The sequence below is a fragment of the Arvicanthis niloticus genome, chromosome 9 (assembly GCF_011762505.2).
Source record: "Arvicanthis niloticus isolate mArvNil1 chromosome 9, mArvNil1.pat.X, whole genome shotgun sequence".
Classification (NCBI taxonomy): Eukaryota; Metazoa; Chordata; class Mammalia; order Rodentia; family Muridae; genus Arvicanthis; species Arvicanthis niloticus.
In genome coordinates this window covers 50,066,680-50,138,768 of record NC_047666.1, presented here as the reverse complement: position 1 = coordinate 50,138,768, position 72,089 = coordinate 50,066,680, and positions in this window count along the sequence as shown.

The following is a 72,089-nucleotide window of genomic DNA, read 5'->3' as shown; positions in this document are numbered from 1 at the left end:
TTGGTTCAGCCCCAGTCTCTGTCTCTGCTTCCTGCCTGCCCTTTCTGCCTGTAGTTCATAATTTTCTGAAGGGGCTGTACCCTGAGTGGCCACTCTCAAGTGCTAATCTCTTCTTATCCTTTCTATCAAAAAGTCTTCTGTGGCTTCCAGAGGTTGGCAGATAAAATACCATTTTTTACCTCCCTAAGTTTATATTTCAGTATGAACATATTTTTAATGGACATTTTCATACATATGTACAATATATTTTATCATTCACCCTTACTCCTCCTGGTAATTCCTCCTAAATCTACGGCCCACATGCTAGCTCCCTTTCTACTTCATATACTGGGTTTTCTATAACCTACTGAGACTAGCTGATAATGCCCATTTATGCATGAGTGTAGAGCCATTTAAAGGAGCATGCTCTACCTACCTAAACCATATCCCTAAAGAAAACTGATTATGCTTCCTTTGGCAGCTATCAACTGTCAATAAATTGTCAGCTAAGGTTCAGAATCTGTGAGCTCCTCCCTAATCTATATTGTAATATTGATCTTGTACAAATAATCACAGATAATATGAGTGCAGTGGTCTTAACTCCAGAAAACAATGTTTTATCTTAGTCCCCTCCAAGCTCTGGCTTTTACAATTTTTCTGTTCCTCCCCTCCTCTGAAATGTGGAATACTTAGCCACAAATGGGACATCAATATCATACTCCTTTTCCCCAAGGCCTAGTCTCTCCTTGTACCATACTTCTATATGCAGAATATCACATGTACAAACCAAATAACTCATTGCCCCATCTTGGACCATGCTTCAGTTTATGGTTTTATTTTTTTGATGAACCAAAGAAGCCTTCCTTTCATCTCCCTCATATTCTCGTTCTTCCCGTCCACACTTCCTACCCCTTTCTCACTTCCCCCTTCCCTTCCCCTTCTTCAAAGCTTGCTAGTTATTTATACATTTTATTTTTCAGTTCAAAGAAAGTATATTCCCACTACTCGTCTGTAGATCAGTTGGTAGATCAGAGGATTGCAGGAGAAAATAGAGTTCTAAACTAAAACAGTACCATTATTTTCTTTCAGTCAGTCTTTGTTATCCTTACACTTGTCCACTTGCCTAGGGAGCTGGGCTAAGTTTTCTGGACAAGGGGGTGAATTGGGGAGATAAGAAGTTTTTGTGTGCTCTCTCAACCAGCAGATCAAGATGTAGATCTCAGCCACTGCTCCAGCACCACCTCTGGCTGTGTGCCGACATGCTTCCCATCATACTGATAAAGGACTAAGCCTCAGAAACTCTCTAGGCCAAGGCACAGGTCAGCCATGTTACATGGTGGACCTGGGGAGCTGTGGTAGCCATTCCTTCTGATGTGGATGCTATTGTCACCAGTCATTGAATCCTCCAAGATACGGTTCTCATCTGCAGGAAAGACTGCTATCTCTGCAAGCTCTCTCTGTGGGAAACCACAAAGAGCATCTGCCTGCCATGTGGAGGGCCAGTGTTTTGATGACTATGACTGAACACGAGGGCTCCATTGGACTGTGTTTTTAGTATTTCAGGCCAGCTTGGAACACCGTGTTCCTGTAGATGTGTGAACACCTGCCATCCTCTCAGAGGCCAAGCTCAATTCTATCCTAGTCAGTGAGGTTGGTTGCCTTGGCAAGTCATTGATGTTGTATAAATACCCACCCACAGTCAGTAGCATGCCAGGAGCAATGGTACCTTCCTATGGGGGATAAAGTGAGACAACTTCATACCCAGTGAAGTGAATAAGAACTTAGAGCAATACTTGGTACACCACTGTGCACAGTGCACATGAATTGTCATATAGGTCAGTGGTTCACAATATAGAAAAGCCCTTTGCTCCAACACAGGATGCATCAGAAGAATGCGTTCGAGTACCTGAGGACCCAGGAGCAAGGTGGTTTATACCACTGATCCCTGTATGTAGCTCTGGCTAGTGACTCTCCCTGGATCTCAGGTAGTCTCTCTATAGAACTAAAGAGAGTGGCAGTGATGTCAGGTCCCTGCTGTTAGATGGTCCCCAAGGTTTGCCATTATCTAGGTAATTCTATTATGTAGGAGACTCCCTGCTGTGGGGTGGTGATTATTGGTGTCTCCCTAAGTATGACTTAGATGCCTGTCCTAAGTTCCCACCAGGCCAGAGAAAAGACACCAAATTCCAATTGTTTTGGAGCAAAGAAATACACTTACCTGCTCTCGCGAGGACATTTTCCCCAGGAGCAGGGCTCTGAGATGTCTTCTTCTTCTTCTTCTTCTTCTTCTTCTTCTTCTTCTTCTTCTTCTTCTTCTTCTTCTTCTTCTTCTTCTTCTTCTTCTTCTTCTTCTTCTTCTTCTTCCAGCTGAGGATGCTATCTCATTTTAAGAAATGACTCTATTCAGGTGGCAATGGCCTTGCCCCACCTTGGGAGCCCAGTGGCCATCTATCTCTGCCTCTGGGGCTGTGGACACACAGACTTTACTTTTCTATCTGCCTTTCTGAACTGCTGAATGTTTATCACCAGTGTGTGGGTTGAAGCACAGCCTGTGGGCACCAGCCAGAGAGTTTTGCTGAAAGCTCAGTGTGGGCTGGTGCTATCTCTGAGCAGGGAACCTTTGCTTCCCATGTGACCAAGAGCATTTCTCTTTTTGGCCTATTTGGTGAGTGAGCAGCCTGGAAAAGCTGACCTTTTGGCTTTCATTGTTTTGGACGTTCTTGTCCTACCTGGGTGGCCATACAGTTAGACAAGTAGATGACCCATGGTCACTGGACGATCTGTATCTGTACCATTTCTCTGAGGGTCAGAGCCCCCACTGGTAGCTTGAAGTACTGCATCAAGGGGTGACTCAGTTTTTCATCTTCTGCATGAATCCTCAGTGGAAGGATAGCAGAGTATGACCATAGAGTTCACATGTGGCTTCCAGAAGCTCTCTGAGTATTTTGTTACCTTCTCTCCCAGGGAGAACATGTTGAATATTGTTTTCACACTTCATCACAATGGTTTACGGCGTTCAGTTCTCTTGACCTGGATAACAACAAAACAAATGCCATGTTTACCAAAGAGAATATCTATGGGAGGCATCCTGAGCCAGGAATCTGGGAAGTCAGGGCTTGTATATTTTTTAAATTTAAAAATCAAGCTTCTTGTGAAATATGTCATTTATAATGAGGGGCATCAGGATGCAAAAGTCTGGGGCTTACTAAAGGAGCCACAGTTATAGAGATAGCCTGGAGGTTTATCAGCCAGAAATGATACTTCTGCCCACAGGATTGATGATGTCACCAGGGATAATGCAGAGCCAGGAGAGAAGGCTTGAGGACCCTTGCTGCATTACCATGCATGGTAATATAGTCATAGCATGTCAATATCCAATTGAAAGACAAGTAACCCAAAGATGAGTGGGGTCTCTTGATGTAGGTATGCTTCTGAGCCTCGGCACCCAGGAGTGATGCTGGATGCTACTCCTTAGCAATCTGGCTACAAATGGGCTTCCAGCTTGAAGGCTATGCATGGGAGGGACTGAGAAGAGCAGTTGGGGTTGGAAGGCTACACATACATCATGAAGATGAAGGGAAGAGAGAGTACCTTCATCTCCTGACAGCCAAAGTCCAGCCTCAAAGGTTCCTCTGAACCATGGCCCTGACTTACTGCCTTCTTGGGATAGATTCAGTTCAGAGTCCTCTTTAGATAGCCTGGCACTCTACCACCTATCATTTGAGGGCCTGCCTTGTTGGCTGTGAGATATGCTCCTACCTTTCCAGGAACTTAAGTGCCTCCTGTTTATGACTGCAGACTTCTAGGCTTGACTTGTGTGTTGTTTTAAAAATAAGTCTTTATCTGTCAGAGGGAATGACAACCTTTGAACTCAAACATTGTAGGCAATAAATAATTTTAAAAGATTTTTTAAATCAAAGAAAAGAACTTTTTGTGCAGTGTACATATGAATTCAAGGATGGTGTGACTGCCAATCTTACCTGAAGTCCAAGGCACAACTGCAGGATTTTATTCACCTCCCTTCTATGTGAATTTTGTGGAAACATTTTCATAGTCAAAGATTATTCTACTAGCAAATTGCAGGGAAATAAGTTTACCTTTTCAAATATGTGTATGTGGGTGTGTGTACCTGCCTCTGGAGAAAGGGGAGGGCGTTCATATAATGCTCTAATGAAAGTTTACTTAATTTCTAATATTTTAATCCTCTTTACTACATTTATTATTATTTTATATAGAAACTGCCTTCCCCACCATATTGACAAAGATAGTCATAGCATAATGTAACTATATATTTGTGTGACCCTTTAAAATACGGAGATATGTGAGAGATGGAACCTTTTATATTTTAATTTTTCACTTTAATGTCTGTGCTTTACCTCTTCTGATGGCATTTCCATTTCTTCGAGTATGACATCTCTCAAAAAATCATGGATCTTTCTATTTAGCTGAATTCTCTTTCCCTAATAGTCTGCCTGTTGGTGCCTCAACAATTTTTCTGATTCATATCTTTACAGGTGTTTCTTAATTTATCCAAAGCCTTCAGGAATCTCCCAGATACGTGTAGGATAGAGGCCAAATCCTTAGTCTGGCATGATTTATTCCCCATTCACAGAAGCCAAGTAGATTTTTCTTAATATCTTATTGGTTTTTCTTTTCCCTTTTCCTACCTTTATCAGAGTAAGTGGCAGCTATATATAAGACTGTTTGGTAGGCAGACTGTGATGTAAGCCCTGCTCTAGGTAGCTCTCAGGAGACAGCTACTACATGTATATAATCTGAGGAAGAGAGGTGACACTTCGATAATCATTGCTCAGATGAGTCATGACAAGACCCAAATGATTATTCTAGCTCTTTACATAGACGGTTAATATGGTAGAAGAGTTTGCAGTAGGTATAAGTGGCAGGTTACAAGAAGATGTAGATAGAGATGATCCACCCATCTATTTATAAAATCACTTAAAGGGGATGCAAGAAGATCTGAATCTCTGGTACTTGAAAGAGCTTGACAGTGAAGGTGTAATGTAAGTAACTAAAAATGATAGAGAATCAAAATAGATACCTAAAAAACAAAAAGGGCATCCTCACTGTTCTCTGTCTTGGATCCTGTCAGAAGCAGTTAGTCTATTTTGATTACGCCACTCTTCACATCTCCTTTGCTTTTCCTTGTAGTGAGTAGTTTCGGCTACACCAGTTTGAACTACTTGTGAGTTGCAGGTGCGCACTGCCAGGGATCTGCAAATTAAAGAAACACACTAGCTCATTTTTATCCTGCCTTACTGTCTCAGTGGATGGGCTCTTCAAAGCCTCCTGTGGCTACTTATCTTTACACCTTGCTTAACACCTCTAAATCTTCCCTCAGCTTAGTTACATAATTACCTTTACTCTTAGCTCAACACCTCTAAATCTACCTTCAGCTTAGTTACCCAGTTACCTTTACACTTAGCTCAACACAGTTACATCTGTGAAGCCCATGGACTTCTGCCTACAGTTTGGAAGATCTCCCCTGTAGCTTTGAGTCTGTTCTGTCTCTCTCCCCCAAGTATCTAGATTCTTCTCCTTTTCCTAGCCTGCAGGAACCTAGAAGTCTCGCCCATTTCTTTCTGCCCAGTCATTGGTTGCTGGCATCTTCATTGATTTATCAAGAACCAATTGGGAACAAAGATCTTCAGTGTCAGCACTGGCAGATTCCTGATTAAGTCAAAGCATCAGAACCACTCACCTACATCTCTGGAATGTGTGTTTCTGTTGTTTGAACTCTTCAAACATTATTTGGCATTGTGTGCATAGGAGACTGTTTACTATTCTAGAGATGGTGGAACCTGAGAAAGTGGAACCTAAAAATAGTAGCCAACTTTATTCAGAGCATCTGACAATTTATACTCTGAGGTTTAAGAAGAGTTGTTTGAGTAAAGTGTACGATCACAAGTGTGTGGCAGGCTAGCTGCATGTGGGAAAACATGCTTTTACATAGAGGCATATAAACAAATAACAATAGTTGTAATGAATTATCTGAAATAAATTCCACTACAACTGAGAGGGACATAGAAGTATATACAAATCCATGACTTTAAAGAAAATGAGGTCACAAGACTCTTGTCTTTGTTTCTTGTAGTTTTCTCACAAGCACTCAGAAATCTCACACTACTTCATTCTTGGATTATGTTCCCACAGGAGACTCATGGGTATTTATGGAGATAGAGCAGTTTTTGCATCTTCTGATGAGCTATCTTAAGTGTATTCTCCAAGTCTCAGTCCAACCTGACTCTTCCCTTCTCTGAATCTTTGGAGACAATCTAGCACTTAAAACAGCAAATCTTACTATTTGTATTAATCTTCTTGAGACTCCACTGCATTTGTCTATCCAGGCCAGTGAATCTTAATCTGTGGGTTGCAACTCCTTGGAGGGAGTCAACTAACCCTTTTACAGGAGTTGCCAAATACCATCAAAAACCACAAATGTATATGTTATAATTTATAATGATTGCAAAATTACAGTTAGGAAATAGCAACAAAAATAATTTTGTGGTTGAGACCACCACAACATGAGGAACTGCATTAAAGTCTTGCAGCATTAGGGAACTTGAAAACTACTGACTAGACAATGTTGTCCTTGAGAATAATCCCTCTCATTCCCTGACTCATGCTCAACCCAAATCCTCATGCAGTACCTTATATAGAGAAGGGAATACTATTTTGAAGAACTGGTGGTTCTACTGCTATTTACTTGTATTATTAACCACCCCCTTTCTGCCAGCAACATTTAAAAAATATCTTGTAAGGTTCTTATTTGATGATTCAAAAGTCTAGATAAAAATATGATTTGTTATGACTGATAAATTATAGAGACAATTTTTTTGGAGAAATGCCTCTACTCACCTTGTCAGTCAATGGAATTGAATCACTTTCTGCATGTTAAATATATGAAGATGCTATAAACATTGCAGCAGAGGATGAAGTGATAATTAACAATTAAGTAATTAATCATCCTGCTCAGCTCAGGGTATAGTTGTTGATGATGAAAATTGTTTTCTTCTTTTATAGTAGCAAATCTTGAAAACACATCTGGATTATTCTGAAAAAATCTGAGGGTCTGAGATTAAGAACACATGAACAAGAGAAGTTATGGGACAAAGCATATAGTACAATAATGCCTTCTTGTCCAGGAACAATTGTAAATGACTAGTAACCCTTCCTTAGGTACTGGTTTGAACTGGGTATAAGGTAGATACTGGGATCAGTGAAGAGTGTCATTCTGGACCTTGTCTTTCATAGAATTTCAATGAACTGAAGCTTACTATCACTGAGAAAATTACTACATGATATGTTCTCTATGCCTTACTGGGAGAAGGAGGAATATTAGAGTCCCAGTGCTAATAACTGTGTTTGGTCTTCTGTATATTCCTCTACATCCCATACTGAAGAAGGATGCACTCATGCATTTATTCCCAACTTTTCCAGTTAGCAAACAAATTGAATGTTGTTTTCTTAACTTAAGAGACTAAATATAATCAGTTTTTATACATTTTCGTTTTCACCAGCATGGAGTTTCCCCTGGGGAATGACTTCACTCACATTTTAATGTAAGAACAGTTCTGATCCAGGTAGAATTCTTGAACCTAGGTGGCTAATACTAAGTCTTTTGAATTTCAAAATAAGAAGAAGTAATTTGTAAATTTGTTTATTTTGTTATGTTAACACTCTCAGAACATTCTGGTAGGTAATATGTCTTCAGTGTTCTGAGTGTTTTAGGTATATGTGTGTGTGTGTGTGTGGGTATAGCATATATGAATATATGTATGTCAATAGAGCTGCATATATGTATAGGTAAACACACATACACACACATATGCACTGAAGTAAATTAATTGGGTTAACTTGAATAGTCTTTGTAAATCATCTAAAGTACCATTGTTATTGCTAGAAGAAATTGTACTTCATTATTTCTTTTCAGGTAATTCATATTTGTTCATAAAATACTTAATTCAATTTGTATTTAAGGTAGAGTTGACTCTTTAAAGAAATATCTTACAGTCATGGATCTTGATTTACAAGTTTCTTCTTAGATCCTGTCTTAAGGGATGATGGGGTCCACTATCTATTCTTACTCAGAGCATCCATTTAACTGTATTATACATTTGGCCTTTTAATTTATATTTCAGCCTTACAATTCTATACTTTCAATCATTGCCTTGTTGTTAGATCGGCGCATATTTCTGGAGGTAGAGGATGGGAGATAATGCTATGACTGATGGAAAATTCACTCTGGCTCACATGCCCTCTCCATATCTTCTTTTCTTAGCAATGTGGAATTATCAGACAGAGCTGAAGACATTTTGGTCTACAAATAGAAAGAAGTCCTTGGTACTTTCATTATCCTACTTATCCAGTGGCCAACATAGAATCCTAAAGATGGAGAGCATGGTAAACATTTGCTTGGTAGTGATCAAAATATAAAAGAGCTGAAATGTTATTTTACAAATGTCTTCTAGAAGATGGTAGACCTGAGTGTAAACCAAGCCAGTGAGCTCCTTGTTCCAAATTATTTCCAGCAGACTGAGTAGCCACATTGACCTTGATACTATTAGTGTCAGAGCAGAGGAATAACCTTAGGGGTAAAAGTTCCAGATCCATTTTCAAAGTGGGATTGAGGCAGGAAATGAGATAATTATTTGAACTGACACTGTTTTATATTAAATGCTACAGTTGGCTCCATGTGGAACATCTGGTTAACATCTCATACAAAATAAAACTTTCTCCCTGACAATTTTTGGCTCTGAAGCTTCCTAGAAAATGCTGGGTGATCTACATCCTTTGAATATTAATGAAACAAATTAGCTCCCAAAATGCCCTACTGTGTCTCAACTCCAGGAACCAACATGATTCATTAGACTCCTGTTGATTAGAAACGTTGAAGGAGATTTTCTTTCTCTTCATTTCAATTAAGCACATTTGACAGGCTTTCTTGATTCCCAATTGGCCAGGACCCAAGTGTGGCATAAGTGTAAAATGGCACCATCTTCTGCACAGAACTTATAGAACTATTGTGTTGTATGGCTTCTTAAAGTACCTTATAATGCAATTCCTAAATTAGTTTTCAATTTTTCCTTGGTTTTGAGAATATAGTACCTGTAGGCAATGAAATAAAATTATCTTTTCCCAATTTTCCCCTCTATTTTTCCCTATTCTTCTCAATATGCACTCCTAATTTTATGTCTTTTTCTTCCTCCTCCTCTTCACCCACTCCCTCCACTCTTCCTTCCTTTCTTTCTTTCTTTCTTTCTTTCTTTCTTTCTTTCTTTCTTTCTTTTTTCTTTCTTTCTTTCTTTTTTCCTTTCTTTCTCTTTCTTCTTTTTTGATACCCCACTAAGTGCTGCTCATATGTGCATATGTGTATGGGTACCACTGGAGTATGGAAAACCTACCAGTGGCAATATCTTCAATAAGGATAGATGCTTCCTTCTCTATCTGCTATTAGCTTTCAATAGCTCTTCAATAAAGGCTGAGGCCTGAAGATTATCCCAATCATCTATGCCAGAATTTTGACTGGTTCCATCTTATGCTGGTGTGCACAATTGAATGAAATACCTATGTCACGATTCTCAGAAGACAACATTTCATAGAATTTATTTCCATAATCCAGATTTTACATCATTTTCTCTTCATTTAGTATTCTTCTGTCTTGGTTTGAGGGAGGGTTTAATTGGTCTCCATTTTAGGGCCAAGTTCTCAGTCTCTTAACACTTTTAACAGTTACCATATCTCCATTGATTGCCACTTCCTGCATAAGAAGTTTCACTGACCAATGCTAATAGTAGTCCAAATCCATGGATACAAATATAAATATTTCGAAGGCAGTTGAGAATTTCAGATCTGATAGTATCTCTAGTTATAAAACAAGCCATGGCTGGGAAGGCCCTAAGGTAGAAGCTATTGTTATTTTATTAAATACCCACGTTTTAAGGCAAATGGGATCTATGTTTTTTTTAGCAGTGGGACAGGAGAACAGAGAGAAATAGATGTCTTCTACAGAATAACAAAGGCATAGATGGAGATTGCAAAGTAGGTTGGTTTGCCCAGAGGGCTTAATGCATGATGTAAGTGGGACTCAGGGTTTTCATTACCTTCTAACCAGCTAAGTCATAAAAAAAAGCTGCATTGTATTTCATGGGTTCTTAGTTTTTCTTGATGATTGGATACCTGCCTGCCTCTGCCTCCCAAGTGCTGGGATTAAAGGTGTGCGCCACCACTGCCCAGTCTTTATTACTCTCGCCAAGGAAGTCTGTTTATACATAATGGGAGTAGAAATTCTTCCTAATCATCCGGTGACCACATGAGTTTGAGGAGATTAAAAAGGCAAAGCTGTAGTTTTGATCCTTAAGAAGCTTTGAAGTCTACAAGAAAATCCAAGCATCAGAATCAACATAACTTTGAATTATAAGCATTCCAGCCCTGCCTTTTCTTCCATCTGAATTTATTTCCTTTAAACCTCTTCTTCCATAAGTCCCTTATATACTTCCTCAGTACATACATGGGTTTTGTTCATATAATTTTTTTTATTAAAGATCTATGTAAGAATGCATTTATTTGGTTTCCCTTGCTGTAACTAAAAATCTTCAAGAAATTTTCATTAGAATGTCTGAGAATTTTTACAGAAGTTGAAATTAAGAGGGGAAGCTGGTGTCAAAAGCAAATGAAGAATGCCATGAGTGTGCTCGCAGGCTGACATCAGAACAAGAAAGACATTCTTCAAGAATTGAAGGGAGGTAAAACCTCCTGAGAACAGTGCTCCTTGCTCTGCTTTCTCATCTAAAGATTGACCCTGGCAAAAGCCTGATTTCAAACAATGGTGTCCTGCAACACAGCCAAGTGAGGCAGTGGAGAGGGAGGCCTGAGTGCACAGTTTCTCAGTATCTGTGATATACATGTTTCCATGGTGATTCTTTTTAAGCTTTTAATTTGATGTCATTGAACAGAGGAAGACTGTATGGGTGGACTTGGTTCTGGACAGAAGCAAAAGAAATCTCAGAATCCCTCAATAAGGAAACAAAAGGTTGCCTGTATCCAGACTTTAGCTGTAGGAAGTATCTATTTCTTAGTAAGGATTCAGATTCACCACTGAATTTAAACATGTCTCTTAGTTAGTCTCAGTATAAAACATTCTCCCTAACCCACAGCAGCTCTCTAAGCTGGTCCAGACACTGGGAAATAATCCATTCAGGACAAATTTGTGTGTTTCTACTTTGTCACAGATAATTTAGTGTTCCTCAGAACAAAATATAATAATATTAAAGTGTGTATGTCTACCTTTACCTCCATTTTGGAGAGCAGGAGTTTATATGGTTCTATTTTGGAATATATTTTTCCATTGTTTCCTGGGGTCATCTTCACTCTAAATCTGTATTCTATAAATTGTACTTTATTATTATTATCATGTGTATGCATGATGGGGAGGTATGTGTCACAGGGCACATGTGCAGGAATCTCTTTTTGCCTTCCATCTTTGCATGGGTCCCAGGGATTGAATTCAGTTCACCAGGCTTGTGGGCATGTGCCTATATTTGACAAGTTAATGTTGCTGGTCCCATTCTATGGATTGTAGAACAATCTGAGTCCCAGAGAAAATTTCTGAGCACACCTAGAACACAGATGTATCTTATCATCTCTACCTCCAACTTCCTGCTTTAGCTGAGTTGTTTTGTTCTACCTTTTCTTTTATTAATCTATCTAAGTATCAATATTTTTTGGAAAACTTTCCACTTCTTAATATCCTTCCTGCAAGGCCATAGCTATAATGTGTGTTCCTCCAAATGTGGCACAAAAGAAATAAAACTGTCATGTTGTAGATTCTCAGAAGCACATTTCAACATCCCTGAAAGTGGGCTCCATTTTACAACAAATTTTATAGTTTAATTGCAGCTGATATCATCTTTGTGTTGTTAACACATGGCATTGTTTATTCTACAAATCAACATGGAAACACTAGGGTCTTCTGGCAATTCAGGTTCTTTGTTCATATTTGTTAAGTGAATGAATAAATGAGCTGTGTGGCATCTGTCTGATCATATCCACTGAGCTGTGAAACTCGGTGCAATTTCCTAATTAAAACATCACACACATACAGGCACACAAGTACTTGTTTATGTCTACACACCCAAACATAACACAAATGTACCCTTCCAGATGTAAGCTGCATCTGCAAAGTACAATTTAGTGTTGCCTTCAGTGATGTCCATCAGCAAAGAACTCTGATTGTCGCACCCATGTCTTACATGGGCTCATCATCTATTTCTGTCATTGTAAGATCTGCCTGTCTATCTAGAATCCACCCAAATCTGTGTCTGTTGGTGTCTTTTCCACAGGAAAATTGTGGGAGGATTTAAAGGCAAGGGTCACATTGTCTGTGAGCCTTTTGTCTGTCTCATCTATTATTATCTATTTTATGGTTTCTTGAATGTCAAGGCTCCCAGACGTTTTATTATCAAGATCTGTCTCTTTAGACATATTCTACATTGTCGGGCTTCAACTTAGTGTTTAGCAGGCAGATCCCAGTACAATACTTTCTAGAACTTAGCAGCACATGTGACCTTACTTACTCTAGCACATTTTATTTTTACAGTCGACATTATTCTTTTTAATTTCCCTTCTTGAGCATACAATTTCTTCAAAGTCATAGTTCTTATTCCTCTATCTAATCTTTTATTATAGGTGTCTGAAACTAGTAGATAGTTAATAAATGTGATGATTGATTAACTGGATATGCATCCTTTCTTTGATGTGCCCCACACATACACTGCAGGCATTCAAATATGACTAGCCTCAGTCATATTAATATACACAAATGCTGTTTAACAGGACTAGAAAAAATAAAATACTGTGGGAGTCATAATGATAGCTTAATGTGTAAAGGTGTTTGTTGCCAAGTTTAATGACCTGCATCCTATTCCCAGGATCCACATGGTGGAAGGAAAGAACCACCTTCGTCGGGTTGTCCTGTGACCTCCATACTAACATTGTAGCAGGGACTTGTTCCCCAACTTACCTCCCATAAAATGAAGACATAAAATTTTAAAAAGACATTTTAAACTGCTTTACTAAGAGTCTTCAATAAATTTAACTTTTACTGATTACAAACCAAGATCCATTGACACTTAACATACCAATAATGCATGTTTAAAGCCAGTAAATAAATCCCCATCAGTATAGATCCCTCTTGAATTAGATCTGCCTGAAAGGAAAGGTAGAAATAAAATATAAATTGAGCAATATCTTTGTTCAGCACCTACCAGCTTTAAGTCTTCTTTTCTGTAGTATAGGAAGATTTTAAAAGATACTAAAATTTGAATGCCAGGTTGAGAGTTAGTTCTGCATGGAATGCTGCAAACTCATCTTACAGGATTGTCTCATATTTTTGGTAGACTTGAAACTTTTTTTTTATATTGTGAATTTTTTTTTTTTTTTTTTTTGGTTAAGTTGTAGGTCAACCATCTCCAGGTGGACCATTGGAGACTTTTAGAACTTGGTATCTTGTCAGCATATGTGGTTAGCTTAAACTGTAGGTTAAGATACCATATGTGGCCTTCCGCCGCTCGCCCCTCTTCCGGTCAGAGGCCTGGACCAGACCTCTGCCCGGCCTGTTGGTGAGTGCACCCGGGATCCCACCAGAGAAATTCTGGGGGCTCCACAGATCCCACAGCCAGCGCTAGCACTCCCCTTCCACCGCTCGCCCCTCTTCCAGTCTGAGGCCTGGACCAGACCTCTGCCCGGCCTGCTGATGAGTGCACCCCGGATCCCGCCAGAGACATACTGGGGGATCCAAGGATCCCACAGCCAGCTTTAGGTAGGAAAACACACATACTGCCCTGAGCTCATAGCTGGGTGACCTGAGTGCTCAGATTCCAGCAGATACCCCGCCCCCCGCCCCCCCCCCCCCGCCCTGCCGGCTAGCACCCCCTTTCTGCCCATCTCCCGGGTCTGAGACCTGGACCAGACCTCTGCCAGGTCTGCTGGTGTGTGGACCCCACATTCTGCCTGAGACATACTGGAAGGTCCACTCAACCCAGAGCCACAGAGGAACAACTGAACTCAGAGCTTCAGACAACATATCCTGAGATATCCAAGAGGAGACATTGCACCCAGAACAGCAGACACCTAGCTGGACTGCTACCTTGGAGGCATCATATCCTGAGGCATCCTAGAGATACCACCATAATCAGTGCAGCTGGAAAAAAAATCACAGAGACATCTGGACCCCTAGAAGACCAAACACAAGCGAGACAACAGGAAAGGCAGGCTTCAATCAGAGACAGAAGCACAGGTAGCACTAGATTTAACCAGATGGCAAAAGGCAGACACAAGAACATAAGCAACAGAAACCAAAGTTACATGGCATCATCAGAAGCCAGTTCCCCCATCATAGCAAGCCCTGAACACCCCATCACACCAGAAAAGCAGGATTCAGAATTAAAATCACTTCTCATGATGATGATAGAGGACTTTAAGAAAGACACAAATAACACTCTCAAGGAACAGATAGAAACCCTTAAAGAGGAAACACAAAAATCCCTTAAGGAATTGCAAGAAAATGCAACCAAACAGGAGAAGAAATTAAACAAAACCATGCAGGATCTAAAAATGGAAGTAGAAACAATAAAGAAATCACAAAGGGAGAATACCCTGGAGATAGAAAACTTAAAAAAACGATCAGGAGTCATAGACACAAGTATTACCAACAGAATACAAGAGATGGAAGAGAGAATCTCATGTGCAGAAGATACCATGGAAAACATTGACACAACTGTCAAAGAAAATGCAAAATACAAAAAGCTACTAACTCAAAATATACAAGAAATCCAAGACACAATGAGAAGGCCAAACCTAAGGATAATAGGAATAGATAAGGGGGAAGACTCTCAACTTAAAGGACCAGTAAATATCCTCAACAAAATTATAGAGGAAAACTTCCCTAACCTAAAGAAAGAGATGTCCATAAATATACAAGAAGCCTACAGAACTCCAAATAGTTTAGACCAGAAAAGAAATACTTCCCGCCACATAATAGTCAAAACATCAAATGTACAAAACAAAGAAAAAATACTAAAAGCAGTAAGGGAAAAAGGCAAAGTAACATATAAAGGCAGACCTATAAGAATTACACCAGACTTCTCACCAGAGACCATGAAAGCCAGAAGATCCTGGACCGATATCATACAGACCCTAAGAGAACATAAATGCCAGCCCAGACTACTATACCCAGCAAAACTGTCAATCATTATTGATGGAGAAATCAAAATATTCCATGACAAATCCAAATTTACACAGTATCTCAACACAAACCCAACACTTCAAAGGATAACTGGTGGAAAACTCCATCACAAGGAGGGAAACTACAACCTAGAAAAAGCAAGAAAGTAATCTTCCAAAAACTGTAAAAGAAGGTAGCTACACAAACATATCTCCACTGCCAATAACAAAAATAACAGGAAATAACACTCATTTTTTCTTAATATCTCTTAATATCAATGGACTCAATTCTCCAATAAAAAGACATAGACTATCAGACTGGATACGTAAACAGGACCCAACATTTTGCTGCATTCAGGAAATGCAACTCTGTGGAAAAGACAGACACTACCTCAGAGTAAAAGGTTGGAAAACAATCTTCCAAGCAAATGGTCCCAAGAAACAAGCTGGAGTAGCGATTCTAATATCAAATAAAATCAGTTTTCAACCAGAAGTAATCAAAAAAGATTAAGAAGGACACTTCATATTCATCAAAGGAAAAATGTACCAAGAGGAACTCGCAACTCTCAACATCTATGCCCCAAATGTAAGGGCACCCACATATATAAAAGACACTTTACTAAAGCTTAAAGCATACATTGCACCCTACACAATAATAGTGGGAGATTTCAACACCCCACTCTCAGCTATGGACAGATCATGGAAACAGAAACTAAACTGAGACACAATGAAACTAACAGAAGTTATGAACCAATTGGACCTAACTGACATCTATAGAACATTTCATCCTAAAACAAAAGAATATACCTTCTTCTCAGCACCTCATGGTACCTTCTCGAAAATAGACCATATAATTGGTCACAAAACAGGCCTCAACAGATACAAAAAGATTGAAATAATCCCTAGTACCTTATCAGACCACCATGGACTAAGACTTGTCTTTGACATGGACAAAAACAACAGAAAGCCCACATACACTTGGCAACTGAACAATGCTCTACTCAATGATAACTTGGTCAAGGAAGAAATAAAGAAAAAAATTAAAGACTTTTTAGATTTAAATGAAAATGAGGACACATCATATCAAAACCTGTGGGACTCATTGAAAGCAGTACTAAGAGGAAAAATCATAGCTCTAAGTGCTCACAAAAAGAAAGTGGAAAGAGCATACATTAACAACTTGACAGCAAACCTGAAAGCATTAGAACAAAAAGAAGCTAGTATACCCAAGAGGAGTAGATGGCAGGAAATAATCAAACTCAGGGCTGAAATCAACCAAGTTTAAACAAAAAGAACTATTCAAAATATCAACAAAACCAGGAGCTGGTTCTTTGAGAAAATCAACAAGATAGACAAACCCTTAGCCAGACTAACCAAAGGGCGCAGAGACAGCATTCAAATTAATAAAATCAGAACTGAAAAGGGAGACATAACAACAGAAACAGAGGAAATTAAAAATATCATCAGATCCTACTACAAAGGCCTATACTCAACAAAATTGGAAAATCTGGAGGAAATGGACAATTTTCTAGATCGATACCAGGTACCAAAGTTAAACGAGGAGCAGATAAACCATCTAAACAGTCGCATAACGCCTAAAGAAATAGACACAGTCATTAAAAATCTTCCCACCAAAAAATGTCCGGGGCCAGATGGTTTCAGTGCAGAATTCTTTCAGATCTTCAAGGAAGACCTAATACCAATCCTCTTCAAGCTATTCCATCGAATAGAAACAGAAGGAACACTACCCAATTCATTCTATGAAGCTACCATTACACTCATACCTAAACCACAGAAAGACCCAACAAAGAAAGAGAACTACAGACCAATCTCTCTTATGAATATTGATGCAAAAATACTCAATAAAATTCTCGCAAACCGAATCCAACAACACATCAAAACAATTATCCATCAAGATCAAGTAGGCTTTATCCCAGGAATGCAGGGATGGTTCAATATTCGGAAATCCATCAATGTAATCCACTACATAAATAAACTCAAAGAAAAAAACCACATGGTCATCTCACTAGACGCTGGGAAAGCATTTGACAAAATACAACATCCCTTCATGTTAAAAGTCTTAGAAAGATCAGGAATTCAAGGCCCATATCTAAACATAGTAAAAGCAATATACAGCAAGCCAGTAGCCAACATCAAACTAAATGGAGAGAAACTTGAAGCAATCCCACTAAGATCAGGGACTAGGCAAGGCTGCCCACTCTCACCTTACCTATTCAATATAGTACTGGAAGTCTTAGCTAGAGCAATTAGACAACAAAAGGAAGTCAAAGGGATACAGATAGGAAAGGAAGAAGTCAAAATTTCACTATTTGCAGATGATATGATAGTATACATAAGTGAACTTAAAACTTCCACCAGAGAACTCCTAAACCTGATAAACAACTTTAGCAATGTGGCTGGATATAAAATCAACTCAAACAAATCAGTAGCCTTCTTCTATTCAAAGGATAAACAGGCTGAGAAAGAAATTAGGGAAATGACACCCTTCACAATAGCCACAAATAAAATAAAATATCTTGGAGTGAATCTAACCAAGCAAGTGAAAGATCTGTATGACAAGAACTTCAAGTCTCTGAAGAAAGAAATTGAAGAAGATCTCAGAAGATGGAAAGATCTCCCATGCCCCTGGATTGGCAGGATTAACTTAGTAAAAAATGGCCATCCTGCCAAAAGCAATCTACAGATTCAATGCAATACCCATCAAAATTCCAAATCAATTCTTCATAGAGATAGAAAGAGCAATTTACAAATTCATTTGGAATAACAAAAATCCTAGGATAGCAAGAACTATTCTCAACAATAAAAGAACATCTGGGGGAATCACCATTCTGGACCTCAAACTGTACTACAGAGCAGTAGTGATAAAAACTGCATGGTATTGGTACAGAGACAGACAGGATGATCAATGGAATAGAATTGAAGACCCAGAAATGAACCCGCACACCTACGGCCACTTGATCTTTGACAAGGGAGCTAAATCAATCCAGTGGAAAAAGGACAGCATTTTCAACAAGTGGTGCTGTTTCAACTGGAGGTCAACATGTAGAAGAATGCAAATTAATCCATTCTTATCCCCTTGTACAAAGCTCAAGTCCAAGTGGATAAAGGACCTTCACATAAAGCCAGATACACTGAAACTAATAGAAGAGAAGCTGGGGAAGACCCTCGAATACCTAGGCACAGGGGAAAAGTTCCTGAACAGAACACCAGTGGCTTATACTCTAAGATCAAGAATCGACAAATGGGACCTCATCAAATTGCAAAGCTTCTGTAAGGCAAAGGACACTGTCAACAAGACAAAACGGCAACCAACAGATTGGGAAAAGATCATTACCAATCCTAGATCCGATAGAGGGCTAATATCGAATATATACAAAGAACTCAAGAAATTAGATGCCAAACAACAAAATAACCCCATTAAAAATGGGGTACAGAGGTAAACAAAGAATTCTCAACTGAGGAAACTCGAATGGCCGAGAAGCACCTTAAGAAAAGCTCAACATCCTTAGTCATCAGGGAAATGCAAATCAAAACAACACTGAGATACCACCTCACAGCAGTCAGAATGGCTAAGATCAAAAACTCAGGTGATAGTAGATGCTGGCGAGGATGTGAAGAAAGAGGAACACTCCTTCATTTTTGGTGGGGTTGCAAGCTGGTACAACCACTCTGGAAGTCAGTCTGGCAGTTCCTCAGAAAATTGGACATAGCACTACCTGAGGACCCAGCTATACCACTCCTGGGCATATACCCAGAAAATGCCCCAACAAATAACAAAGACATATGCTCCACTATGTTCATAGCAGCCTTATTTATAATAGCCAGAAGCTGGAAAGAACCCAGATGCCCTTCAACAGAGGAATGGATACCAAAAATGTGGTACATTTACACAATGGAATATTACTCAGCTATTAAAAATAATGAATTCGAGAGATTCGTAGGTAAATGGATGGAACTAGAAAATATCATCCTGAGTGAGGTAACCCAATCACAAAAGAACACACATGGTATTTACTCACTGATAAGCGGAGATTAGCCCAAAAATTTGAAACAACAAAGATTCAACTACCAGACGGCATGAAGCTCATGAAAAGAAAGAACAAGTGAGGATGCCTAGGTCTTTCTTAGAAGGAGTAACTAAATACCCAAGGGAGCAAATATGGAGACAAAGTGTGGGACAGAATCTTAAGGGGGGGTTGTAGGGAGACCATTCCATATGGGTATTCATTCCATGGGCAGTCACCAAAAATAGACGCTGATAGAGATGTCAGAATGGGAAAGCTGACAGCAGCCTGATAAGGCTGTCTCCTTAGAGGTCCCCCAGAGTCTGACATACCTAGAGACAGATACTCACAGCTATCCATTAATCTGATCAAAGGTTCCCAATGGAGGAGTTAGAGAGTAAACTGAAGGAACCTTAAGGGCTGGTGGCCCCATGAGGAGAGCAACAATACCAACCAGCCAGAGCTCCCCAGGGTCTAAACCACCAGCCTAGGAGCACATATGGAGAGACACATGACTCCAGCTGTATATGTAGGGGAGGATGGCCTTGTTGGGCATAGGTGGGAGACAAGGTCATTGGTACCCTGAAGGCTGAGCACTGAGGGGGGGAATCTGAGGGTGGGGAGGGGGGCTGGGGGTAGGTGGGTAAACACCTTCATAGAAGCAGGAGGAGGGGGGATGGGATAAGGGGTTCCTGGGTGGTGGGGGAAATGTGGTAAGGGGATAAAATTTGAAACGTAAATTATTATATCCAATAAAAGAGGGGAAAAAATAGAAAAGCGGTTAGAACCAACATTCTTAATAAAATGTCAGCCCTCTTTAAAAAAAAACTATCTTGATACTAAAATTTGTTTTGAGAATTGTATATTGCAGAATGATCAGCCTTGGTGTATCTACTCAACAAGCAAGCTGGGCAGACCTGCTCAAACCTCTGAGGTCCGGGAATCCCATCTGGAGGCAGCAAAGACACAGCATCAGAGGATTGTCAATTTGCTCTCCCCCCCACTCCTCTTCTAATATCTCAACGCCCATAATCAGCTTGAAGAAGCTAATGAAGAGTCAGCGCCCCTATTCCCTGGGCTTGGGGACTAAGGTGGTAAATGTTAGGCTGTCTCTCTAGGGAAAAGTAGTGGTTTTGTCGGAATAGAGAGGATTAACTAGGGTTTATTGCATAGCCATAACCTATTAGTAGAAATCTGTATAATTAATATCAAGATGAAGATATAAATTCTTAAATGGCACCAATTTACTTTGATTACAAATTTCAAGGGTTTCATTGGCATGAGCTTCTTAGTGATATAAGAGTGAGATGAATATTGTTACTCTCATAGGCATTGTACCAGTATAACACATTTAGGAATACAAAGCTTAGACCAAGTCCTTCTTTAACTTTTTTTAACTGATTTGAGATGGTCAGCCTGTGAGTTAAGGGACTATAGCAAATTCATGGCTTGGAGTTTATTATAAGGGTGTTCTCTATGCTTTATTTAGAAATAGCTGAGTGGAGTTAACAGGCAACAGTCCAGATTACCTTACATGGATAGTTGGTTTTCAAAACATCAGAAATCCTTAGAATTGACATGACAAACATTTCAGTATTAATGTTCATTTTCATTAGAGACCTGTCTGCTCCGGACAGCTTCCTATATTGAATTCTAAGAAGAAATTGAGCATCCGTGGAGTTACTCCAGTTGTGGTGAGACAGCCACTAGACAAGAATTGCCACTTTCCTTCTACAGACAAATTACTGTCCAGAAAAGGACACACTTGCAGAATAGTCGACTGATTATATCTGCCTAGACAGAGTAATCAGCCCTTAATAATTCTGCAGCACTAAGGTCTGTCAGATGATCCTGGGCCAGAAGGCAGAAGAACAGATGCTCCAACGTTTTGAAGTAGAGCGAGAGTCCAGGTGTTCAGAGGTCTCTATAAATTGGCTAAGTTTTAGAAGCTATGCTTTGTGCTTCCCACAATTATAGTTAACTCAGTCATTCCAGATTTCTGACGAGGTTGAAAACTTATAGCTATTTACCTTAAGAGAAAAGATCTGAGTGGCTGGTTGTCAGCTGACATTCATCCTAAAGCCAGGTTCAGAACTAAATGTTTTAGTTAGGATAGATGACAGAGGAGCTGGTTAGTCAACAAAATGATGGACTGGGTATTAGGACTATCTTGTACCTCACTGGTACAAATTGGCATAATTATGCTCTAATTGTACTTTGAGAGAAAAGTTTCATTTTAACAGGAAGGGTGATGTGTAGGTGGAGCTAAGGTAGGAGGAGTACTGAGAGCAAGAAAAGGAGTAAGAAGAGGAGAAGAAGAAGGACAGGAGAAGCTAGGTGATGAAAGAGAGAAAGAGAGGGAAGACAGGGAGGCAGATATGAATGTATCTCCACCAGTCAAAGATAGTTGTTATATCTAGTTTGGTCAGTGGGTTACACCTTTGATTGAACAATTCCAAACTTATAAAGCCTATGTTTAACATTATTTTAAAAAAAATTTATAAATGCAAAAAGGGAAAGGGGGCATGGACAGGGGTTTTCTAAGGGGAGGGGAATGGGGAAAGGGGATGGCATCTGAAGTGTAAATAAAATATCTAATAAAAAATTAAAAAAAAGAAAAGTAAAAAAAAAAGAAAAATTATATCCAGTATGACCACAATAATAACTAAGTTCTCAATCAGAAAAAAAAAAAAAAGATATCATATGTGGTGAAGGGAGACAGGAGTAGAAGTGGGTGGGTGGATGGGAGAGCACCCTCATAGAAGCAGGGGAAGGGGGGTGGGATAGAGGGTTTCTGGAGGGGAAACCAGTAAAGGGGATAACATTTGAAATGTAAAGAAAAAAAATCCAATAAAAAATTAGATGCCACAAAAATAATGATAATAAAAAAGATACTATATGTTCTTAGCTGCCTGTGTGCAAAAAAAAAAAAAAAAAAAAGCAAGTTGAATTTGAAAGCTCTGCTTGTGTCATCTCCGAGTTTGTGAATGCACTCATGAGCTATTAGGTTTTAGTGAGTTTCAGTCTTCTAGTATTAATAGCTTTTCAACATGGAGTCAATGCTGCCACAAAGACACAGCAAGAAGTTTCTCCTCACATCAAGGTAAAATATCTTGATCTTAGACATCCCAGTTTCTAGATCTGTGAATGTTACATTGGTGCTCCTTGTCAATGACACAGCATGTGGTATCCTGTTACAGCAGCACAAAAGGAACCAAGTCATAAGTTAGCATTGGAGAAGAATGTACATTAAACAAGTATCTAAAACTGCCAAGGCCACTTGAGAACAGGCTAACAGGTAAGAACATAGTCTTTTGGAAGTGTGTGTAGGAAAAAAAAATATCCCAAATTTCTGTGAATGACTCATCAAGGGTAGTTCTGAAAAGGGCTCAGAAGAACAAAATTAAGAATGAAAGTCACACGCTTCTCAGAGAACATTTTCAGAGAACCTAAATGTTCATGTTCAATGTACATAGTAAATGTAGACAGTAAAGGCCTTCCTTCCTTCCTTCCTTCCTTTTTTCCTTCCTTCCTTCCTTCCTTCCTTCCTTCCTTCCTTCCTTCCTTTTCTCCCTCCCTCCCTCCCTCCCTCCCTCCCTCCCTCCCTCCCTCCCTCCCTCCCTTCCTTTCTTCCTTCCCTTCTTTCTTCCTTCCTTTCTTCCTTCAGCCTTGTCATGCATCTGAAGATCAAGGACTACTTTCAGGAGTTGTTTCCATTTTCCCTCATGGGTCCTAGGAATCACTTGAAGTCAACAGGCTTTCATGGCCAGGACTTTTTACCCACTGAGCCAGCTCACCATACCAGTAAAGATGTCCTTGATTTTAAGAATCAAGGAGAAACAGCATTTTAGAAATGGAGGAAAGATGATACTTCTCTGAAAGAGGCTGGGAATTGTGTGGCTGGATTCTCAGTGTCCTTGGATCCTCTGAAAGGCAGAACTCCATAATAATGAACTAGAATATTTGGCAAGGTGTTCAGGATGCTATGTGGCTTTTTAAAAATCTATGTAGAGTAAGAACTGAAAACATGGAAATTATTTTAAAATGGGATTTGTGGTTAAAAGAGAGGCAGAATGTAAGAATTTAGAGAAAATTCTCAGCCTGGCCAAGGTTCACTGGATAAAAAGACCAGTGAGGAAAGATAGAAAGTTCTCCTCATTAAGGTACCAGGATTGTGATCTTTGGAGATCGTTTTGGAATAGAGGAAAGACCATACTTATCTGAAAGTGGCTGGGAACTTGGCTGAATTCTCTGTGTCCTTGCATCCTTTTGAAAGGCAGAGTCCATAATAATAAACTAGGACATTTGGCAAAGTATGCAAAGGTGGTTTTTCCATCCTAGGTCCAGAATGCTGTGGTCTTAAAGGATAAGTTGTTCATAGAAAGATGTCCAGGTCAGGTATGGCCCAGAGCTCTCTTGGATCTCTGTTGACTGAATTCTAGTTCCAAGTTTTCTGCTCTCCCCTCCCTAGGTGTGCTGCTATTCTGGAGGGTACAAGCTGTGAGCTTTTGAGCATCAGAAGCGATTTAGAGGACACACAGACTCTCAGTATAAAACTACCTCCACCTAGGTTTTAAAGAAAGTCTCTAAGAGCCTGTGGTTCCAAAAAGACCTGTCACAAGGGTCCAGTTGCCAGAAAGAGTCCCACTGAGGTGTTAAATGATAAAGGTAATGGGATGGGACTGTCTATGAGATCCCAGAAAAGTTGAGCCAAGAGTGTGTGCTGCCCAACTAGGACATCTGCAGAAATTAAATGTAGGATCTGCTGCATAGTTTTCTGACAGCTTGACATAAGCTAGAGTCATTAGAGAGGAGAGAGCCTCAGTTAAGAAAATGTCTCAATTAAAATAATAATATTGGGCGTATACAAGCCAGTAGGGCACTTTCTTAATTATTGAACAGTGGGAGAGGGCCCAGCCCATCATTGGTGGTGACATTCCTGGGCTGGTTGTCCTGGGTTCTATGAGAAAGCAGGCTGAGCAAGACATGTGGAACAAGACAGAAAGTATCACTCTTTTATGGCCTCTACATCTAGATTCATGCCATGTTTGATTTCTTGTCCTAATTCCCTTACATGATGAACACGTGAAAAGATAAACCAAATAAACCCTTTCTCCCTCGAGTTGCTTTTTGGTCTTGGTGTTTTTTTCTAACAATAGTAACTCTAACTAAGACAGAAATATTCAACTATTACTGTTCCCAAGTTCATCTGTATGCTGCTTGAAAGCTGTGTGTACCAGTTGTCACTTTGACACAACCTAAAATCATCTGAGAGGGAAGTTTTAATGAGGAATTGTCTACATTGGGTTGGCCTGCGGAAGCCTAGCCAGTGGGTGGTTCTATTGAATTATATTATTTAAGTTAATTGATTCTGGAGGACCCACTGTGGGTAGCACCCTTCTCTAAGGGTAGGCAGCCCTAAACCATGTAAGAATAGAGAAGAGCACAAAACCCACAAGTAAGCAAGTGAGCGTGCATGCCTTTGTTTTTCTCTGCTTTTGTCTTTGGATGTGATGTCCTTAATTGTTTTAATTTCTTGCAGCTTTGCCTTCCCCACAGTGAAGGTCAGTAACCTACTAAATAAGCCCATTTTTATATAAGTTGTCTTGTGTCAGGATGCTTCATCACAAAAACAGAACATAAATAAAATAAGAACAGAAGGCAATACTCAGCAGCTGAGAATTTCTGGGAAGGAAATCAGATCCGTTTAAGAGGCAGCATTTCAAGAAGATGTCTGTGTATGACGTTGTTTTCCTACCAAAAAAAATTAGGATGTGAAAAGGGTTGATCTAGGAGGGCAAGGAGGTTCTGAGTGCACTGAGGAGGGGTATCATGTGTTAGGTTCTGGGTGAGATCTTTACAACCTGGTGCATCTTCTACATCTTTATGACTAGAGCATCACAACTGATTTTGCCCTACTGTGGAGTGTGTGTTTGTGTGTATGTACATACATGCACATGCATGTGGAGGTCAGAGATGTCATTCCTCACTCTATCTCTGGCCTGGAATTCACAAAGTAAGATATGCTTTCTAGCTACTGAGCCCATGTAGTCTAACTATTCCTGCCTTAGCAGCTATGAGATTATAAGTATTCTTCATGCTACTCAGTGCTTAACATTCTTTTAAATGTGGCTTCTAAACTTGCAAGATGTTTACTTACTAACTGAGCCATCTCCCTAGTCTTTGCTGCTAGGTTTATTTTATTTTTTTAATAATACAGGAGCATGCTTATTTTCTCAAAACTAACTCTCAAAGCCATTTGCATACCTTATGGACAGGAGTAGAGTAAGAAAACAGTTGCCAGATGTTCTGCACTTTGCAGATCTAAAGAAAGACTCGTTAGCAGTTAGCATCTTCATTCAGGTGAGAACATTCTGAATGGGAGTGGGTGTCAAAGGGCAACTTAGAAAGAAGTGGTGACTTTTGGAAAACTATTCTCGGCAAGACTACAGGGGTGGGGCAGCCCATGGAATTCAAGATCTGACAGTGTCTGGAAGGTGGGATCTAGAGTCACAGTAAGAGATTCTCCTCTTCATAGTATTATATCCTATTTTTTATATTGGGTTTTGAGATTTCCTAGACCCTTTGACTCCTTTCTTCTTTGGTGGGGTTCTTCTAAAATGTGAACTTCTATTCTCTGCTTGCCTCATGTCCATATTTGAAAGTTTGATCTCACAGGTTCACAGCTGGAGGGCAACTTGCTTCAGGATGAATTATCCTGAGTTATATCCTTATGGTGTTTAGGCAAGACTTTGTACTTTAGATTATAAAGGTAATACTGAAATGCATTAAAGCAGCTTGGGGATACCAGTATGCAATGACTCCAACTTGTCTTTTCTCTGTGAGAATTACATTCATTTGAATGATGAGAGAAGAAAGCTGTGACTTAAATCTAGATCCTTAAAGTCCATGTACTGCATTTAAGAGGGCAGTAGCCCACACCATGTCTCCCAGATAAATGGGATGAGGCTCTTTTTAGGCAGGGCTCATGCAGCCCTACTTAGCTTGTCCTTTGACTTTCTGTGAGGCTAAGTCCCTCCCTATTAAATACCTGTGGTCCAACCTCATGTGTGACAACCTAATGAGAGATAAATCTATGATCTTTATTCATTAATCAATCTGTTGTAAAGTAGTACAAGACAGATGAAGGCACATCCAATACAGGATTTTCTGCCCAGGTTTGGGGTCCACCTGCGTATGCTTCTAATATCATCAAGATGCCCTAGTCTTAACACCCTGTCACTTTCAATTATTACTTCTCAAAAAATTGGTCCAAAGGCAACTAAATAAACCTAAGGGGTTGGAGTAAAGAGTCATTAAAACTCATTCCCTATCATATACTCAAAGAACCAGAACCTCTGAGGCTCGATTCTTAGTGTGCACTGTAAATTCCTTAGTCTCCATCTGCTCTAGGGCATATACACACAACCCATTAGTTATGGGTTGACTAGAAACACCAGTGTTCACTTACTTTTTTCTCCTTAATCATCTAACTGGAGCTTTCTAGATTTGGCCTATGGGACCTCTGCTTGAAAGACTTTTGCTATACAAGCATATCTCTTTTCCTGGGCCCTACATGATAAAACCTATCAAAAGCACCTCCAAATATTATTAAGATTACAAAATATCAACTTCAGCGATTTAAAAACAAATCTAGCCAGTCTTTCATGTGCTTGCAAAGGGCATAAAATAGTCACCTCAATGAAGAATAAGTGGTATCCATTTCTTTCTAAGTGCTGGCTATTAATGAGTAACAATAATTACATGGTACTGTACAGAGCCGGTATGATCTATAATTGTATAACAAAAGACATAATTAACACCGAGCTTGCAAACTATTATTGTAATGAGCATTTGATATGAAAGGATCATTATTTTTTAAAAAGGTGCGGAAGATGACTTAATGTACCAGTTCGTTTCCGAGGACATAGTAAATGGCTTAATTATCATTGTTCCTAGTTAAGTTTTGAAACTGGAGTACAGATTGCTGAGGACCGACCTTTCTGCAGCAATGGGGATGGGTGACACCAGACAAAGAAATGTCCAAAGGGGAAACTCAGTGGGGACCTTGTGAGGTATTTTGAGTTCATCTCGTTAAATCCACTTAACACCTCCACTTGTAGTTGGTGGAATCAAGTTGCAGAAAGTGCTCAGGTGTGTTAATGAAAATGAAATAGGGGCTTGTATGATGTATACTCAGGGGTCTTTAGCAGCTGTTCTTGGTGATGAGCATGGGAAAAGGGAGTCTATGAGAACTGTAAACTTTTCCCAAGCCTTACCTTAACTCCAGCTAGAAAGATTGTTTCTTTTTCATCCTCTCCAGCCTACTTCTTACATATATGTGCCTGCCTTCATCTTTGCTGTCTTTCCTAAGATTTTTTTGCCTTGGATGCCCTGCCCTGTGGCCTCCTTCCTCTCTAATTTCTACCCCTTTTGAATTGACTACAGTTGAATCTTAACCAGGACCACAATTTGCCATCCATTCCAAAAGATAATCCAAAGAAAAAATACATCTATAGATCAAGACTCTTTATATTACAAATAAAAGGAAGCAAAATTAGTTTTCACTTGAGTGGGACAGGAAGTCTGAGGCAGGATAATAAACTTTATGTAAGTCTCTGGGTGAGAATTCCTCAGCATTTCTTTCCATCGGCTATCGTTTTGAAATTTGTAGAATGGCTTCTACAGATAGAGCTAACCTGGGGGCCTAGCCTCAGGCTCTGCACAGTGTATGGCTTTCTATAGGGGTGTGCATTTTTTTTTCTACACTGCTCAACGGAGCTCAAACTAAGCTTCGGCACATGTCATATATCCTCCTGCTTGGTTCATTGTGGTTTCCACTCCGATGTATGATCCACAGTCATTTTTGCTCAGGTGGCCCAATGTCTAATATTAGTGTGACAGAGACTTCTGGTCTGGAAGGAAGCTAGAGCTTCATAAACTGCACATTAGGTTTTGTCTTTGCAAAGTTGACCCAAATCTTCATGCATCTACTCACCACTGTGATGGCCATTGTCCTTTGAATTTTGTGTGTCCTTCAAAGGCCCACATGCTAAAGGTCTGACTACTCTTTTAGACCTCTCAGGTTTAGAGGGCTCAGGTCACAGCCTGAGCTAAGCTATGGAGATGATGGATGGAATCATGGTGTCAAGAAGCAAGGACAGAGATAGGGAATGTCTCCCCAAATTCTGTTTGGAGCTCAAACTGTTTCCGTGACTACGCCATTTGGAGGTAGATTTTGTATATAAAGCATAGCAGCTGCCAGCCTGTGACATCGTTAGAAGCCAATGAAACCTTTAGGGATGGGGTTTAATGAAAAAAAGTTGGGTCACCGTGTTTTGTCCTTGAAGGAATTAAGATTCTGATCACTTTCTCTCCCTAGTCCCCAACTCACCTTTCATGTGCCATGAGGCTATCAGTTCCTCTACCATGCTTTTTCAATATGGTGTTCTGGCAACAAAAGAAACAGCAAATGGGCCATGACTAAAACCTCTGAAACCCAGAGCCAAAACAAGCCATTCTCTCTATAAATTGTTTCTGCTATTTTGGTACAATGATAAAAGCAGAGGGCTAGAGTGGCTAAAACTAAAGCTGTGGCTGAAAGGATGTAGGCAGATGTGTTTTCCTTGGGTTAGATCTATTTTTACAAACAATACTGTTGTATAAAGAGAAAGACTCAGAGGTATTAAACTTTGTTGTCCAAGGTCACACAGTCAGTCCAATAAGAAGTTCAGATTTCACACTTATACAGGCTAAATTTCCAGCCACTAGCTCACATGCTCACACACAAATTGCTTTGTGTTTGTGAGACCAGCTCAAAACTATAGCCACGCTTAGGGTACAATACAAGTGCCAAACCATGATCATTGCCAGAGAATGGTTGACTTTGTCTGAAATGAAGAATAAAATTTCCCAATGAAAATACAGTTATAATATCAACAACTTAGCTCCTGCAATATGTTACTGTGTGTTTAATGTTATTAGCCTGATATGATCTCAGAAAACCACAGGGGTCTCCACCTGCATGCTGCCTTTACTGAAAAGACTGTAACCTTTTGTCTTCTTTTTCTTCAAAGCCAAAACGTGTTCTCTAAGCAGGAGTCATTTGAAAACAAGGAAAAATATTCTCCTTAAACAAAATTGCCTCAGCAACTTGGGAGGTCTTGGTAGAAGAGAAAGTGGAACACATCTTGAATCCTGCTGTCTGCAGCTGTACAAATTATAGATCTCCAGTTTGTAGGCACCAGAGCTGAAATGGAAGGTGTGGGTATGCAGAAAGCTATTGGATATTTAATCACAGCTCTCTGGGGATGTACAGGCTAGGCCAGGGGAAACACCTGAGCATGATGACTTATTTCTGCAGTGGACCTTTGAGGTAGATTACACAGGCATGCATTCCTTTCTTGTAATTTCTCTTCTTCTCCAGAGATACTTCTGAGTCTAAAAATCCTTTGAGTGCCCCAGAGAAAAAGCCTCCTGTGGTTACCCCCAACCAGGTTCCTGTGACAAGATATCAAGCAACATTTGTGAGTGTCTCATATTCCTGCTTGGCTTCGAGTAAATATTAATGAAGTTAGAATCTTCTTGAAAGAAGAAAAGTGCCACCCTGGTGGCACTTTACAATACAACTGCAAGAGCTGAGAATTAGAGGCATTGCTTTTCTTGTGATCCTTAGTCACATTTCAGCATCCTCATGACCAAAGCAAGTTATAGCAGGAAGTGTTTGTTCTGACTTATGGGTCCAGAGGTAGAGTCTATAATGACAGGGAGAAACATGAAATCAGGTAAACAGTGTAGAATGTTGAGAGAGCACACCTTCAAGACAGAAATGAAACAGAATGATAGCAAGTGGTATACAGCATAAAATCTCAGAGGCTGGGTCTGGTAACATATTTCCTCCAATAATCTGCATCTTCCAAAGATTCCACAACCTCCCCAAATAGCAGAACCCACTGGGGACAAAGTGTTAAAGTACATGAGCTTATGAGGGACATTTCCCATTCAAAACATGACAATATCCAGGAATCAACTGACTGGATAGAAAATACTTTAAAAAAAATACATCTATTTTGACAATGTAAAGACATTTTCTTATCCTAGTTTCCTAATCAGTACAATATAATAACTTTTTATATAGTGTGTACAATCATGCAGAACTGATTTAAACACATGAAGGATGTCTAGCCAAATATACTTCATATAACGAATTTGAACATCTGCAGATTTTTGTGGAGCACCATCCTGAAACCAATAAGTCACAAATACTAAGGGACAACTCTATAAGTCCCAGGACACCTGGGTTCCTCTTAATCAGTTTCTTATATAATTTCAACAATCTTCAAGAATCTGATATGGTACACCTTATTGATAATGTGTTGGTAAAATCTAAGAAGAAAATCTTAGTTTGTGGTAAGAGATCTTTACTCTATCTGCTCTTCCTTTTTTGAAATTGTAGTGAAGATGTGAGACTGAAAGCTGTTAATAGCTAGAAGTATTTAGCAGGAATGTTTGGAACATGCTAGAGGCAGAATTCAAGTCTGTATATATGCTTGGCAAACCCTTTACCACCTGGGCATTGAACAGAAATTTTAAAATTGAATTTCTTTCCATTGTATTTGTTTTTAAAAGCTTGTATGCTGGAAATAGTTTTTTGGTTATAACTTTACATATCTTAAGATATTGAGAGATATTAAGATATAGATTACAAGCATAATAGTACAGTTATGATAATATTAATAAAGCTGGGACACTGTTGACAGGCACTTAGGGGTGTGGTGATATAGGCATCCAAAGAATGCCTCTGTGGTATGATGAGAATCCAGCATGAGGGTGGATGTCTGAGGCAGGCACCCCCTCCAGATGGCTCCTGTCAATGCCGAAGGATGCTCTGCCTATATGGACATGAAGGGTCTCACAGGAACTTTCTGTCTTCTAGTCACTCAAAGAATTTTGATCCCCATATCTTGTGTTTCATCTTAGCTGCTAAAAGTAAGCCATGGGAAGAAAATATCGTGTTGATTGTTTGAGTTTTTTTGGGTAGCCTTTGTTTTATCATCACAAACATTCTCTGTGACTTAATTACTGACCAGGAGCAAGAGATTACATGGGTGTATCTTCCCTAGTTCAATCACCACCCCTTACTGAGCTGTCCATTCACCAATCACAGAATTGCTGCTGAATCCTGCCAGAATCTGCACTCTTATGACCCCCTAAGGACAGATATTTGCTCAAAATTCTTTACATCTTTGGAAAAGATGCTTAGCCCCATAAAGATGATATACTGCAGAGACCCAGAGGGGAAATGTCTCTCTGAGTGGTGCCAGTACCAGTTAGACACGCTTCTAAGCTCAAAATGGATACAAGGGTGCTTTTCTTCACATAACTCCTAAAAAATGGTTCTTAAGCCTTGTTTTCTACTTTAACTCAAATTCCTTCTTGAATGTCCAAAAATTTAATATGGCTAAAAGATCTGTTTCAAGATTGAATGGGTTCGATGTAAGAAGAAGGCTCTAAGCCAGATGAGGACTGGCATAGAGCCTCCACAGCTGTACTTTTGCTGGCTAGAGAGAAGCGTGGTTGTCTGATTCAGCCACTAGTTGATACTGGAGGTAGCTTACCCACACCCTTAGTCTTTTCTATTACTCATAAGCATTTGCATGTCTTTGCTTAGTATTTCTTTGACTGCAAGGGCTGAGTAATATTTAGATAGAGATGAGTAAAAGTATCTTGGTGACTGATATGACCTCCTTCTCTGATTGGTTCAACTGATAATTAACACTTTGGCATTATTACCGTCTATAGATTTTGGTTGACTGGTGAAAGAACTCACCCTTTGTGACAGAATACAAACAAAATGAGTTTATTTTGCACACTGAAAAAAAGAGACAGAAACAAAAACCAGTGAGCCCGACAGTAACAAAAAACAGTGAGTGCCTACATATAATCTAAGGCTATACTGCCCTTGAAACAGTCAGTATGACTGGCAGCCTGGGTTCATAAGCTAAGCAGAGTCAGGTCTGGCTATTATTTGGGGTAAAAGACAATGCTGATGAGCCTTCTCTGTTGGATGGAATGATGTTTAAGTCGTGATGAACAATATTGCATGTAATCTCCCAGCATTTAATTCCTGTCATAAAAATGAAGGTGGCTACAGGATGTCATATTGTGGTTGATTTTGTTTGGCTGTGGTTGGCCTATGAAGTAGAACAGAGCCTTAGCTTTTCTGTTTGGGAGACATTTTCTGGATCATGCTCCTGATGGGGGACCTATACACCTTTGGGTCTCTCAGTCATGAACTTCATCCACCAATCCCATACCTCAATCTGAAAACTGTGAAGTACAGTACTTTCTGTGGGTGCCCATGGGTCTTTATATGGACCTAAGGGAATGTTCTTTGAGAAAAGCTTTCTGGATGTGTTTACAGTTAGAGAATATGGAATATGAGACACAGGGATTAGCCTTCAGCTGAAGTCTTTCTTCTGTGCCTCACTTACTTGTACCTTTAAAGAATCTAACTCACATTTACTATTAAAAGCATAAGTTTGTATATAAGTTCATCCCATTTTAATTTTTTGAGGATTAAATTTTATTCAAGATTAAAAAATATCTAATTATATGTTTCTGTATCTGTGTGTGTATAAATATTTCATGTATTTGCAAGTACCTGCAGATGTGAGAAGAGGTAGCCAGATTCCCTAGGGCTGGAGTTAGAGGCAGCTGTGAGCCTCCTGCCTTTGATGCTAGAAACTAAACCCAAACATTCTGGAAGTGCAGCAAGTACTCTTCAGGGCAGAGCCATCATTCCATTCCTCAACATCACTACACTGTAATCATACTGGTGACCTGCAGGAAGCAAAATGACCAGCTCACTTTGAACCACCCCTCTTCATGCAGAAAGGTTCACGTTTTGTGTGTGTGTGTGTGGGTGGGTGTGCGCGCGCGCGCACGCGCGCACGTGCGCTTTAAATCAGCCAAACCATATGGCCCATCTGCCAAGTGTCTACTGTTTATAGAAGTTCATGTTAAGCATCTATTTGATGCTAGTTGTCAGTTCCTCTCATCATTCTAGGAACGTAGAGTTTAACAAATGTCCAGTCCCTTGCATTCATGGTGAGGAGGTGTTAAAAAAATCTGGCTTTCCTCCATGGGGTTCTCTTTCCCATGGTAAAACTGGGAAATTTAATGAGATCTTATCAAAACTGGCATTGAGACCCCCCAAATTCTGGAGACCCTTACTCAAGTCTCGGGAAGTCACAGCCACCCAAAAATCGCAAGACACCATACCTGGATGCAATCAGAAGAGGCTTTATTAGGGAGAGTTGGCCAGCCAATGGTCAATTTGTTTGCCCACACAGGAGCTGAATTGACAAAGACCATCTTGCTGAGGGGCTTTTTAAAGGGGAAAAACATAAACCAGGGGAGTGAGGAGGTTGCTAAGGAAATATAACATAAAAATAGTGGAGAATCTCAGAGGAATCCAACCCAAGCGAGCCAGGGTCATGTGGAAAACACTCTGCACACCCATTCTTGTCAAAAATGTGGTCTTGCCATGTCACTTGCTCAACTATTTCTCAGTTGCTGCCCTGTCACTTGCTCAACTATTTCCTAGTTGCTGCCCTGTCACTTGCTCAACTTTTTCTCAGTTGTTGCCCTGTCATCGTGGTTACTAGTTTCTCAGTCCCACCTAGATGACTTGCATTCCTCTCTTCCAGTTCCTGAAACTGGCCAGTCCACATTTTTAGCTTGCTTCAGAGAAAATTTTCTATGTCCTTTAAAGAAAAGCCTAAAGAAAAGCCTGTATGTATTTTATAAAATGAGTTTTCTAATTTTTTAACTCTACAGTATGAAAGGAAACAAAGGCAAAGGTAACTCAGAAGCACTTTTTGTACCACCCTAAAAGGAGATTATTGCATTTATTGTCAAAAGCACCAATGGGAATGTATAGAGCTAACTTAATATACAACTGTCGGCTCTTAAGAAGCCTAGTGTGATCCAGGTTTCTGTTACTGTGACAAATACCATAATCAGCTGATAAAGTGAAAAGGTTAATTTTGTCTCTCAGATTTGTAGGTTTCAATCTGTGATTGGTTGATCATTTGGCTTGTGTCTGCACTTGAGGACAAACGTATATAGCTGAGTCGAACTGTTCATGTCATGGTCAGCAAGCAAATCAAAGAGAAAAGAGACCAAGGACCCATAATCCTCTTGAGCATGAGTCTCCAATGATATAAATAGCTCCCTTGAGGCTTTACTACAAGGTTCTGCCGGGTTCTGGTGCCTTCTAGTAATGTAGTTGTTGGAACCATGGCTTTAACCATATGCCCTTTGGAGCCATTATAAACGTAGACAATAGTAGGTGGTTATAGATCAGCTTTATCATAATATGTAACACAGACCTTTTACTGATACTTGGAAAGTAGACAGGCAAAGAAGACAGGAAAGAAATCAGGTCTCACTACTAAATATACATTATGAGAAATGTATATTTACATACATATTCTTTCTACTTAGAGAGAAGCGTCTCCTGTTCTTCCATATTCTTCTACAATGTCTGTGTTTTTATTCTCTGTATTTTGTGAATCCAGAAAAATGAGTAATAGCATGTATCACAATTTTTGGTACATGCTGGTAATTTCATTGCCCTAAAATGTCACCCATGCTTAACCTACTCCTTTTTTTATAGATCTGGCATTCAATGAGGTTATTTTTTTTAAACCAAGACAAGTATTTTTATTAGCCTCATTTTGTAAAGAAGAATGCAGCCTAGAATGAATTAAAATCTTTGAGACCACATGGTTTGTGACATTACAATGCAGATCTACTCAACCTCCACAAATTGGACCCTGCAATATGTCTCCCGACATCAGTGAGCTATCCAAGGTTCTTGTGCTAACTCCAATGAAAAAGGAGAGGTATGCCTTCCATCCACTTCATGTAACAGTAGGCTTCTGTTTTGTCTGGCAAATGAGCCAAGAGGAAGAAGGATGGAAGACAGAAAACCCTGGTAAATAATAATCCAGAGTCTCTGAACTCATCAACTAAGTTAGCACTTGTGCAGTCCCTACTTTGGGCTAGGCACTCTGCTGGGCAAACATATACATTGGTGTTAGTTGCTAAAACTCAGCCATGGCCACATATGTCAATGCAAAGAGCAGCAGCTGGGAGGCTAAATGGTAGGTAAATCCTGGAACTAGCATATGCTTCAAACCCTGCCCCAGCCTTTGCTTAGCAAATCAAAACTCGGGCCAAGGGCTTGGAGCTGCCGAAAGATGGATCCTCAGAGGTCGCTAAAAGCTGCTAAGTGAATGTTCCCACTTCCCATCTGTCCCTCTAATCACAGCCTCTGTACTCCCTTTAGTCACAGCAAGTCCCCACATGGAGGGCATGGGAACAGATAGGACATTCTCTTGCCAGCTCTCTGTTAAATGTGATTCTCTGAGGGTTCCTCTCCAGCCTCCAAAGGAACCAGGCTTTGCTGGCTTATACTCAAGTTCCCCACAGCATCTCAACAATGTCATGTGGTCTGCACTAATTGGCCCCACCAAACTCATTACTAAAGTAGAGACAGAGAGCTTAGGCAATTAGTGATGATTTGGCCAGTGTCCACCATCACCAGATGGCCTCTGCAAGTCCCCCACATTCTCAGGGAAATAACACTTGGAAGCAGAGCTGATGTCCTGTAAAGGGAGAGATCGAATGAACCATCTAGATACGTAGTAAGAAGAAAAGATGATATCAGTGATCATGCTCATTATCATGGGTTCTATTTATCCTCCAGCAGGAATACCAGCCTTGAGGCTAGATAAAATACATACTGTCAGCTCAGACCTAATATCAGCACTAGGGAAAAGGGACTCTCATTCTCTCTATTTTATTGAAAAGACAACCAACACTTCCATAGGCTGTTAAGGTCATTAACAAGGATATTTGAAACTGGGATTCAGTCTCAGATTTATCTGGTTCTGAAGCATGGTCTGACCTTAAATATTTAAAAAAAAATATTTGTTTTATTTTTAATTATGCATGTATGTATGTATGTATGTATGTATGTATGTATGTATGTATATAAATGTGCACATGATTGCAGTACCCACAGAAGCCAGAAAAGTGCTTTGGAGCTGAAGTTACAGACAGTTTGAAACTGTCTCAATGTGGATGCTGGAAATTGAACTCAGAACCTCAGCAAGAACAGCAAGTGCTCTTAAGTTCTGAACTGTTTCTCTAGGGCCTGCTTGATAACTTGATAATAATACTAAATTCCTATTTCCTTGCCTAGGTGCCACCTTCTTGAATACATCTCACCCCATATTTGTCATTTTATTTATAACCATAACTCACCCATGCTTAGTACCAGTGCCTTTCTCCTCAAAATTTTCAATGAAGATGGGACTTTGGTTTTTATACCTTTTTTGTTCCCATATTGCATTGTGCCAGATATATAAAAAGTTAGCAGAATTCATTTGTTTAGTTGAATCACTGTGAAAAGAAGATAATATTGGTGGGTATATAGAGATTCCATCTATTTTATATTTACATATATTTGGCAATGCTACGTCTCAGGTGGGAGAAGTACCTTTCCTTAAGATGTTTGTCTCCCTGGGATGTCTATAAAGATTCTATAGGATAATAGAATTTATAGAATAAATATATATTATGAAGTAATCTACTTGATTAGCTTATGATATGGGTAGTCCAAAAGTGGCTGTCTACCCACTGGAGAGCCTGAGTCTGGTAGTTACTCAGCTCACAGGCTTGATGTTTCCACAATACCAATCTCTTGCTGATGGTCTAGAGAATTTTTAAAGACCCACTAGCTATTGTCCAAAAAAGCTTGTTTCTGAGTCAGTGAAGAATGGCAGCAAATGCAGTAGCAGATATAGGGGAGATGCATTTATCAGTAAGGGGTGAATTCAAATAGGTAATAAGTATCTTGATTTTCCTTCAGACCTCTTTATAGCTGGGCTGTTGGTGGAAGATGTCTCCCACTCAGGAGTGTGTCTCTTACTTGGTCTCATATCCCATTTAATTGACTACCAAGACTAATCATCAGAGTGTGCATCTTCTCCCCATAGTGAGTTCAGCCTTACAGTGGATCCATAATGGTAGAGCTGGGAAGACAGATGCAGTACAGGTCCCTGTCGGCATTGCACATGCAGGGCTTGTTAGAGTGTGTGGGAAGTCATTCCCTCTGGTTTCTATTTATCCAAACTCCCAGACTCAAGGCTTCCACACTCTTAGCTCTGACACTCTGTGAGTACTACTATGTTTGTACTTTCTCCCTCCACTATATTGGAGTGATGAAGGCAGGAATTGGGTAGGAGATAGGATCATGAATCCCAAATTTAAGTGAAGAGTGAGCATTTGCTTCCTGCTTGCCCCAGTGCTTCCCACATGGGCCAGTTTCTATATTTGAAAAAGAAAAAAAAGAATAAACTTGTTTGTTTCCCAAGGAAAGTTCAAGGGCTTCTCACAAATTTCACAAAAGACAATAGGCTCATCCCCAAAGCTTATTCCCAATGACATACGGTCTTCAACAAGGCCTCGTGAGTCTATGAGAGCCATTCTTGTTGAAAACACAAGAGTACACATATCCAAAAATGAATGAATGAATGAATGAATGAATGAATGTTTTTAAAAGGAAAACAGATAAAGATAGTATGCCTCATTTCAAAGTGTAGATTTTGTTTATTAGAAAAACAAATAGATGTGACAGGTAACATTGCATATCTCTTTGCTCCTGTGACCAACTGCTCCTGCTTTTTCACCATTTTCTTTATAGTACATAGGCTATCCTCTCCAACTTAATTGTGGATGGTACAGAATACTCCAGAAACAGCAGGAGACTTTTGTTGTGGCTAAATACTGAGGACCAGGCATCTATCTCTGTAATATTTCCAGTGGCCCTTAACATCGTAATGTCCTGGCACTGATAAGCCACTTGTCTGAGTGTTCATCTGGTAGAGAACTGTGAAGCATCACTTTCTATAAGCAGTAAGATCTTGCAGCGCTCACTCCAATTTATACAGTTCAGCATAGAAAGCCTCGTTGGAGAGGATTGGGGATTTGGGATTGACAATGAGCTTTGACTGTTTGCCCTCTTATGCAACTTCATCAAAATGGAGCCAGTCAGAATGCTGGCAGTCACCCACATAGTCAGCTAATTAGATCCTTTTCCTTGAAGTTCCTCCTCACCCTTAGTGGAGATACATAATGTGTACACATTGAATGCAATACAGGCAGCATTAGTGGAACCTCTAGTCTTTGCCTGGTACATTAGAGGGGTAGGAAGAAAGATCAGATAAAGGAGATATCTCTCCTCCCAGAGCTCTCATGTAGTTCCTGGGAATAGGCAGGATGAGGAAGTAAGGCTATGTACCTGAAAATAGAGCTTTGAGGGAAAAAGCAGAGCTTCAGAACAAGCAGTGGGGATCAAAGGCTCTGGGATCAGGCTATACGTACCTATCAACCACATGACTTTGAAGAAATTATCTTTTTGAAATTCAGTTTTCTGAGATACAAAAATGGGTCATAAGCTTTCCTACCCATCAGGTTCTTTTGACTGTGAACTCAACACAATGTAGAAGTTCTCTGAAAGAGAGTTTCAATGAGGAATCATCTAGATTAGGGTAGCCCATGGTAATGCCTGTAAGAGGTTTTTAGTTTATTAAATTAAAAAAATGCATCCTTTGAGAATCTTACACATGCATGTAATTTGGTTTGATGCTGTTGATGATAAAGATGAAATTTTAGGTTGCCTTTGGGGGTTCTTAATTTTACTTGTTATCCTCTGTCTATCACCTATCTATGCATGTATGTGATTTATAAGGGAACTACAGCAGAGTTCAAGAAGTTTACGGAATGGGCTGATAGAAATACAACTACTCTCTGTATTAATGAGATATTGACTCCAAACTAGCCTAAAGAAAGAAGATGCTGATGAGCCTGCAGGAAAGTCAAGGTTAGCTATAGCACTTTGCTATAGAACTGAATCTAGTTGCACGGTGAAAGGGAAAAACAGTGTCTGAGGTAGAATGGTAGATCCAGGACCAGAAGGAGTGGGCAGGTGGATGAGTTGACAGCAGTTGAGAACGCCATGCATAGCTCAAGTCCCTGGGACAGTCAGGAGTTCTTGCCTAAAAGTTCTATCACATTCGCTATCTTCAAAATGGAGTCAGATGCTGATTGTACAAATGGAGTATCTCTAAGAGGAAGGTACAATCTGATAAAAAAAAAAAACCCACTGCTTTACATAGTGTAGAGTAAGAAAGAGTAACTTAGAGTAGGATATAACTTGGTTGCAAGTACCTATTTCAAGAGAGAAACAAGTTTCAAATAAATAATGAAAGACAAATTTGGGGAGCAGTCAAGGAATAAAACAGAAGAAGAAAGACAAATGGTCTCGGGAAGGCAGGGATGGGGGTGTCTGTTCAAGATGGAGTAGATCAAATGGTACTGGAAAGCCAAGAAGACTGACTTGAAAAATAGATCAAGAATTGAGGCAATTAGTGATCATTGATGCACTAATTAGAGCAGTCTGAGTGGAGATATCTATTTTAGCAGCAAAGGAGTAGGCAAGGGCACCGGAGTGGTGAGAACAAATGAGCCTTCCAGCAGTTAGAAGGCAAGAAACAGAGCGTCAAAGAAGGTGGAGGGCAGAGGGGAGGAGAAGCTTTATATCTTGTGTTGTATTTATTTTATTTGAAGAGGAGTTTTGCCTACATGTACTGCATGTATGACTGGTCCCCATGGAGTTCAGAAAAGTGCATTTGATCCCTTGGGACTGGAGGTACAGATGGATCCACAGGTGAGTCAAATTGTGGGTGTCGAGAACTGACCCTGGGTACTCTGCAAGAACAGTTAGTACTCTAAACTACTGAACAATCTCCAGCTCTGAAACCAGAAGCTAAAAATCTAAAAGACTGATAGATATTCTAATGGTTTTGAAAGTTTGGTCATAAGAGAGGTGTTAAAGTTAGAAAGGTGTCTGTATTCATAGTGAGAGGATAAACAAAAGCGAGGGTGGGAGGAAGAACTAGGGAGATAGCCCAAGTGCCTGCCACTGCCAAGCAAGTACAAGAACTTTGGATTCCAGGTACACATCTGTGTAAAGGGAAAACAATTCATGATCATGAGAACCTCCAATGCTAGCACTGAGTGAGCAGTAGCAGGATGGCAATGGCAGGTCCCTAGAGCTCACTGGCCAGTGACTGTAGCTAATTAGTGAGTGAAAGTTCAGTGAGAGACATTATCTCAAAAGATGAGTGAAAATGATTGAAAAGAAACACGTGATGCCAGCAAGGTCTGGCCTTTACATTTGCTTATGTGTATGCTCGCATGTACACATACCTGTATACACATGGGCATACACACAAAATGTGCACACATATGCACTGAACACACACACACACACACACACACACACACACACACACACACCATTAGAATAGTTGGTCTGCAGTGGACAGTGAGACCCTGCTCTCTTAGATCAGGAGAGGCTAAACTAAGGGTACATAGGTGAACAGATAAAATAAGAAAGGCACACTGCCTTGGGTTTTCCTATAAAGTAGGGAAAATTTGCTTTTGAATAGAAGGCAGGGAACCTGAGCTCATAAGTGAACTTTGAAGCAAGATCTGTGGACAAAACAAGGTGATGGAGGTGAAATCATTAAGTGAACTCCATTGCGGATGTAGGAAGGTGTGTCGGGGGAGAGGTATCAATCTTTTCTCCATCCTTCAGGGATAGTCAGAGAAGGTCTGAGGGAAATTATGAGGATGGATTCAGAGTTGGTGTTGGGGGAAAAAAATGTATGCTACCTGGATGGGAAGAGGTGTGGAGGCTTGAAACAACCATCCGAAAATGATCCAACGTTACTGTAGTCCTACTGAAAGAAGCAGATGTGTGTGAATAACTAAGCTCAGTACATCTAACCCTTCTCTTCTGTCCTACAATTTCCTAGTCTCCCACTCATTTTGGCATAAAACTTAATGTTTCTTCTGCATAATATAAAAAGTTATCTGTGCATGGACATGTGTGTGTGTGTGTGTGTGTGAGAGAGAGAGAGAGAGAGAGAGAGAGAGAGAGAGAGAGAGAGAGAGAGAACACAATAGAGGCTGGAGGTCAACTCTGAGTGTAATTTTTCAGCTCCTTTTACTATTCACCTTGTTTTTAAAGAAATAACTCTCACTGGCTTGGGGCTACTTATTTGTCTATGTTGGGGATGATTTAGAGCCCCCAAGAACCTGCCTATCTCTGCCCCCACCATCACCTGCATGCTGGGATTATAAGTACATGCCATGGCACCATGCCTAGCCTCAAACTCGTGTCCTCATGCATCAAATGAGCTGTCTTCTTAGGCTACAGTCAAAAGTTCTACACATAATCTTGTCTCAGTGTTTGCTTGTAATCCCCTTCGGTTGGCACATTCAAACTTACTGATCCTTCTGCTAGCTCTCAAATAGAGCATGCACTTTCCAAACCCAAGACCTGTTAGCATGGTCTTCTTGCCTCCTGAATAGCTGTTTCTCTTACTTCTGTCACAGTTTCCATTCATTTTCAGCTCAGATGTCTTCACTGATGTTTATTTGTCTGGAAGGACAATGGTAGGAAACTTGTCCCCATTCTCACTCACACAGTGCCCTTAGGGATTCAATAAAGATCTGTGACACAAATCAGGTAACAACAACAACAACAACAACAACAATAATAATAATAACAACAATATTTATCACAGTATTCTAGACATTTGGTGACTTGTAGAACAATATACACATTCCTAAGCTGCACATTAGTTCTTTGCATAGTACAAATTAGTGCAAAGTTATCTTTCCATTAAATAATTTATCCAGTGAAACTCCTCCCCATTTCCCTCTGTTCTTCCTTCTCCCCAGTCTGCTCTCTCTCTCACCCCTGTCCTCTTTTCTCCTCTTTATTTTGTGTCAGGAATTTAACCTGCAGCTTTACACATGCTATGAGTGTACTCTACTACAGAGCTGTGTTCCCAACCGTGCTCTACCACCAACCTATATCCTCACTGCTATTTTGTAAGTGATTAAACTAGGGTTTTTGCATTCTGGCTATTGTGATTTTTAAGTTTGTGTTTCCAACCATGATTCTTTCTGCCACTTGTTAAGCATATCATACTGATGGACTGGTGAGATGTCACAGCAGGTAAAGAAATCCCTAAGTCCCACATGGTGGGCAAAGAAGACTGACTCCTGAAACATATCCTCTGAATTATACGTGTGTCCTAAGGGCGCACGCGCATGCACACACACACACACACACATACACACACACAGAGGCACACATGTGTACCTGGGCATGCATGAACAAATAAATAAGATGTAATAAACTAAACTAAAAATAAATAATATTATACTGAGGTATCTAAACTCAAACATTTTATCCAAACACACTAATCTAAGTTTTAAAATACATTATTTTGCTTGTGGAGATAAAATCCAGGGCTTTGTGCATGCCCGACAAGCACAGGACCACGGAGGAACATTACTACTCCAATATTCCAAAGTTTTACAACCCTGAAATTAGTTCTTGAGTTTTTCTGAATCTGCACTCCATTTCCATAGCATTTTGAGCCCATTTTGGTACTGAGTTTAATTATTCAGAAAGCTTCCTGAGGCGTCTTTTCCCTTCTGATTCACATCCCATCTCTCTGTGGGCCCCTATTAAAGAGATGCTGAGATGCAAGCAATCAATGTGAAATATGTATTTTAATAGTGGTTTTGGCTGCATGGGAAATTCATAGAATTAGGAGGAAATGGAATCCTACCGTATGCACCATCTAGTCAAAATGGTATTTCATCAGCCTGGATATTTTATTCTTCTACAAGAACTCTGTGTCCCTGGAGCTGTTTTAATCTTGGCTCATTAAAAGTTAATATAATTTGGATTGGTGCTATTCATTCTGTTTTGGGCCACCTCATTTACCCAGTGCAGTCTGTGTTTCCTCACACCCACTCCATACGAACACAGATGCATCCTTTTTATCACCGCTCAGGATGCAGGTGGGAGCAGTCAATAGTTGATTATTGATAAAAGATAATCTTCACAAAGAGCACTGATTCAAATGTCAGCTGCAAGATAGATGCTGGTGATTTATTTGATAATTTGGGGAAGTCGGGAGGTAATAGAGAAAGATTGCCCTGTTGTGGCCACTACTAAGCCCAGGGGAGAGTGTTCACCATTAATACGTGAGTTGTAAAAGTAGCAGAAACTTGACTTCCCTCCGGCAAGCTCTGCAGAGAAATGACAGGAAGCCTGGGAAATGGAAGTTTCTCCATCACTACTTGGAAAGAACTGATGATGAGAATCCCCGCTAAAGAGTGAGACGGGTCTTTTGTGTGGATGTGTCAAAGTGTGTATTAATTGTGAACATATATATGTTCAAGGGTGTGTGAGTGTTTATGTATGTGTGTATGACTGTGTGCAAGTAAGTGTGTGTGTGTCTGTGGATATCAGTGGGCATGAGAGTAGGTATACCTGTGCTTGACTAGGTAGGTATGTAAGTATATGAATACGAATTTATCTGAATGTATGAGTGTGCATGAGCATGTGTGAGTATGCACAGGTATGTGAATAGAATGGGCAGTTATATCTATAGCTGCTCACAAGTATGCGAGTGAGATACATGTTTGGGCATTTGTGTGTGTGTGTGTGTGTGTGTGTGTGTGTGTGTAAGTGTGGATGCATGAGACTCTGTATGAGTCAGCATTTGTGACTGTATTTGAGGGTGAGTGTGTGGGTGTATCTGAGTATATGAATGCATCTATGCATAAGTCCCAGTGTGCTTGTAAGTGATAGTGTGTGAATGTGAATGTGCATGCCTGTGAGTTGGAGTCTTTGAGTTGTCAGTGTGGGTGTAAGTTATGTAAGTATGCATAAATGTGAATGTGTGAGTGTGAGTGCAAGTGTGTGGTTTTACATGTTTTTACGTGTGTATTTCATGTTTTTCTGGGGATCATACTCAGGCCTTCAAGCTTATGAAGCCAGAACTTACTGACTGAGCCATCCCTTGCCCCAGGATATAATTTGTTATGGGGATTGTGACCATGGGTGGAGGAATGACCTGGAAGTTGGAAGCAAGGACGGACTAGGAGAAGTGGTGCTTTTCTATTGAGGACTGACACCCACTACTATGAATGGCTGCCCGAGTAGGCTCTAAATTCTCATTGGGTTTCACAGTCCTACTGTTATCCACATATTCTTGTGTTCATGCATTCATCAAAACATTCCCAGAGATCTTGTTACTTACAGAACCTGCTCCAGTAGGGATGCAAAATTTTAAAAACTGCTGAGATGCTGCCTGGCTTCTGGGAGTGACTGCAATCTTTGGAAGTGTCAGTGGACCCCAGTGGAATAATTCAGAACACAGTATAATCATTTTGGGGATAGAAAATAGACACAGGACTTAGGTGAGAATGCAGTGGGAAAAAAATGTCAACAGATTGAAAGAGACTTTGGATATTGTTCTTGAATGATGACACCTTCCTGTTTACCAGAAGTAGAGGTGAGACAACAGAGTATTTTTGGAAGCAAAGGACATTGTGGATCCTGTCTCAGACAATCAGAGATGTATTTGCTTGGAAAATAATGGTATGTGAGTTGGTGCCCTGGGAGATGAAACTGAATCAAGTAAGCAAATGATATTGGACACTATATCTTCTGTTGCTCCGGACAACTGCTATCTAATTTGATTCCTAATATGTAGGTCTATGGAGCCATGGAGCTGTGTGGTTGTGGAGCAAGCATGAAGCAAGAGTTGGATTAAGGCATGTCCAGAAGCTAGAAATCTCATCCTGAGATTGTTGGGAGTAGGATGCCTCTCCACTCCTGCTTGTATCTCCTTGTGCAGGTAGCCCTGTGCCCCAAATTTTGCCCTAGAGGAGGTCACATAGCAAGGTTAAACTTCCTCTCACCTGATGAGAGCATATAGATCATATCCATCAGCACCTAGAATTCTTTATGCAAGGAAGAATGTATGTATGCAAGGAGTGTATGATGTACACTCACTCCCAAAGGTTTAAATAAAATTTGTTCTCTCCCATTAAATGAGCTGTCTTACGGAAGCTTGTCTGCCAAGAGTCTGTTCTGTTCTTTGCTCACTTGCCACTTGAGGTCTCCACCTCCCAACCCCAGCCTTTCCTGCCTTGATTTGCTTCCCAGCTCAGGATACACCAGTTGTGACTGTGGGATGCTCATGTGGCTACAGGAGGGGAAGCAAAGCCACACTACCACTTATTTTGGCCAGCTTATAACCCATGTACCTCTACCTCCATGGTATACAAAGATCTCTTTTGGCTTCTGAGGATAACACACACACACACACACGATAAAGAAAGAAAGAAAGAAAGAAAGAAAGAAAGAAAGAAAGAAAGAAAGAAAGAAAGAAAGAAAGAGAAGAAAGAAAGGAAGGAAGGAAGGAAGGAAGGAAGGAAGGAAGGAAGGAAAAAATAAGATCGGTCATTGATCACTGAGATTACTGATGAATATAAAAAAAGGCTTAGAGGCTTAGGTTAACATTGTGATGTGTCCATTTCTTCCTAGTGAGATGAAAAAGACATATTTGGAGCCTAGGCAAGAGCAGGCAGAGTGGTCAAGGGCAGCTGAGCAAAACTTTAAAGGTATACATTTTTTTCTCAGCTATAATAGCAAAAGTCTCAACCAAAAGAGCCCAGGTTTGTTTTTATAAAGAGTATATTTTATTTGTTATCTAGCTTTGCAAATTTTTATTAGTTGCCTATACTGCATTTTGGCTAAATATCTACTTTGTACTAATGGAAAAATAATCAAATCCCCTTATGTAGATGCTAATGGTTATTTCAGCAGAATGCAAAAATATGTTGGAAAGTCAAAGGCGGGTGTAATATGGCATCATTGAGAGTTCTGTTGGTAATTAATTACTAGTTAATAACAAAAATTTTAATGGCACCACTATGTTTATTATAATTCGAACTGGGCTAACACATAGTGGCACTTGTCTCAGGCATAGCTGATTTATTGATACTGGTTTAAGTATCTCTGTGGAATTCTGTATATACATGTTTTATAGTTGATAGTGATGATGGTTAAGTCAAACCTTGTCTCTGAATATATTAATTCATTTAAGTGTTTATTCAGGATCTTAAAACTCATGTGTGTGTATGTATGTATGTGTTTGTGGGTATCTATGTGTATGTGAATATCTGTGTTTGTGTGTATGCTTATTTGTGTCTTGTATATATATGTATGTATGTATATGCTTTTGTGTATGTTTGTGTGTATATATTTCTGTGTTTATGTGTATATATGTGTGTATGTGTATGCTTGTGTGTGTTCATGTGTATATATTTATGTTTATATGTATGTATATCTGTATCTGTGTTTGTGTGTGTATTTATTTGTGTATAATGATTGGTAGTGTTGTGAGGACTGGTTAAAATCCAACACCCAGGACACACCAAGATTTTTTAACCAGAGAAACTTTATTGATTTGAACAGCAAACTAACTGGCCAGGGATGCAGCACAGACTTGGGAGCTGGAACTGTGACTCTAACTCTTCTGGCTGAGCAGATTTAAAGTCCCCAAAACAACCAGCAACATATGTAAGATAGCATCACAAGATCAAAGCCTACATGATTACAGAAGAGGAAATAATAGCAGGCTGGCTTCTTGATACCAGGTTACTTAGTCATATATTTTGTGTTTGGAATACAGAAGAAATCACAAAAGAAAGAAATGGAACAGATCTTTGCTCTTAGCTTGACCTTAAATGATGGTCAAGCCTCAGCAAATGGGTGGCTGGCTTAAGATGGCAGTACTCATGCCAAGCTCATCCCTTCAGTAGTACTAGGAGATAAACTCAGGGAGCAGTATGTGTTAGCCACTGAGCTACATCCCCAGCTCTCCTTTACCTTATATTTTGAACGATGTCTCACTATGTTGCCAAGATTTGTTGTGAACACATTCTGTAATCAAAGAAAGCCTGATCTTAGAGCTTGCCTACTTCACCCTCCCAAATAGATGACATTATATGCCTGTACCCCTAAGGCCAGCATTGGTATTTCTTGTGACTCTAAAATGAATGCAACCATAACTGGTAGCCATTGCTACTTTTTTTTGGTTCTGTTTGGAAAATGCTGAGAAAGGAAAATGATCATTTTTTGCTTATCAAATGATAAATGCTTTAGTGAGCAGAATAAAGGATAGAAGTAGATAGTCTTGTTCTTTTGTTTAATAATTTTTATTATAATCAAACTCAGGGCTGAAATCAACCAAGTAGAAACAAAAAGAACTATACAAAGAATCAATAAAACCAGGAGCTGGTTTTTTGAGAAAATCAACAAGATAGATAAAACATTAGCCAGACTAATCAGAGGGCAGAGAAACAGTATCCACATTAATAAAATTGAAACTGAAAAGGGTGACATAATAACAGAAACTGAGGAATTAAAAAAAATCATCAGATCCTACTACAAAAGCCTATATTCAACAAAATTGGAAAATCTGGATGAAATGGACAATTTTCTAGACAAATACCAGTTACTGAAGTTACATCAGGCCCAGATAAACCATCTAAAAGTTCCATAACACCAAAAGAAATAGAAGTAGTCCTTTAAAGTCTCCCCACCAAAAAAAGTCCAGGACCAGACGGTTTCAGTGCAGAGTTCTATCAGACCTTCAAAGAAGACCTAATACCAATTCTCTATAAACTTTTCCACAAAATAGAAACAGAAGGAACATTACCCAATTCATTCTGTGAAGCCACAATTACACTCATACACAAACCACACAAAGACACAACAAAGAAAGAGAACTTCAGACCAATCTTCCTTATGAATATTGATGCAAAAATACTCAATAAAATTCTCACAAACTGAATACAAGAACACATCAAAAAAAAATCATACCTCATGATCAAGTAGGCTTTATCCCAGGAAGGCAGGGATGGTTCAATATTTGGAAATCCATCAATGTAATCCACTATATAAACACACTCAAAGAAAAAAAATACATGATCATATCACAAGATGCTGAGAAAGCATTTGACAAAATTCAACACCCCTTCATGGTAAAAGTCTTGGAAAGATCAGGAATTCAAGGCCCATACCTAAACATAGTAAAAGCAATATACAGCAAGCCAGTAGCCAACATCAAACTAAATGGAGAGAAACCTGAAGCAATCTCACTAAAATCAGGGGCTAGACAAAGCTACCCACTCTCTCCCTACCTATTCAATATAGTACTTGAAGTTCTAGCCAGAGCAATTAGGCAACAAAAGGAGGTCAAAGGGATACAAATTGGAAAAAAAGAAGTCAAAATTTCACTATTTGCAGATGATATGATAGTATACTTAAGTGACCCTAAAACTTACACCAGAGAACTCCTAAACCTGATAAACAACTTTAGCAAAGTGCCTGGATATAAAATTAACTCAAATAAATCAGTAGCCTTTCTCTACTCAAAGAATAAACAGGAGGAGAAAAAAATTAGAGAAATGACTCCCTTCACAATAGTCACAAATAATATAAAATATCTTAGTGTGAATCTAACCAAGCAAATGAAAGATGTATATGACAAGAATTTCAAGTCTTTGAAGAAAGAAATCGAAACAGATCTCAGAAGATGGAAAGATCTCCCATGTTCATGGATTGGAAGGATTAATTTAGTAAAAATGGCCATCTTGCCTAAAGCAGTCTACAGATTCAATGCAATCCCCATCAAAATTCCAACTCAATTCTTCACAGAGATATAAAGAGCAATCCTAAAATTAATTTGGAATAACAAAAACCCAGGATAGCAAAAACTATTCTCAACAATAAATGAACTTCTGGGGGAATCACCATCTCTGACCTCAACTGTACTACAGAGCAATAATGATAAAAACTGCATGGTATTGGTACAGAGACAGGCGGGAAGATCAGTGGAATAGACTAGAAGACCCAGAAATGAACTGCATACCTATGGTCACTTGATCTTTGACAAAGGAGCTAAAACCATCCAGTGGAAAAAAGACAGCATTTTCAACAAATGGTGATGGTTCAACTGGAGGTCAGCATGTAGAAGAATGCAAATTGATCCATACTTATTGCCTTGTACAAAGCTCAAGTCCAAGTAAATAAAGGACCTTCACATAAAACCAGATACACTGAAATTAATAGAAGAGAAAATGGGAAAAGCCTCGAACACATGGGCACAGGGGAAAAGTTCCTTAACAGAACACCAAAGGCTTATGCTCTGAGATCAAGAATTGACAAATGGGACCTCATAAAACTGCAAAGTTTCTATAAAGCAAAGGACACTGTCAATAGGATAAAGTGGCAATCAACAGATTGGGAAAAGATCTTTACTAATCCTACATCTGATAGAGGGCTAATATGCATGGTACTCAAAAAACTGAAGAAATAAGACTGTAGACAAATAACCTCTTTAAAAAATGAGGTACAGAGCTAAACAAAGAATTCTTAACTGAAAAAACTTGAATGGCCTAGAAGCACCTAAAGAAGTGTTTGATATCCTTAGTCATGAGGGAAATACAAATCAAAACAGCCTGAGATTCGACCTCACATCAGTCAGAATGGCTAAGATCAAAATTCAGGTGACAGCAAATGCTGGAGAGGATGTGGAGAAAGAGGAACACTTCTTCATCGTTGGTGGAATTATCAGCTGGTACAACTACTATGGAAAGCAGTCTGGTGGTTCCTCAGAAAATCCAACATAACATTACCTGAGGATCCAGCTATACCACTCCTGGCATATACCCAAAAGATGCTCCAACATATAACAGGGACACTTGCTCCACTATGTTCATAGCAGCCTTATTTATAATAGCCAGAAGCTGGAAAGAACCCAGATGTCCTTCAACAGAGGAGTGGATATAGAAAATGTGGTACTTTTACACAGTGGAGTACTACTCAGTTATTAAAAACAATGAGTTCATGAAATTCTTAGGCAAATGGATAGAACTGGAAAATATCATCCTGAGTGAGGTAACCCAATCACAAAAGAACACACATGGGATGCATTCACTGATAAGTGGATATTAGCCCAAAAGCTCACAAAACCTAAGATACAACACACAGACTACATGAAGCTCAAGAAGAAGAAGAAAGACCGAAGTGTGGCTGCTTTGGTCCTTCTTAGAAGGAGTAACACAATACTTAACCAGAGGTCCCAGGTTCTAAACCTCCAGCCTGGGAACACAAAGGGAGTGACTCAGGGCTCCACCTCTACAGGTAGCTGAGGATGGCCTTGTCAGGCATCAGTGGAAGATGAGGGCCTTTGTCCCTGAAAGTTTGGATGCTCTAGTGTTAGGGAATTTGAGAGCAGGGAGGCAGGAATGTGTGGATGGGTGGGGGCACACCCTCGTAGAAGTAGGGGGAGTGGTGATGGGATAAGGGGTTTTGGGGGAAATAGGAGAGGGGATAACATTTGAAAGGTAAATAAATTAAATGTCCACTTTAAAAAAAAAAAAAAAACAGACAGTGGATCTGGCAATTGTAGTCGAGCTGTTAAGACTTTTGGTCAACAATTTATTATGGGGATTTCTTATAATCCTCAAGGACAAGGTATTGTAGAAGGGGCCCATGGAACTTTAAAATAATATATTCATAAAATAAAAAGGGGAGGTATATACCCAAACACCACAAACTTATTTAAATCATACTCTTTTTATTTTAAATTAAAAAAATTTGGATGTCAAGGAACTTTCTGCTGAGTGTCTATGGCACCCTTCAACTAGACATATTTATGCCTAGGTGAAAAGGAAGGATCCACTTACAAGCATATGACATGATCCTGACCAGGCATCTAATGTGGGGAAGAGGGCATGTTTGTAGTTTTTTTTTCTGCAGGATGCTATAGGAACATGGTGGCTGCTAGAATGATTGGTGAGACATGCTGTTGCTGAGACAAAGAATGATGCTGACCTGTGAGCTTGCTGAGTGCCCTAACAAGGGTGACTGGGAAGCTGTAATGGACATATGTTCCTGACCCACCTTTGCTTGCCAATATCCAGATGGGACAAGCTGCCTTGCCTCAAGTTTTTAGACCCTGTGGGACAGAGAATCAAAAAGAGAAATTATAATGTCTCTTATATTTTTCTTAAAGGTGACAAGTTATTAGGACTCAATCATATACTGGTCTAGAAATCAATCCAATATTGGAAATAACAGTCTACATTTGGAAGGCTGATCTGGACATTTTCATAGATATATTTGGAAGTTAGCTGCAGTTCTCTATGATGTTATGATAGCAAGAGATAAAGTTGGGACAGGATCTGGATTTCAAACGAGGGTTAGTGCATGTTTTAAGGCTCTTTTAATTATCTCTTCTACAGTATTTATTGTAAATTGCATTGACTGTATAATTGCTAATTGTGTTAGTGTGCTGAAACCTGGCATGTCTGTTATAGGGGTCTATCAACCAGCTTTTGTCTTACTGCCCTGAGTATTAGAAAACCCTGATTCAATGACAAAAAAAAACTTGAAAGTGCTGGAAGAAGTAAGTTAGGCTTTAAGCAGAAGCAAGAGTGTAGAGGGCTTGACTATTGCTGGTATAACAGCCTCAATTTCATTAATTGCTAGCACCACTGCTTCTGCAATAGCATTTTAAAATATTTTTATTGGATATTTTATTTATTTACATTTCAAATCTTATCTCCTTCCCATTTTCTCCTTAGGAGACTCCCTATCCCAGTCCCCCTTTCCCCTGCTTCTCTGAGAGAGCTCCTCCACCTACCCACCTACTCCAGCCTCACTATCCTAGCATTCCCCTATGCTTTGTTCTTAAAAGTCAGTTCCCATTGGGTCTCCCACAGGACTCTCCTGGGAGTTCTATGGATGAAGTTTAATGGCAGGCTCTCTGCAGGATCTTTCATTCCTACTGTATTCTCTCCTCCCCTCTCATGTTGATAGCCATGGACAGCAGCCACAAGAATCCAGCTGCTGCCAGAATCTGGCTATGTTCCTAATGACTAACTCTCTGTAGATTGCCAAGACTTCTCTCTTACTTCTGCATTCAAGCATTCCTCCTGTCTCAGCGTCCCAAACAGGCAAATGAAATACATTTTCTCTCATATGTGTATTTTATTTGGAATATTCATAAAGGTCAGGAAATTAGCAAGGTCCTATGCTGGGGTAGAAATGGGGCCCTTTCCTGGGAGGATAGACCACAGTGATGTGAAGAGCTAAAGAGGAATAATGGAACATAAAAGAATGGTTAAATTGGGGTAAAGGATGGGAGGGCAGCATTAATAAAGGAATTCTAGGAGGGACAAATAATACTGAAGATCTCTTTTTAAAAGAGGTATGGAAACTACTATCGTGGAATTTGAAAAATGATGAAAGTCAAAGAAGTATTTTTTCTAATGGAGAGACAAGAAGATGGAGAGACAAGAAGCCCATTTTGATTAACCATATGCCTTCACTGAGTCAACCCACACTCACTGAGCCCTCACAGAATGTATGAAGAAATGACTAATTATTGATAGTTGGCCATGTACCATGAAAAGTTCAAGTGAATGCAAGAGTGGAGCTGTCCACTGTAGCTATCTTATAATCCCTACAGAAGGAACAATGAGATTGAAGTACACTGAAGTAAAACATCATGCTCAAGGACACCATCCAGTGGGAGACAACCCAGAGCATGTCCGAGGCATCTGATTCTATACGTGCACCAGGAACCACCAGTATATTGAAAAACAAAGATATGCATTTCCTGTTTCTTTTCTCAACTAGAGATTCAGGAGGGGAAGGATAAGTCCGTAAACAAAACAAAACAAAACAAAACAAAACAAAACAAAAAAACCTTGATAAACCAGAAAAGAAACCCACATCTTCAGTTAGGAAGAAGTTTCATGGGATGAAAGTAACATGTGCAAATAGTCCTTTCCTATTTGAATTCAGCTTGACATGACTGCAGCTATCAAGAGTTGAAACAACCATGAATATTCCCAAGTAACGAGTGAGTCATAAAATGACTATATTTTCAAGCATTATAAATAGATAAAAACCATTGAAGTGGTCTATGGGCCATTTATGATCATTGCCTGGAACCAGGAAAGTCCCTGACTTTTGGATAATTAGATTGAAATGAGATATTTTTTTCAGCCAAGAGGAATCCCTGTTGTTCATTTCTTCCTAGTATTTCAGCCCCAAATCAGTCTTACTGTATGCTTTCCTGGTTTAGTCTCTATCTTTAGCATCTTACTACTTTGAGAAATAATTCTCATACATGGGATGGCATTATTCTGAAGTATTAAATATCTTACAAATGAAAAAATCAAGGCCTAGCTCAACAGTTCAGAAGTATGTCCAGTTATTAAGTCACTAATTCCTCTGTGTCTCCTTGAGGGGCACTGAACTGATTTTAATATCATTTGTACAAGTTAGTGGCTTGAGAGTTCCTAAGGTTACTTCTTGATTTGTCTCCTTTTATCTGAGTGCTTTATATAAGTGCTGCCTGCCATTCCAAGGTTTCCTTTGTGTGGAATACTGTTTTACTGAAGCAGCTGCTATGCAAATCACATTGGTGTTACCCAGAGGTAATAACTCAGAAGACAAATGTAGCAACTACGTGGCAAGGAAATAGCCACTGTTACACATCATGCTCCACTCATTGGAGACTATCTATGGATGACAGTTGAGGGATATTTCAGCTGAAAAATACAGGGATTTATTGCTCTTAGATTGTCATCTTCCATCCATGATGGTGAATTTTATGTTTCCCGTGCTATCTTGCTACCAAAGATAACTTACTTATAATCCAAGCATAGTTCCTCTGATTGTCTTGGGAAATATATCTGCAGATGTTATACTGAAGCAACTTAGACCCTAGGCTCCATTTTTCAGTGCATAAACCGTCTATCTTTTTGGAATGACATTATGTTACCTATAACTGTTGCTGGTGACATATTTGGATTATGCAAGGTAGTATTTTCCAAAATGTCCCTAAGGTTTTATCCTAGAAAAATAGAGTTCCCAAGTCAAAGACATTTGCAAAATGAGAGCCAATATATTTATTTACTCCAAGGCACCTCAGGGACTTTAACATGTGAATGTAAAAGCTTAATCTTCAAGCCTTTGCTCAGAATATTTGATCAAAATCTCCACTTACATCATCCTCCCATCTTTTTTTGTTTGTTTGTTTGTTTTTTGTTTTTTGTTTTTTGTTTTTTGTTTTTTTTTTCGAGATAGGGTTTCTCTGTATAGCCTTGGCTGTCCTGGAACTCAGAAATCCAACTGCCTCTGCCTCCCAAGTGCTGGGATTAAAGGCGTGCGCCACCACCGCCCAGCCCATCCTCCCATCTTTTAATTCTCTAGCTAGCTCTGTACTACTTGGATAGCACTACAACCATAAGAAACACGGAGAAAGAAAGGATTTATTTCATTTTATACTTTGCCATCTATCATCAAGGAAACCCAAGGCAGGAACTCAAGGCATGAATCTAGAGCCAGGAACTGAAGCAGAGACAAGAAGGAACTGGCTTGCTTTGTTCCTTCTTACACACATTAGGCTTATCTCTCTAGGGATGACACTGTGCACAGGGGATGGGCCCTATTAATTATTTGTTATTATTAATTAACATTAAGAAAATGCCTCACAGATGTGACCAGATGATAATCTAATTTTCAAAATTTTTTAGTTGAGGTTCCCACTTCCCAGGTGAACCTATATGTATGTCATTTTGACAGCTAAAGCTAGTTGTGACAAATGAGGAGCATTGTCAGTCTATGGTTGCCCTAAATATGTTAATTTAAATCATGTAACATTGGTAATATTTGACTGTTATCTTGCTAAAACTGTCAACATTATATATCTTGGGAGCTCAACGCTGAAGCTTAGCTCTAAGAGTTATTTACAGTCTATCTTAGAGGGATTACTCTAAGAGGGATTTTCCTGCTATCTAGATTCTTGACAGCAGTCCTTCCTAATCTTCACCCTTAAAGTGAAGCAGTCCCCACATACATTCATCTATCTATCTGTTATGTTCCTTTAGCGAATTCTGACTAATAGAACCAGAGTAATCAATGTGTAGGGTGGTGCTTTTCCTGATGATTATGAAGAAAATGGTAATGTTGGGAAAGTCCATATGACAAGAAATTTAGGGAGAATGGCTTCTATACAACAGTACCAGATGCTTCAGTTTAGAGATGGATCCTTCCCAGTAGAGTCTTGAATTGAGAAAACAGCTCAGTTGAATCCAAAATTTCTACCCCTGGGCTCTCAAGCAGAAGGCTCACCTTCGCCATGGTAGACAAGAAGAAAATAAATGTGTGTTATTTAAAGCCATGCATATCACATGTGATTGTTTTTATTGCAACCATCTCTTTGGTATATTAGATTTCCTTTGGATACATACTCAAGATTGATTTATACTTATTATGTTTTTACTTTCTTGAGACATATCTACACTGATTTCCACAAAGGATAACTGAGTTTACAATCCTACCAGTAGTGAATAAAAATTCCTCCTCCTCTTTCAGTTTTTGTGAGTCTATGTGAGCTCTGCTTAGTTAATTTGGTGAGCAACAGTCTTCTTGTATCCTCCATCCCCTTGGACTGCTAGAGTCTTAACTCGCCTTCCTTCATGATGTTTCTCAATCTCCAAGGAGAGGGACCCAGATCTACAATTTGGAGTTAGTGTCTGTCTGTTTCTCTCTGTCTCTGTCTCTGTCCCTGTCTCTGTCTTTCTTTCTGTCTTTCTGTCTTTCTGTCTTTCTGTCTTTCTGTCTTTCTGTCTTTCTGTCTTTCTGTCTTTCTGTCTTGTCTTTCTGTCTTTCTGTCTTTCTGTCTCTGTCTCTGTCTCTGTCTCTCTCTCTCTCTCTCTCTCTCTCTCTCTCTCTCTCGTCTGGTTGTAGATTTCTACTTCCATCTGCTGCTAGAGGAAACCCCTCTGAACATGACTAGACAAAGCACCAATCTATGAGTATAGCAGAATAGCATTAGGAATTATTTCATTGATTTTTTTTTTCTTTCGCCACTTGGTTCTACCCTAAGTATCTAGACATTCTAGTTTCTGGGCCATCCAAGCAGTGTAGGGCATAGGTTTTGTCTCATATGGTACACCTCAACTAACCCAAACATTAGTTGGCCATCCTACATGTTCTTTACCACCATTGCCCCAGTACATCTTATAGACAGAACAGATTGTAGGTAGAAGGTTTTTTGGTTAGGTTGGTATTCAGGTTTCTCTTTCTGTAGCCTGCAGAGAATCTTCTAATACCAAAGAGACTAGAATGTAAGGGTGAAGGTTCCATTCAAGCACCAGTGTGATCTCTCTATCTTCAATGAGCTTAGTAGATGTTGTTCTTGGCAATGGGACCACACTGTCACGTTTCAGAGGATGACTTTCTGTCCAATCAGTCTGGGTTGTTTAGAGATTTCCATAAGACCTCCATGGCCAACAAGTCAACTGAATGTAATCCAGTTTTACCACTGGAAGACTTGCCTGGCTACAAAAGATGGCCACTTCAGATCGTGAATCCTCTTTTACTAGGAGTCCTTGCTAGGCTCAGCCTCATAGATTTCAGGAAGCTTCCACTGCACTAGGTTTCCATCCTACCCCACCAAATGCCCCCTAATTCCAGCTGTCTCTTCCCACACTCTCCCTCTATCCCTCTGCACTTCTGTTTCCACCTAATCCTTCCTACTCTCTTCTCCACCAGGTCCCTGTACTCCTGAAGAATCTATTGTATTTTCCCTTTTCAGGGAGATTTACTTCCCCTGCTATAGTCTTCCTTTTAACCTGATCTCTTCAGTCTGTGGATTGTGGCTGCTAGCATTTACTCAATGGCTAATATCCTCATGGCTAATAAGTGAATGTGTATCATATTTGTTGTTCTGTGTCTCAGTTACCTTACTAATGATGATATTTTTCTAGTTGCATCTATTTGCCTAAAATTTCATGATGTTAATTGTTTTTAACTGCTGAGTAATATTCAATTGCACAAATGTACCACAGCTTCAGTAGAGGGACAGAAATCTAGTTTTTTTTTCAATTTCTGGCTATTATAAACAAAGCTGTTATGAACATAGCTCTACAAGTTTCCTTGTGATAGGATGGTTATCCCTTGGGTATATGCCCGAGAGTGGAATAGCTGGGAGTTAGACTGATTCCCAATTTCCCAAGGAACTACCCTACTGATTTCCATAGTGGTTGAACAAGTTTTCATTCTCACTCCAGTGGAGAAATGTTCTGCTTGGTCCACATCCTTGCCAGCATGAGCTGTCATTTGTGTTATTAATATATAGCAAGAATAAAATAATATATTCAGGCTGGACAGACAGGATTACAAACACCTTTGATCTCAGAGCTCTCAAGACAGAAGACAGGTGGATCTCCAAATTTGAGGTCAACTGGTCTAAAGAATTCTCTGTCTTTCTCTGTATGTCTGTGTATCATAAATTAACAAAATTTAAAACAATAAAAAAAAGAATAGAAACAGTTTCTGTTTATTTCTGTCTCTCTCTCTCTCTGTCCCTCTGTTTCTCTGTCTCTCTTACTCTGTCTCTCTGTCTCTCTGTCTCTGTCTTTCTGCCTTTCTGTCTCTATCTCTCTTTCTGCATGTGTGTGTGCATGTATGTATGTGTGTCTGTGTGTGTGTGTTCCTGTGTATGCACCTGGGCATGTATGAAGGCCAAAGGTCGATATTACATATCTATGCTTTCTATTTCAGTTGATGAGATGGAGTCTCTCATTTAACTTGGAGCTACATGATTTGACTGGTTTATCTGACCATGAAGCCCCAGGGGTCATTTTTTAAATTACATCCCTAGTGGCACACAACATGTAGTCCTGTCCTCATGCCTGGTTTTTGTGTGGGTTCCAGAGATCTAAAGTCAAATCCTCATGCTTTTTTCTGTTATCCCTCACCAATCATCAAAGACTATGATTTGAATATGCATTTCCTAATAACAGTGTAGACTATATTTTCTAATATTGAAAGTTGAGTATTGATTACCTTCATATTGCATAGATGACATATGCAATACTCTAAACTGTAAGTACTTTAAGAGATCCACAGGTAAGTACTTTAAGTGCTACCCACAGGTATGGTTTGTGACACTCCTTTGTTCTCCACATTGATATCGGGGAATCTGAGCAAGCTGAAAGTTCAACCACCTATTTGGGTTCTCAGAAAATGTCAGGCTGCTTGTTCTTCACCACTTGTCTTAGGGTTTCTATTGTTGTGATAAAACATCATGACCCAAAGCAACTTGGGGAGGAAAGGGTTTATTTTAGTTTGTGGTTTTACATCTTAGTCCATCAAGGGTGGAAGTTAGAACAGGAACTGAAGCATGGCAGGAACCTGGAGGCAGGAACTAAAGCAGAAGCCATGAAGGAACACTGCTTACTGGCTTGCTCAGTCTGCTTTCTTATGGCACCCTGGACCACCTACCCAGGGCTTGTAACACCCACAGTAAGCTTAGCCTTCCCAGATCCATCAGCAAGCAAGAAAGCATACTCTAAGCTTACCCATAGACTAGACTCTCGGGGGCAGGGGAACATTTTCTTAGTTGAGGTTCCATCTTTTCAAAACATTCCAACTTGTGTTAAGTTGACATAAAACTAGCAGGCACATCACTGATAGAGACTACATCTCCTGTGACTTACTCTCTAGTTGATATAAGCACTCATTAAAAAGTTGTTGAATTGAATCAATTCTTCCTTTCTCTGCTCACCTTCCTGCAGTTATGTCGTTAAACAGTAAATTAATCAGAACAGCCCCAACTGATGACAAGAAAAGAGGAATAAATTACCCAGATAAACGGAGAGAGGTGAGAGGGTTTGTCTGCATTACCTAAATTACTTCCCCAGTTACATTTTATGTAGCATATGTTAGCGAGGCCCTAATTGAACAAACTTTCTGTCACAGTGCTATGAGAAGCACAGCCATCTTTTATCTTGAGAGGGTGCAGCAGGAAGGTCATGGTCCTTGAGAGTTCTACTGTAAGAAAAGCTGTTATTGTTGTCAGATTCGTGTATTAATTGGACACTTTCTCCCAGCCTTGATTACAAACCCCTGCTATGCCCTGAATAGATTTGTCTTAGAAACTACCTTGACAAGGTTTACAAATCAATTTCGCTCGCAGAGTTTGGGCTTTTGTTTGGAAAGGGGTTTTCGTGTTTTGCTCATTTTGTTCCTTCCTGGCACCAATCCCAGGCAGCATCTTCAGAACAATGCTACACCTAATTTGCTCTTGCAAATGAGAGCGATTAAAATAACTCAGCAGGAATGATGAAGGCTCTGGAATGATTTACAGGCCCAGAGTGAAACCTAATTGCTCTGTTTACCCCTCTGTCATTTGACTTGCCAGTGGCCTTGGCATCCAGGTGATGGGCACTTCCTGCCTGTTTGAACCTGCCTAGACTACTCTTCACTGGCTGCACAGCGGCTCGTCTGTTCCTCTGTGTTGCAGGAAAAGGGTTACACAAAACACTTGTGTAGGCAAACTGTGGGGATTTGCTCTTGAGCTCATGGAAGTACTTCAGAAGGAGCTATATGCACATTGTGTGTGTGTGTGTGTGTGTGTGTGTGTGTGTGTGTGTGTGTGTGTGTGTGTATGTATATGTGTGTGTACAGATAGAAGCACTATATAGTACAACAACATGGTGTTCGCACAGATGGAGCCTAATATTTTGATCATTCTGGATTCCTATGTACTCTTGCTCACCCACCTTTGGCTTACTTAAACCTGTTGTTAAAACTGATGTCCATGAAAAGGCATACAACAAAAAAGACAGGCTTGGATTATCCTAGAAAATAATTTAAATATTATCTGTCCCCTTCTTTTCCCCATAATTAGAAATCTTCCAATCTCAGGTTAGGTCAGACCATCTTTACTTCTGGTCAAGGCCAATAAAGACATATCTCCATCAGGCTCTTGATGGATTGTCAGTGTCTCTTACAGATGACGACGGGTTATTGATTATTTCCGTCTCTCTTCCTCTGTTTATTTTCTTTTCAGAGATGCCCTCAAGTGTGTTTGTGAAAGGTCTGTGTATTAAGATGGAAGAATTGTACTTACCATCGGTAATGTCTCTGAGATGTTGAGCCATAAATTATTGGCTCGTTCTCTTTTGTTTTCTAAATTGTAAAATATACAGAAAGGATAAATCAAGATTTTTCTGTGTCTGTGTATATAGTATATGCCTATGAGTGTTAGTGTATGCACGCGCATGTGTGTGTGTGTGTGTGTGTGTGCATATATGTCAAAATCCACACTTGACTTCAAGTGTCTCCTTTAGTAATTGTCTATATATTTTAGGCAGTTTCTCTTGAATCTGAGCTCACAAATGCCATCAAGTCTAGCTGGGCACCTTGTTAAGGGGGGTCTGTTGTCTCTGTCTCTAAAAAACTGAGATTATAGGTGGCTACCATGAGTGTTTGGCTTTTAAGTGGATTCTGGGGTTTTGAACTTTGGTTTTCAAACTTTCAAAGCACGTACTTTATTCATTGAACTATCTCCTCAGACCTCCATCGCAGTTTTAATAAAATAATCATTTGAAATAAGGCTTTCATGCTTGACTAGGGAATAAATATTTTTTTATAATGGAGATATTTCATTTTTATTTTCCATAGCAGTTGATTAGTGTTTTACTTGCCTTACTAGCAATTTAGCAACCTAATGTTCCAGAGTTCCCTTGGATGAAGAAACCAAGGTCTAGAACACCTGAGAGACCATTTAGTGGGTTTCTGTCTCTGCTCCATGGCATGTATTTAGCTCTAGATAAAATTGTCTTTACAGTATAAATGTGGTAGCTAAAACCAGTGGCAATCTGTTGCTGTGCTATTTCTTGCTAAAGAAGCACAGTGTCTCACGTGCTGCAAGAATTAGACTGATAATTAATAAGCAACACTTATTAGGTTGAAGGGGAAGGTCCATTCAGCATGGAACTCCATTATAATAAAAATGCCTGTCTTTTGGATGGTAAACAGCAGTGTAAAGTATACCTCACAGGGAGGCATCTACATTTAAGCCCCAACCTGATTAATGTAGATGAATCTGATGCTACCCTGGGTCCATGTGTTTAGATATTCACTGAATTCAACCGTGATTGTTGTTAAGTAGTTCTAGCTAGCAACAGGTTTGTTTGTGTATTTCCAAAGGTCTCTGGGTGCCTCTATAACTGGTAATACTTTTTATTTCCTCTGTCATTTGTATGCAATTAGATATTTATATCATAATCTCCATTGTGCCTTCTAACCTTGAGTCCTTACTACCAGGTTTAACTGAATAAACTTAAGAGGTATGCAGGATGCTTTGTTCATTGAAGTCAGGGCTGTGTAGAAAGCTGCAGACAAATGATTCTAGCCCTGATCTCTCTTTTTAGGCAACCTGAGTCCATGTCCTTGTCTACATGGGAGGTCCAGCTGTTGTTGAAATGACCATCTAACTGAACAATCTTTTTGTACCTGCTTTAACCTAGTTTTCCCAAACTGTGCTGCTTTATTGCTGGTAAACCTTGGTTTGGATGCTGTATCAAATTTCCTTACTAAGGGTTGTATTATTTTTTTTAATTGCTATGATGAAACAATGTAACCAGGGTTCAAAGGGCGTGATCCATGATGGTGTGTAGCAAAGACATGGCAACAAGTAGCAGGAATGTTGGCAGGAGCAGGAAGCTCATCTCTTGAACCCATAAGCCTCAAGCAAACAAAGCATCTGGAAATGGTGTCTTTTTTAAATTCTCAAAGCCTGCTTCCGGTGACATACTTCCTCCAACAAGGCAACATCTTCTAAACCTTCCAGGCAACATCAACAAATGAGGACCAAGTGTTCAAACATATGAGCCTATGGGGGACATTTTAATTTCAACCGCCATTAGTGGAGAACTTAATTTTTTGGGTTCATGGTTTCAGAGGTTGTAGTTCCTGGTCACATGACTTACTGCTTTTATGTGTCTCATTTTAATAGTGGAAGTATTCCATTTTTGTTTTTCATAGCAGTTCATTACCAGCTTACCTGTTTTACTAGCAATTCAGCAACTTCATGTCGGCAGTAATATCATGACACCGACATCATTTAGCACAAGAATTTCTGATAGCCATTGGGAAGTGAAAATGAATAAGTGGCCAACGTCCCAGTATCCACTTTGAGATCTCTTCCTCCCTCATGATCAAACATATATCTACCAGGCTTCATCTCCTAAAGTGTCTACCTCCTCCCAATGACAGTAAGGGGTTAGGATCATGCCTGTAACACATGGTTCTTTGTGAAACACTTAGAACTCAAATTTTAGCCTATAATCATTTCATGTACCCACTCCTCAGTTCCAAGATGTTCTAACCATTTCAGACTTAACTCATCTTTTGATGTAGGAGCCATTGGTTTGCAGGGCAAGGGACCAGGTTTTAAGTCTTTGTGTTAAGCAAGAAAGCAGGAATGGCTGGGCAATGTATCTTACTCTATTCTTTATGTACACACTCCAGGCTACTCTGGCTCTCTTGTCCTCACACTCTTAAGTGTCCTCTTTGTATATTTATAACTATTCTTCTCCATCCCATTCAGTGGTTTTGTGACTTGTTTTTACTCCCTGCAGGTTTAAGCTTTGTTGTCTCTTTTTCATTCATTCAGGGTTATGCCTGAGATTCTTCACTGGTGCCAGGCATGAAGCTGAGACCAAAACAGTCAGTACTGGCAGGGAGTTTGTATTTAGGAGAAATAGGAGGAATACAGGCCAGGGAAAAAAAGAATAAAAGATAAAATGTTTTTAAATGACAGCTGCCATGGGAGAAAGAATACAGGAAGGGCAAGGAGGCAGAGAGGAATGGGAGTGCTTTTTTTTTTTTTTTTTTTTTTTTTTTTTAAAATAGTGGTCCAGGAAAATGTGCCTCAGTAGAGATGTGTGTGTGTATATTTATACTTGTATAAGAGTGTGTGAGTATACTTGTATAAAAGTGTGTGTGTGTGTGTGTGTATGTGTGTGTTTAGTTATGTGTGTGGGTGCTTGATTGATTGCTTTCTACTTTAGTTTTGGAGATAGGTTCTTTCACTGGAACATGGAACTTATTGATTAATAGACTCTCTGCCTCTGTCTTATCAGCAAGCACAAGAAAGCTTCCTGTCCTCCTGTCTCTGCTTCCCAGTCCTGCGATTAAAGGTACACAAAGCTGCACCTGTCCTTTTTTATTTTTATTTATTTATTTTTTGGAGGGGGGGCGGATGGTATGGTACTAGAAATGGAACACTCCACAGTTCAAACTTTACTGATTGAGCCATATCCCCAGTTTCTGCAACAGAGATCTTCAAAGAAATGTCAGAGAGAGAGAGAGAGAGAGAGAGAGAGAGAGAGAGAGAGAGAGAGTTGAGAGTCAGCAGAAAGACAAAACAGATTAACAAGAGCAACTGCCCAGGAGGGATGTAGACAAAATACTAGTTCTCCAGTGAGCAAGGGGGGAGGGACTCCATATCCAATAAGGCTGTGGCACCTATGGAACATTTTAGAGCCTTGGTGAGAAGCCCCAAGCCCCAGTGTCTTCACTCCCTGCTTCACATGAGCATGCTTTAACCACTTGCTCAGGGTCCTGGGCAGGATATCATGCTTTGTCTAAAATTCCTCCTCTTTTCTAAAGCTACTTCCCAAACCCAAACCCAGTGTCATATCTTTCCAAGCCGAGTTCCTTTCTCAGCAATCACTCCAATTTTGGGATAGAAATTTCTGCTTCTCCAATCACCTCAGCGATTGAGTTCATAAAAAGCACATGCAGTGTTCTTACTGTTTAATTTTTTAGCACAGGGATTTAATATAACAAATTACCCTCTGTCTCATTTACAGCGTCTAACATTCACCAACTTTCTGTTGAACAAAAGGGTAAGGTAAAATACTACTTTGGGGAGAAACGAGAAGTGAAATTAGTTCCTGGGGTGCAATTATTAAAAGCAAATCTAAGGCAATCATGTAGCAAGAGGCAAATCAAATCCCGGCACTCAGAAATCAGTTTATCAATAAACGCAGCCAATGTTCTCTACCAGTCTTGCCAGTGTAATAAGAAAACATTTTCGGGTTCTCTTAAGGTTAAGAGGGAGCTTGGAGAAATCCCTTTTGATCACATCCATTTAAGGACTCAGATCATAAAACAAAGGGCTGATAACATGAAGCTATCATTAGCTCTTAAGGAGCGTCAGAGGGTCTCATTTTATCATTTAGTGCTATTAAGTAGAAATTAGGTTTCCATGGAGACAGTGACTTTAGATTTGCAGGATTCTGATCCTCATTTGCTCATCATTTTCCTCTGCAGGAAACAGAAGAGAACCATGTTTCTTCCCTTACTTCTCAATTGGGGAACAAGGAAGATAGTCTCTTTGGCCCAGTTTCTTCAGAGGGACAGGGAGAGATTGCACACCCATTGTGCAGTGGGAATGTGAAATGAAACAATGCAAATTTATTACTCTGATTCACTGCTGCTGTTGATGAGGGGTCTGGAATTTTGAATCTGGTTGCTCTGGGTATTCCTGTCATGAGTGGGATCAAATAATCTGTGTAACTGAAATCTTGGGGGAGGAGGCAATGCATTCCAGTTTGCTTCTGTTGTGATAAAATAATGACGAAAACCAACTTGGCAAAAGCAAGGCTATATTTCAGCTTACAATCTATCATCTAGGGAAGCCAGGGCAGGAGGTCAAGCAGGAACCTGGTAGCAGAAACTGAAGTAGAGACCGTGAAGGAATGTTACTTACCATTTTGCTTAACCCTGCTTGCTTAGCTACCTTCATTTTACTGCCTGGGAATGGCACCACCCACAGTGGGATAAACTGTACTGTATCAATTGATGAAAATTCCCTAGAGATATACCTGCAGACAAATATGAGGAATGCAGTTCCTCAGTTCCAGGCTAGCACATAGAATCACAACCCATCATGGTACACAGACACGTCGAAGGTTTATTCTGAGATGGAAAAAACTGACAATACCTTTCGAATTTTGTTCCAGGTCTGCTTTGGATCCTGGTGTTTGTAAGCTTCCTGACCCTCGAATGAATATCTGACATGATCAACTCATCAAGAAGAAAGTTTTATTTGAACTCAGAGTTTAAAAGGTTCATTTCAAGATTGGTTGTCCCATAACACTGGGGCTTATGTTGAGACAGTACATCCGAGTGGGGTATGGTTATTAAAGAAAGCCAATCCAATTTTTGGCCAGGATCAAAATGAAGAAGAGACCAAAATCCCACCATGCCCTTTGAGAGCACGTGCACAATGAGCTAAGACCTCCCATGCACCATACCTCTTAATTCTTCCATTTCTCCCAATATCACCAAGATGGAGGTGAAATCTTTAACAAAATAGGCCTTCAGAGAACATCTCCAAAGCATACTGTAAGAATTGTCTTTTCAAATGCACTTTATTATAGCCAGAAACAAACCAGAAACCCACATGTCCCAATTCAGTTACCCAAAATATAAGCCGCAAGCTGTGTTCTCTCAACTGATGTGACTTCCTGAGGATTTAGTTGTTGCTCTAGAAACAATGAAAGTGTCAAGTGTCACCAGTGGCTCCTACCTCACCCTGCAGTCATGTGGAGGTTGTTAAGTAAAAAACAGGCACATGAAGGAGGAACCAAGCACCAGCCATGCTCTGCCTCTGTTGAGCTTTATCCAGCATGACCTCTCACTCATGCGACTGATTAGTTAAGTCTACGGAGATAATGTAGGAGAGGAAGCAGGGAAGTGGAGTTTCATACACTGCAAAGAATGCATAAAACATTCAGCTATGCCCTTCATAAAATTGGATTTTCATTTGTTTAGTAGAATTCCTTGTCTGTCTTTCTCTTTCCCTTTTCTTTCCCTTTTTTTCCAACTTCCCTCAGTCCTTCCTTTCCCCTTCCTTTTTTTCTTTCTCTTTCTTGCCTTTCGATGTGTATTTAATAAGCACTTTCTTTGTGCCCAGTATTGAACTCACTATTGCCTAGTACAACATCAATATTACTGAAAAGCATTGTTTCTTATTTTGGCACTTTCCAAGAACTAGGTATATTTGAAAACGCAGTAGACATTTCCAAGAGGAAACGTGTCTGACTATGTACCTAGCCCATCTGATACAGTCATAGATTCCCTGAGGTAGAGAGGTCAGCTTAGGAATCTGACCTCCTTTGGTCCTTTTATAATCAGTCACACATTAACCTGCCATTAGTTTTACATAATTCCTTTAGTATTTTTTCTTCAGTACCGGAGTTTGAACCTAGGCTTTATGTATTCTAGACAAGTGTTCTACCTTTGAGCTACAGTGGCTTGAGCTTGACTGTCAAATATTTAAAAGTCTGTAATTCCTAGAGAATTCTTCTGGAGACGAGACTGAGCTCTGCTGTTAGCAGCGATTCTCCCCAAAGGACCAACACTGAACCAATGTGCAATAATTCATGGTTTCCGACAACCTTTACATCTGAGCTCCGTTCTCCAGAGGTCTTCTGAGACTGTAAGTCCCCCACTTGCCCTAGATTCCTTCAGCCCCAGTGTCTTTGTCTGGGTTTTGATTCTTCCAACCTCCTGTTCACTCTTTCCTTACTAGAAAAAGGTTTCTAGTCCTTTTCTGCTGACTAGAATGTAAGGAAAATCTGCTGGTCAAATTTCAATGACTTATCTGCCCTTCTTGTTATTGCTTCTGGAAAGTTTTGGAGACACTGCCATTTTATAGGAGAGAAGAGTTGAGGACCATTTTCATTGGGGTTTTTAAAAAGTAGTTTTACTAGTTCTTTGAGAAGTCTATGCAAGGTTTTGATATTCACCACCCCCACCTCCTCTCAGATCTACTCCCACTCCCTCCTCCTCCATAACTAACCAACTTCCATTTGTCTCTGTGTCTGTCTGTCTGTGTCTGTCTGTCTGTCTGTCTCTGTCTCTGTGTCTCTGTCTGTCTCTCTGTCTCTCTGTCTCTCTGTCTCTCTGTCTTTCTCTCTCTCTCTCTCTCTCTCTCTCTCTCTCTCTCTCTCTCTCTCTCTGTGTGTGTGTGTGTGTGTGTGTGTGTGTGTGTGTGTCCTCAGTCCAGTTTGTGTGACTACTCCTGTGAATGGGGCCTGCCCTGGAGTGTGGTTGGTATAGAAGGTGTTGCACGATTGAAGAAAACTTTCTCCACCTCCAATCAGCAGTCCAGTGGCAACAGTTCTTCAGCTAGGGTACAGACTTCCTGCCCACCTTGCCTCCTCTGTTCTGTATTTTATCTGACTATCTGTATGTGCTGTCACAATGTCTGTGAGTTCATATGTATACTTGCACTTTTGTATCTAGAAAACAGAGTGATTGAAGTCATTCAATACCTTTGGCTTCTATCTTTAATCATCCTATCTTTTCTGCATAGATCATCAAGCCTTGAGGAGAGGGGTGTAATACAGACATTCCATTTTAGGCTGAACAGTTCAAAGTGTGTTCTTTGTATGTTGAACAGGTGTGGGTCTTTGTGTTAACTTGCCATTCACTGTCATCTACTGCATTGGGAAGCTTCTCTGTTAAAGATTGTGAGATGCACCAATCTATAGGTACAGCAATAAGTCAATAAGTGTTATTATATCCAATAACAGAATAGTAGCAGTAATGAGGTTTGCCTTAGACTTTATTTATGTATGACTTTCCATATATTATGGGATCAGGATTCCTTGAAGAATAATATACAGTACCACCCAATTTTACAAAAGAAAGTCTGAGGCCCAGAGGGATAAATTGTTTTCTGGGATTGGCTGATAGTTTCAGACTTGGGAACCAAGCCCATGGGTTCCTGGCTGCCATCTAGATCTTCTCTACACAAGAACATGCTACCCTACCTACTGGTGTTATTAGATTCTTGGCTGATGCATAGTTTTTCTTGAAAGTTTCATTTCTGGACACTCCTCAGTAATAGTAGTTTATTGTTTCCTTAGAGGCACAGAACTTTAAGGAGGATGTGTTGGGTGCATCATAGAAGAAGTTAAACTTCCAGATTAGCCCTACTAACTTGGACTCTAGAGAAAAAAAAATCAATTAAGGCAACTGGATCCTTCTTTATTCTGTTTTACAGACCAGAGGTTGAAAAACTATAGCCTCCTTGCCCAAAACAGCCCATATCCCTTATAAACAAAGTTTTATTGAAATACAGGCATACCAGCTCATTTATGTAGCCATAGTTGCTTTTGATATCCAATTGCAGAGCTGACTAGTTGCCATGGAGATGGTATCACTTCAAAACCAAGCGTCTTTACTATGTGGATCTGCAGGCAGTGGTTTTGCTAAGCTCTGACACAAGGAGGTGAGAATTCCAATTATGATTGTGATTACAGTCCTTGAATTTTCTTAGTCCATCTGTACAGCCTCTGCCTTTGACTCTATCATGATTTCTCTGGGTAATGAGAATTTAATTATACCATTTAAATAAATGCACAGAGTGAAAAGGTACTAGAAAGTTCAGGCCAGGTGAAAAAAGTACACACAGTACAATATAATTTATGCACATTATAAAACCAGAAATCAATACTATGCCTTATTTGTATACATGTTCAATAAATATATTAAAATGTGTAAGAATGATAGTCACAGACATTAGGGCCTTGGCTATCTAAACTTGTTTGTATGAGAAGGCAAAAGGATTTAATGAAGAAAATGTAATGGGATGTTAATATTGGTAATATTTGGTCTTTGTGTTCTTGAGAGTCATATTATTTTCTGTACCTTAATATGTTTTAAATATTTTATGATTATAGATAAAAATCCAGGTAAACTCTTATTTAATCAGTTTCTCTAAGTTTTAGACAACACTTCTAATCAGGTTTTGTGTGATCTTTGGTAAGCTTCTTATTCCTCTACTTGAGTAACGTTCTACCATAGGCACCAAACACAAAGGAACACATCCATCTTCTAAATACAGATAAACATGTGTGTGCATTGGATGCAATACACTTAAATACACTCTGAACATATTTCTCTAGGTGAGTGTTGTGGTGGAAATGTGGGATTTCCTCCCTAGCCTCATGTGTTTACAAACTTCATCGGCACAACAGTTTAGAAAGGTTGTGGAACATTGTCGAGATTTGCTGGAGGAAGTGGAATGGGCATGGAGAGAGTATAGCCCACCCCTACAGTCTGCTCTCTGCCCTCTAATATGAACACCATGTAATCAATGTCTATATACTCATATTCTTGATGCCCTTCCTTTTCTATGACAATGGACTGAATCCCTACAGACACTAAGCCCTGATCAATGATTCTTCCCTTAAGTTGCTTCTCATTATGGATTTGGTCCCAGCAACAAGAAAAGTAAACAAATACAGTGGTTAAATTGGATATGAAATTCTTCTACTATTCCTTAAAAACTAGAGGCTTTACTGTGAACAACTTTCTAAGGGATAACATTTTCCTTCCTATACCTCTCCATTGGACTTTGCATGTGGTACATCTCTTCATGTCTCTTAATAAGCCCATACTATACAAATTATTCTAGGCCCTATATTTTTCCTATAGATATTTGTTATTCAGAACATATAAATATGACTCCATAAAATGATCCAATAGCATTTTATATAACTGGAGAAAACATTCACTGTTCAGAACTAAGATACTTTTATGTCATCATTAAAAGGCATCAGAAACTCAATTTCTTAGACAGTGCTATTTTATCATAGTAGGACCTGTATTGTGTAGGGACAAGGCTGAAGGGAGGAGCAGTTAGGTGCATACAATTACAAAATATGTTTCTGGTGAACTTGCAGGATCTTCTTTTAATGAAGCACTCAAAATGCATGTTAACCAGCCAGTATCTCTAAAGATTTCAAAAAGTTTAATGGCTTCCAATGAGTGAATCTGAGAAATCTTTATGACCTCATAGTACCATGCCTTCTTTACAGTGGGAAGTATGGGTTTTGGTTCTAAATAAAAGTGAAACTGTGGTAGAAGACAAGTTATAAAATTTACAATTAAACTGGATAGAGAGGCTTCACTTTTCCATGTAAAATGAAGTCCTGAGGGTATAAACTAAAGGGGAAAAAATCCCCCCTCCCCAGTTAATTGAGAATGAGAATGAGGCTGGATCTAGTCATTTGGTGGTTGCCTAGCAACTGAATCTTATTGTTGGAAAGAGGATGAGGGTACTTCAGCCACTGGGTACCACTTAAAGCACTGAGTTGCTTGAAGGATGGGAAGAAGGGAAATCTGTTCTTTCAGAAATTTCTACTTCAAGATGCCCAGAATTTATACTTAATGTTCCAGTAGCTTTTCCCTCTTAAGACAGATTCAACAGAAAAGTTCAGCCCAGTTGTCTGTTCTTTCACGGAGCTTTCCCTGACTTTTTGTCCCCAAAAAGCCCCAAATTCTAGGCCATTTATATTCTCTCTTTCATCCTAGGCATTTCACTGCTGTGTGTGGGTTTTAGTGTCCTGTCATTGTTGCTTGCTTATTTCTGTATTTCCCTCTATCTAATTGCATGATTAGTTTGTGCATTTTTAAAATATCACCAATGCATATACTTATGCCTTGTAATTTGTAGATGACCTGGAATTTGATGAATTGGTGAATGGATACATTGATATATAGGTGAAAATAATGTCTAAGCAAATTAAAAATTCAATCAAGGGCTTCTATGAACATGTTACCTGTAATAGTGGTAGGTTGGCTATTCTTTGACATGTATATGTGCAATAAGATAATTGGACTATACACAGTTTGTTGAGAAGTAATTTGAAATCAGCCTATGTTAAATCATGTTCTGGGAGTTTGGTGCTATTAAGTTGTTTTTCCCTATTTTCCTTGTTCTGCCCTCCAGGCCACCTAGGGAATTCTGGCTGGTTCCTAAAGTGAGTTCACATTATTAGCAATTGACTGTGCTCTCCTATCCCTCAATAGGCATTTCTGCTTGCTTCTCTCTGCTTATTGGACTTAGCCTGTAGCTTATTGCTCTGTTTATTATCGCTCAGGTGCTTTCTCTCTTCTTTCGTATTGGTGTGAAGTATTCTTTATCTTAGGTGGCACATGAAAGTTTTCCTGGGGAAAATCATGTTTCCCAGAGGCTGTTAAAATGTTTATTTATGACTGTAATAACCTTAGATCTACTCTGGATAATTCTTAAAAAGGACATTATGCACAGGGCTGTTTCCTGGAGTAGAGAGCTACAAAGGAAGCACCTTTGTCACATCCAGGTTTTCACATGAAAAATACCAGAGGGACTTTGTTTTAATTGTGTCATTAAACGCGTTTTTAGAAAGAGAGTTTTTAAAAAAAACAAAAACAAAAACAAAAACAAAAAACAAAAACACCCCAACAAAACAGGATATGCTTAAGAGGCTTTAAATAGATGAACACTACCAAAGGTTAATAGGAGGATGTTCTAGTCTGCTTTGTGTTGTTGTGATGAACATCATGACCAAGAACAAGAAAAGGGTTCATTTCAGGTTAAAGAATACAGTTCAACATTAAGGAAAATTATGGCAGTAACTCAAGCAGGATCCTGGAGGTAGGAACTAAAGCACATAGCATGGATGAGCACTCCTTACTGATCTGGTCCCTGTACCTTACTTAGCTTATTTTCAACTTGATAGGAATCTTATAAAAGTATATAAAACAAAGACAGTGTATTCAAGGTCCATTTCAGCAAGATTTTTTTAGACCCCTGTGGTCTCTACATCTTTCCTTACAACTCACCTATACTATTCTATTTCTATAGTATTTCCCTCTATATTTCTCAGTTGATCCCTGAGAGGCTAAACTTAAGAAAAGAGTCCATGTCTTATTCATCATTGTACAACCATTATCTAATATAGTGAGCAGTGAAGTGATTTAGAGTTTTAGTTAAGCAAGTGAATGATGAATAGTCTAAGTGGGGTCAGAAATTTTGTGCCAAGTTTATTTATTTGCTAGATGGTTTGGATGATGCCAACTTTGAAGCTTTTGTC